Source organism: Dasypus novemcinctus, chromosome 6 (genome assembly GCF_030445035.2).
Source record: "Dasypus novemcinctus isolate mDasNov1 chromosome 6, mDasNov1.1.hap2, whole genome shotgun sequence".
Classification (NCBI taxonomy): Eukaryota; Metazoa; Chordata; class Mammalia; order Cingulata; family Dasypodidae; genus Dasypus; species Dasypus novemcinctus.
In genome coordinates this window covers 20,536,230-20,607,906 of record NC_080678.1, presented here as the reverse complement: position 1 = coordinate 20,607,906, position 71,677 = coordinate 20,536,230, and the positions used below count along the sequence as shown (strand labels likewise).

Genomic DNA, 71,677 nt, shown 5'->3' with positions numbered 1-71,677 from the left:
CTACTGTCCAGAGATACACTCACAGTGACCCTTTTAGCACCCCGCATGTCCCACCCCCTGCACACACACACTCACACCTCGATGGGCACCCCAGGATTTTAGTGATCCTTGGGCAGAATGGGAGGAATGCTGCCTCTGACCCCCTCTCTTTACAGACAGAAGAAAGGAAACACCCAACCCCTCAGTGGCTGAACAGAGGGCGGCAGATGTGTTTGAAGGCTGCTGAGAGTCTCCCATTCACCAGAAGCTAGACCTCAGAACGTGCCGAGATGAAAAGAGACACGCTTTAATATTTTAGATGATATTTGCAAATGAGTTCTAATAATAGACAATCGCAAATATGCAAACTATGAAACAAAAACCCAAAGCAACCTGTTCTTCCGGGAGGCAGTTAGATAGAAACAAATCTTAAAGGGCATTCCCCCCCTGGAAGCCCAGCATGGAACTCTCCAGAAAAAACTCACTTACAGAAGCCTGAATCTACTTTTATAATCATGAGTAATCCCATCTCATAAATGCTAGGGCCCGTTTAGCAACTAGGTAAGTCAAACCCTTAAATGGATTCACAAATCAATCCTCACACCCTTCCCAGAGGACAAATTTGACTGGTGAAAACATCCTTACTGTTTTTTTTTAACCCCTAAAACAAAGTTGGATGGAATTGTTTAAATGGAAGCAGACTTTCCGCAAAAATATTTTTCCCAATTATTTAAAAGTAAAATTCCAACCCTCCTCCTCCCACCTTTTCCCACCACCATCTTCTCTGCATTTCCCATGATGACCCAGTTAAATATCACAAGATTTTAAAACTGTTTCCTTGTTAGGTACAGAATCAGAAGAACGGCCTCACAGACTGGGGGATGGGGAAGTGGGGGGGATTGTAAGGGAATGGCTGGGGTTCCAATATCCCTCTGTCCTTCCCTCCCTTCCAGGGTCTGTCTCCTTTTAAATCCATTTTAGGTACTGACCTGTGTAAGATTTCCTTTGGAACACCACTGGCCTTATTGATCTTTTCTCTCTCTAGCATGTGAGATGCTAAGAAAGCCAAGGCACTGGTTGTGTAATTCCCTAGATTGTCAGTCCCCTGAAGGCCTGAAAAGTGGCCTTGGATTCCTATCTTATGTCTTGGATTCCATCACCATGGTATTGTTTCCCCTTTCTCCTTCTGGATATACAGAGAGGGAAGGTGCACTTTCAAACGGGAAACACGTGGATGCTTGAGAGGCCTTTAACAGTTCTTCTTTATCTCTTCCCCTTCCCTATTATTATTGTTTTAAAGATACATATGCATTAAAAAACTTAGAAAAATACAGAAAATTAGTAAAATACAGAAAAGAAGAAAGATGGGAAAAAAGTCTTCATCATCCATCATCTAGAGACAAGAAGATGTATTTCCATCTATAAAAATATACAAATGAAATTGTCGATGTGAGAGGAGTGGGGGGTGTGGGGAGTGGGGTATATGGGAAAGGCTCAGATTTTTTCAGGTAGCATTTTGTGTGATCCATATATCTTTTTAAAAAAGATAATAATAAAAAATTTAAAAATTAAAAAAAGATACAGTAATTGTAAAAAAAAAGGATTGAAACAGATTTGAGCAAAAATTTTAAAAGGACACGGGATACTCAAAATTGTAAATGAGTATGGTAAGGCAAAAGTTGTCACAATGTAACGTAAGATGTTGCTTTGATATTAAAAATATCTGAATGTAGTCAGGACATATAAAAGTGTACTTGTATTAAATCCATTCACTTCAAAGAAAAAAATATACATTTTTTTTGTATAAAAATGCAATATTAAAACGCATTTAACATAGCTTAAATCATATAGTATGTACAAATTTGTACCTTTCTTTTTTCATAGACTCTTTTTAACACAAGCATTTCTTACTTGCTGTATAATATCACATTGCAAGATCGTACCAAGATTTCCGTACAAGTGGAGGATTGGAAGAGGATTATTTTTGTTCTATGAAACTTGCTTTAAAAATTTCCTAACTTTCACTGGGAAATCACTCTTCTCTCTTTCAGTGGCATTAATTGAGGTGTACTTCATTTCGTGTAAGCATTACGTCCATGAAAGGAATATGTATGTCCTTAGGATGAGCCACAAAGAAAGGCAGCTAAGAATGGATTTGTTATAAATCCCAACACAAAGACTATTCCTGTGGAGCATGGCATGTGCAAGGCGGAGGTGGGTGACCCAGAAACACTCTCTCAAATTCTTCCCCTTTAGTGCTGCTGGAGCCCTTCTGCTCCCCTGTTTCCTGGTAATAAATTACTTCCTTGAAGCAGGTTCAGGTGAGCTTGCTGCCCTCTCATCTCATTAGTGTAAGCAAGCTTCAGGCTTTTCCTAGACCTTTATTATTCCCTCACAAGGACCCAGAAAAAGGTCCCCTCCTCTCCCTCTGCCCTCAGAAGTCACCCTCTAAAATACAGCACTGTAGAAGGAAATGCCCAAAAGGAGATGACCCACATATTTGTTGGATGCCCTCTCTCGACCAGGCAAGGTGCCAGAGAGTTATACTTATGAGACAGCTCTCATTTAAACATCCGACCCACCCTATGAGACAGGAATTGTTTTCCCCATTTTACAAATGAGGGAAGTAAGACTCAGGAGGAACTTGAAGTACTTGCTCGGGGTGGCCAGACAGCAGGTGCAGAAATGGGACTAGAACTCCTCTCCCTGCTGTGAAGCCCCAGCTCCACAGCCCAACCTCAGCCATGAGACTAGCAGCGTGATTTCTTGGCTTTGGCCAATCAGAGATCTCTTCCTCCGCATTCGCCACGGTTCAGTCCTCAAGAAAGGGGCGGGGGGGCGGGTGTTTATCTGCAGGCCCTGTCTGGAGGAGCCAGCAGCCACTCCTCCCAGGCCTTCTTAGCACCAAGGGCATCGCGCGCCCTTGGGGCCTCCTGATCACCCCAGAGCCTGCGGGTGCTCAGAGAACTCTCTGGAGACGGAGTCCGTCTCTATTTTATTTCATTTCACAAACACAATGCAAAAAAAAAAAATCCTGTTAATAGGATCGCCAACTCAGCAGGCCTAGGCAAGCAATTCCAAGTAAATAGGCAGCATCCTGGCGCACCTCGAGATTGATTACAAGTCAGGAACAATGACAGGCCACCAGAAATTCATCAGGAAGGTTGCCTTTTAATAGAGGGAGGGGGTGGGGAGAGAGGAAGCGTGCGCAGCCATCACCGGAGCGCCCAGTGATTTTGTGCCTACTTTGCTCGGTGCCCCCTCGGCTCCGGGGGGCAGAGGAAGCCGCGCAGGGGTTCCCCAGGCTGCCTGAGCGCTCGCGGCTCTGACCTCACCAGCGCTTCTCCTCCCCTCTCCGGACGTCCAGCGAAGGAAATGTTGGCCCCGGTCCGGGCGTGGTAAACTTGCTGGGATCCTGCCCCACCCCTGCGGGCCTCGTCGGGAAGGCACTGTGCGTTCTGGGAGAAACGGGGTCCACCCTTTCTCATTTTCCCGCGGCGCCAGCAGCTCTGACCTGGAGCTGATGGGACCCTGGTCAGCCTCCAAACCGCTATCTGCCCTCTCTCTGCCCGCTGGGCTGATCTGCGCGGATCTTCTTTCACCTCCGCTGGGCAGCGACAGCGGTCGCGGGAAGGGTGCTGGGGAGCCGCGGCTTGGAGTCCGCGGAGATGGAGGGTGGGAGTGCCGGTGGCGGGCGGGGGTGTGGCAGGTGCCTTGTGGGAAGGCATAGAAGGCACAAGTTGGCTCTGACCCGGCGCCCTTCACCTCGGAAGCCCCTTCCTCTTTCCTGGCGCGCTCACCTAATCTGGAAAGTGACCTGAGGTTGCCCAGTTCTTAGGGGTGTGGTCTAAGCTCCTTAGATAGAATTCAGGAGCCTCCATGATTACCCCTGACCTCCCACCCTTCAGATCATGAATCATCCATGCTCATACCCCCTTATCTTGGCTCTCCCCCCCCTTTTACTTGGGTAATTACTACCCCTCCCTTAAGTCCCAACTCCAGAGTCCCCTCCTTCCCTAACCTAACCCCCACATCCTGCCTTTCTACCTCATATGTGGAGGGTCACATATCATATCCACGGCTAAGTTTCCTGTGGCTGCCTTAACAAAGCACCACCAACCTGGTGGCTTAAAACAACAAGCATTTATTGTATCACAATTTTGAAGGCTAGAAGTCCAAAGTCAAGGCCATGCTGCCTCTGAAACCTGTGGGGGAGACTCCTTCCTTGCCTCTTCCTAGCTTCTGGTGGTTGGCTGGCGTAATCTGCTTGCAGCTGTAGCACTTGAGTCTCTGCCTGTCTCCATCGTCGCATGGCTGTCTTCTCTCCTGTGTGCCTTTCCCCCCTCCTTAGAAGGGTCCACCCTACTCCAGTAGCAGCTCATTTTAACTTAACTAATTACATCTGCAATGGCCCTATTTCCAAATAAGGTCATATTCTTCGGATTAGGAGTTAAGATTTCAACTTAATTGTGCCTTTTGGGGAGACAATTCAATTCATAGCACCCATCCAGCCCTGTCATACACCAAAGGAAAAAGGGCCTCGGGGATACAAGGAAATTTTAGGGATGGGACGCACTGGGTCCATTTCAAACCCCCAAAATCCTGCCACTAAGGTACAGGATTTTGTTTGAGATCTGGTACCTCAGATCTTTCTGACCCTCAAGATCATCATTATAAACATTGAGTTTCATTCATTCATTTTCATTTTAAGGTCCAGCAGTAAATGCCAAGAGTGTTGACCCTGTTGACAGGAGGCATTGATTACTTCCTTATTTTTTACTGTTTCTTTCCCAAAGAGCAAAGTATATGGCACCCTTATGGGACTGGAGCCTTTTACTTATTTGGCTTCCATATCCATGGAAATATCTCTGCTTAGAGGAGGGTCTGGGTTCTCCTGGGAAGGGGATACCCACAGCTCTGTAGGGAGAGAAGGGTGTTGTACATCCAAATGTCCTCTTTTAGGATAGCAAGACCTCAGAGCCTTGGGCTCACAGAGGTGGCAGTTCTGGTGGGATGGATAGGTGGAAGATTGGGTCTCTGCCCAATGCTGCACTTGCAGGCCAGTAGCTTCCTTCTGCTGGCCACAGTCTAAGAGAGAATTTCATCCTCCCAAGCCACATTTATTCGCCACCGCCCCCCCCCCCCCCCCCGAGCTGCATTAGGCTCTCCAGGTACCTGATTTTCTGGTGTTATGAGGAGAGGAGGGGAGGGATGACATGTTTGGGATGTAAGAGGTTAATCAGTCCTCTTATTTCTCTATTTCCTCTTTATTTCCCTTCTGAAAAAGTGGTCAGACAGTCTGACAACTCTTCAATCAGTTCTGTCTTACCACTTAATAATGCTGAGAAGGTCTTTGTTTTAATTTATTCAGAGTATGAACCCTTAGCCCCATGAAAGTCAGTGAAGAGGCAACACGGCAATCAAAATGACCAGGCACCAAAAAACTGTGGTAGATACCAGTGGGGTGGATGCTTCCATCAATTCCCCCTCCTCTGGAGGAGGCTCAGAGGTACACAGAAGTTGAACCAATGTCTTACTATGTGACCCTGTACTTATGCTCCACCTCTGCCAATTGATTGGCTCCATGGTGGGTACCTGACCTAAGCTGAGCCAATCAGAGTTTTCCCTTGGGATTTTTCCCACTTGGGATTACTTGGAAGTGGGAGACATTAGGATGTGAGTTGGGAGCTATGAGCTGGCATGTCTGTGATCATGTGGAGGAAACTGGGCTGCAGGGAGAAAGAATGGAGTCGAGAGGCAGAGGAAAGGTGGTGTTTGAGTCCCTGGTTCCAGGTGCCTCTGGCCCAGCTGCAGCCTTCTCCTTCCCATAGTTGAGTGAAACATTTTCTCTTTGAGTGCATTTGAGTTGCATTTCTGTCACTTGCAATCTAAAACGTCCTGACTCATGGCAGCAAAACTGTATCAAGTATTTGACATACCGGGAGCTCTCTGTCCTTAAAACCCTAGTCTGTACCTTAAGAAAGACTGTTGCATCAGTGGCAGATGATGTTACGAGATAGGTCAGGAACTTTAAAGCATTTGTATCAAAGTTACATTGTGCTCTCAGGAGGAGCTTTCAGAACTAAACAAATATAAAAGCTTTAACTTTGCCTTTCTGGTCTCAAAGCCTCCTCATTGCTGCTTCTGCTCTTACCCTTCATCTGACCTTGACGTGTGTGATGGTGTGGGAAGAACACTAGGCTGGGAGCCCTGACTCTGTCCCTTTCCAGTCAGTTCATCTCAGGCAAATCACTTAACCTCTCTGAGTATTTGTTTGCTCATCTCTAACATGGGGGTAATAATAGTACCGAACTCGGGAGTTTATTGCAAGTTAATGGGAATGAAGATCCAAAGTCAAGTACTGTGACTATCCCTTCTGAAATAAAAAGTGGCCACACAGTCTGACAACTCTTCAATCAGTAGATTCAATTCAATACCATTCAATAAATCCTGTTGAGGGGCCATGATACACCAGTTCTGTTTGGAGGGCTGGGAAAACTGTCATGAGCAGGACAGATGAGGTCTGTCCTCAGTCAGGTGACGTTCTAATGAGGCGGGGGGAATAAACAGGTGACCCAAGGAATGAGTAACGAAAACAATTTTGAAGGGAGAGAAGCTCTACAAAGAAAACAAAAGGGCTATAGAATGAAAGGGGTGGGCATTTAAAAAGAGAGCAGGGCAGGCTCTTTGAAATTGGAACAGTCTGTGAATATAAGCCACCAGACATGCTCATGTCGGGGATGGGCCCACGGCCTGTGAAGGATGTGTGCACATGGCTGAAGAGATTTCTATGCACCTTGCCTAGCCAGTTTTACATTGTGCAATGCAGAGAACTGATATCTGACTGAGCATTGGTTAAACCTAAAAAAAAGTGCATTCCTGAACAATGGCTTGAGTACAGAAAAAATGCTTACCCGGAGCTTGCATTTCCTTCACTTCCTTCCTTTGGCATTTCTTTGCTATTGATAATGTCTTGGAATATTCCAGTCAAGGCTCATGTGGCAACAGGCTTTTCTTGGACGATTGGGCCCAGCTTAAATGGGGGTCCAACATTTTGGAGTTTCCTGTTGCTGACAGTTTCAGAAAAGACTTTCACTGCTAAGGCAGTTTCGTTTTTGTGTGTGTGTCCTTCCTTCCTTCCTTCCTTCCTTCCTTCCTTCCTTCCTTCCTTCCTTCCTTCCTTCCTTCCTTCCTTCCTTCCTTCCTTCCTTCCTTCCTTCCTTCCTTCCTTCCTTCCTTCCTTCCTTCCTTCCTTCCTTCCTTCCTTCCTTCCTTCCTTCCTTCCTTCTTCCTTCCTTCCTTCCTTCCTTCCTTCCTTCCTCCTTCCTTCCTTCCTTCCTTCCTTCCTTCCTTCCTTCCTTCCTTCCTTCCTTCCTTCCTTCCTTCCTTCCTTCCTTCCTTCCTTTCTTTCTTTCTTTTCTTTCTTTTCTTTTTTTCTGTCTTCCATGTCAATTTTAAGTATTGGGAAGAAGATACTGAAGCCTTAGACATTGTGCATTTGATCCTTAAAGGACAGAGCTTGGAGAGATTGTGGGTTCACCATAGTACCCAAAGCTAGTTAGTTATAAACCAGTCACACCTGTCTCAATGTCCCAGGGTCGTCCACCCTGCCATGTGACCTCACAACACTTGCTGTCCACAAATGACAGCAAGCATTGTATAGCATGTTTTAAACAAAGCTGTTTTACCCAAGCTCTTTTGCCCCTATTATCAAGTGATCTGCATAATGGCTCAGTGAGGTGTCATGGACATATCCTATTATGACTTGTCAGTGCTCCTTACCCTCTTTCTCAACTTTGCTCTCCCTCTTTCAAGGAACTGCACCTTTCTCATTCTAATGAATTGGCTCTAGGGCCATGGCCCTAAAGTCCTGCTCCTCTTGCACACACTCCCCATCCCCCAAAATCAGGGTCAATCATGGTGCCTCACTCCTCTGGCTACAATGATTGGCTCAAGGATATACACGTGACCCAAGCTGGGCCATTCACAGTTGTGCTCTGAGATTTTTACACTTGGAGCTGGAGGAAGGAGGGTTTTCCTCTTGAGTGGCAACTGCACGTGAGTCCCAAGCTGAGGGTAGTCCTGCTTCAGGCTGGTGGAGAAAGCTGGTTTGGAAGAATGAAGCCAGATTGGTGAAAGAACTGAGTGGAGGGTGGAAGGTCCCGGCCATGCTGGGGACTCAAGTTTTGATTCCTCTCACCCCCTTTTTTTTTTTATCCGAGCCAGTTTGTGTTCACTGTGTAAGACATGTGTCTCAGTTATGAGAGGCCAGGAAAACTAGTTTTGAGTGCAGCTAGAAGGGGCAGTGATGGTAGCTGCAGAGAGATTGTTTTAGAAACTTTGTAAGGGAAATGCCCATGGAGATGATATGCCCCCCAAAAAGGGGTTCTCTTTGCATCATCAGACTTCTTTACGATGCAAATGACAGAAAACTCCAACTTGTACCGGTTTAGACGATAACATGGTTTCATAGCCAATGTAATTAAATATTCTAGAGCTCAATCACCTTCCGACAATGCTTGTCCCAGGCTCAAAAGATGTCTCTGAAGGCCTTACTTCACCTCTTAAACCTGACTTCCTCATGCTCCACAAAAAGATCCCTAGAAGCTCTAGCTCCCCGTCATGGGAACAATATGCTTCTGTTTTAGGCTTTCTGGGAAACAGAGAATATTTTTCTGCATAGATTTTGTGCAAGTGCTGGGATTTGGTCTTCCTTGATGGCTCATGATGCCTATCTTGACATCAGCCACTGGCCTGGAGAGGGGATACATTTCACATGGGTGAAGGAGTGGATCCCATCCAGATTGCATGGCAGAGGAGGCAGGGAAGGGGTATTCTCTCATGGAAAATCAGAAGGTTGTTGTTGAGAGAAGCAGGCAAGGATCTGTGGACATCACTGACACATGTCCACTGCAGCCCTGATTGCTAAGGTCACAACATATCCAGGCCCAGCTCATGTAGAGACAAGCAGAGGTGAAGGTTTTCAAAACAGCTGCAGAGGAAATCCACGCGGTGACCTGCAGCAGCTGGCATCCACACCTCCTAGGTGGCCATCTGGGAACCTAGCAGGTGATGGGTGGCACAGTCTTCCCCCTGCCCCCACCCCCATGTGGCAGGGCGGGATTCTTGACCCTGCCTGCCTGACTTCCCAGACTCTATTGCCTTTAGGGGGCAAGGTCGTGCCCACTCTCCAGCTCTGTTAGCCCTTAGCTTCACCTCCCTGGGCTAGGCACTAACTAGCTATGCACAAGCCTATCTGTCCTCAGCAGAGTGTAGGCCCTTTGGGGATAGAAATGGGGAATCCCATTTGTGAACCCCTCATGCTGACCATTGAAGCCCCATCAATGTCTACTGGATCAAAGTGTTTAGGGCTTAGGCCAATTTGTCTCAAATTCAGCTGACCTGACTCCCCTGTATGGTGAGTTTCCTGGGATTACCATACAAATCGCCACCAACTTGGTGGCTTAAAACAACAGAAATTTATTCTTTTAGCTCTGGAGACCAGAAGTCTGAAATCAAAGTGTCAGCAGGGCTCTGCTCTCGCCGAAGGCTGGATCCTTTCTTCTGTCTTCCAGCTTCTGGTGGCTGCTGGCATTGCTCGGCTTGCAGCAACATAACATCACTCCCTGCCTCTGTCTTCAAATGACCTTCTCTGTGTCTCTATGTGTCTTTTTCTTTATCTTACAGGGCATTCTCATTGGATTTAGGGCCCACCCTACTCCAGTAGGATCTCATCTCAGACCTTACCTTACTTACATCTTAACTATACTTGTGAATACCCTATTTCCAAATAAGGTACATTCTGAGGTTTGGGGTGGACATCGACTTGCAGGGGAAACTGTTCAACCCCTGTGTTGACTGTGCTTTGTGGCCATGCATCGTGTACACAAAGATACAACTTCACAATATGGTGCACCGTTTTCACTTCTAGAAATCGAACCTTTCCAAACGTCTGAACAGCTGTTCCTTTTGCATTTTGTATAATAAGGAGTAATTAGAGAACCGAAATGTCCATCAGTAGGTGCCTCTCTGATGGAGCACTAGGCAGCTATTTTTAAAAAGTGAGCTAGAATCACGTGTCCTGTCATAGAAAGATGTCCAGGATATATGCTCAAGTGACAAAAGCAAATTTTTATATAACGATATATAAGCAAAACCTGCCCATTCCCCCTTCCCAAGATTTGCCACAAAATGTACAAATCACAGAGGAGCTACCTTCCAAATTATTAACAGCAATTCCCTCTGAAGAAGGGGGATGGAGTAGGGAATTTCTTTTTTTTTTTTTCCCTTTACTCTGTTAATATTTTATATTTGGTCTGCCATTTTACATAGAAGTATTTCAATGAGAAATTCACAGTTAAACTCATTTGAAAATATTTTTGGACACAGAACCCCTTATTATTAAGATATTTAATTTACAGGTGTAATAACCATGCCCAAAGACTTTGTAAAGAATGTATTTCTTGGGATGGTTTCCATTTCACAAGATTGCTGCACATGAATTAATACAACTGATATTTGAAATTCCCTTTCATGAAATAAATTTCTGGTGTTATCTTACAAATGAAAATATAACAATAATAACTATAATCTCTTTCAAGTTCTACCTGTTAGCAGGTATTTAATCTTGAGAAACATTTGTAAAAGAGTCAGCTAACATTGAGATTTTTGTTTTTGTTTTTCTTTTTCTTTTTACTGGTTTTAATGCAACTACTAGAAAATTTAAAATTACAAATGTGCCTTGCATTATATTTCTACTGGACAGCACTGTCCTGGATATCCCTTCAAGTTGCCATTTGGGACTTTCATTTTCACTTTTTCACTTCACCTTTGTATTCTTTGTGATCTTGACAGTGAGCACGTATTGTTCTGTCATTAAAAAGGATAGCAACATCTTAAAAAATAAAAGCCATCGTGATGGGCATGGTGGGTAGGTGCTTGCCATTCATTACACTCTCTTCCTGGCATCCTGCCATAGTGCAGTCGCTGGAAAATGGGGAACTACATATCCCAGACTTCCTTGCAGCTAAGGGTCTGGTTGTGATTAGGTTTAAGACACAGAGAGCAGACAACTTGGGGGGGGGGGTGCGGGAAGGGGAGAGAAATAATAATAATAATAAAAAAGACACCCTTACGAGTGATTTGGAAGGTGAAAGTGGAGTGGAGGCTGCTCCTCTGCGGCTTGTGCTGGGTTACTGGGGCAGGGCTAGCCGAGTCTCAGCGTCTGATCACTAAGTTTGTGGGGGCAGGTGCAGGGCACCCATTTGCTCTTCTGGCGTGGCGCAGCTGCAGGAATGGAAGCCTTCCAATTCAGAGTTACCTGTAGTGGAAGAGTCAGGAGTAGCTCCACAGTAGCACGGTTCTGCAGTGGGCCTGGAAATTGCACTTTTTTCATCTTTCTCTCTGATTCTATAAACTATCTGTAATACATCCTTTTCTGTTTAAACTAGCTAGAGCAGATTTGTTCCTTGACAGATACACTGCTGTGGAGATTTGGAAAAAAAACACATAATATTTCTTTGGGTTCAAACTCCTCTGACATCTTTGGGAAGCATGAGATAATTGTTTTTTGTTTCTTTGTTTTGTTTTCAAATGAAACTCAACTAGGGAGACCAGACTAAACTCCTTAAATTTCCATTCTGGTAATTTATGAAATCCCAAGGCACAAAAGGAGAGTCAGGAATGTAGATTTCGATCCTCCATAACTACCTCTCTCTTTTTTCAAAAATTTATTTATTTATTTCTCTCCCCTTTCCCCCCACCCAGTTGTCTGTTCTCTGTGTCTATTTGCTGGGTCTTCTTCTGTTGTTGTCAGTGGCATGGGAATCTGTGTTTCTTTTTGTTGCATCATCTTGTTGCATCAGCTCTCCATGTGTGTGGCGCCATTTCTAGGCGGGCTGCACTTTCTGTCGTGCTGGGCAGCTCTCCTTATGGGGTACACTCCTTGCGCATGGGGATCCCCTATGCCAGGGACACCCCTGTGTGGCAGGGCACTCCTTGTGTGCATCATCACTGCGCATGGGCCAGCTCCACAAGGGTCAAGGAGGCCCGGGGTTTGAACCGCGGACCTCCCCTGTGGTAGACGAACACCCTAACCACTGGGCCAAGTCTGCTTCCTCAAAACTACCTCTCTGCATTTTCTTATCCACACACGGTTTCTCTATCTCTGGTCATCCCATAATTTTGGAACTACTTTATAAGACTAGTCTTCCTAGGCAAAATCCTAGGCCAAATGCAAATGGAAAAAAATGGGAAAAATTATAAAGAAATCAAAAAGGATGTAAGCTACCAGTCCAACTAATATTAACAATAGCATCTTGTGACACAAGAGTGAATGGTGACTCCTATTCTTCCTTTAAGTTATGATTCTATTATCTAAAAACTTCATGAAAGTGCCACTTACTTTGAAACCATGAGTACCAACCTACTTTTCAGAGTAGCCCCTCCCTTACTAGTTTGTAGAAGTTTCTACTTGTCTTTTGTTCAAATGCCCACCTCCTCATGTTTATTCATAGGAGGCTTGCTGCCTCCAGAGACAAGCTGCTGTTTCTTCTCCCCCTTGCAGTACCTGCTAAAGCCGGCTCCGAGATTCTAGTTACTGAGCTTGCTTGGCCTCCATTTTAAGACCAAGCATGCTCTGGTTAATTCCACCTTTCCCAAACAGAATTGGCCCACATCATCTCACCCCATTCTTAGCTACTCCCTTAAGCCCACCTTTCCCAGACGTTTTGGGGAGACGGATCTGAACTTGCCTCCAGTCTCCTTGCTGGCCGACCACACAATAAACTCTTTTCTTGAAATCCTGTTGACTCAGTATTGACTTCTCTGTGCATTGGGCAAATGGACCCTCTTGTGGTATCATTTGATATATAATTTTTGAAGTCACGTAGCCCCCCAAGTTACTCATCATTGTTTATCTCAGACTTGCCTTCTCTGAAGAGGTCACCGTGGTCATCTGAGGCTAAATCTCTGAGGCCCGAGTGAAATTGGAAATTGAAAGAGTTATTTGTCACCTGGCCAAGCCCCCATGGTCACAGTACCTCCTCATCAACTCCACTTTTTTCCACCCTATCAATCACCTCCTTCATCCTAGAGGCCAGGCCATACAGCCATTTACCCAGTTTACAAAACGCTTTTGCATACATTTCCATTTGACTTCTACCACAACCCTATGAGGATGGCTGAACAGGTAGTATTAGTGCGACTTCAAAGATGAGGAAACTAAGGCACAGAGAATCAAGGAATTGTCCCAATGTGACAATGAAGTACTACCAGATCTGGAATCAAGGTTTCTAACTCCAAGTCCAGTGTTTTTTCTTGAAAGCCACATGGTCACCCATTGCTTGTTCTTCTTGGTCTTATCACATCACCAGTTATGCTCCCTGCTCATCCCTGTGTCTCTGGGGTGAGCGTTCAAAATCATATGGGGGCGGTGGACTTGGCCCAGTGGTTAGGGCGTCCGTCTACCACATGGGAGGTCCACGGTTCAAACCCCGGGCCTCCTTGACCCGTGTGGAGCTGGCCCATGTGCAGTGCTGATGCGCGCAAGGAGTGCCCTGCCACGCAGGGGTGTCCCCTGCATGGGGGAGCCCCATGCTCAAGGAGTGCGCCCTGTAAGGGGAGCCACCCAGCGTGAAAGAAAGTGCAGCCTGCCCAGAAATGGTGCTGCACACACGGAGAGCTGACACAGCAAGATGACGCAACAGAAAGAAACACAGATTCCTGTGCCACTGACAACAACAGAAGCAGACAAGAAGACACAGCAAATAGACACAGAGAACAGACAACCAGGGTCGGGGGAGGGGAGAGAAATAAATAAATAAATAAATAAATCTTTAAAAAAAAAAGCATTTGGGCATCCTGCAAACGGGCAGGGACATGCCCTGCATGACTTGGCCTTCGGCTGCAATTTGTGGAGTTCTCCGAAGTTAACAGCAACCATTGGTAGCTGTCACCCTCTGCCACTCCTCTTTAAGTGGGTGAACACTCATTGGATTCTGGGAAGGGAGAGATGGAGAGCATCAGGCAGATAATTCTTTGTGACCACTGGATGTCAGTACTGATCTATGCCTGCTGACCGAGCCTCTTCCCATGTGGGGCAGCACATCAGCACCAAGGGTTTAAGTTGATGGGAAGTGAAGTGGGCAGTGGTTAACTGTTTTAATTAAGCAGTCGGGTTTCTCAGCTGCTGGTTTTGGATTCCTCCTCTAAATTGCTTCATCTTGTTTTTCTGGACCCATTCTAGTGAGAATAAGAGAGCTAGACTCCTAACAGGGCTTAGAGCACCTCTGTCGGCTGTTTGAGTCCCCTTCCGAGAACAATACCATTCCAGCTGTATCAAAAGTATTGCAAAGCAAAGAGTTTAAGTGATTACCTTTGAGATGGGGAAAGGCGGGGGCGGGGAGGGTGGAGCTTGAAGAGCTCTTTGGTTCTTTAAGCTACGTGAATGTGAAGATTGAATGAAAACAGAAACAAACAAGTGCTGCAAAGAGGTCCCTAAAGGTGGAAGGAAGGGGATGGGGGCCAGGACAGAGGGGCTTACGGACTGGGCACAGTGGTTTAGGGACCCTGGCCTACGTGATTTCCTCACGTTAACTCACTTAGTCCCATTTAGCCCTACGATGACCTCATCAGGGACGACTAGATGAGGAAACTGAGGTTTTGAGAGGTGAAGTAACTTTGTCTGAGGAGCCAGGAAGTGGTGGAGCTGGGCTTCAGAGCCAGGCCGGCCTGATTCCACAGCCCGTCCTTCTGATGCTGCTCCTTGACCTTCAAGCAGGGCGTCTGGTGGGATCGCACCGTGTTTGGGGCAGAGACTAAGTACAGGGCCTGCTGTCTGTCTCCAGTGTTCTATCCATGACCCCAACAGGCCATGTCCACATGTCTTTGTCAGAGCTGGGGGAAGGGGAGGCCAAGGGAGGTGCAGCTGGCTACCGGCAGCCGTTCTGGGGCAGGGAAGCAGATCCCACAGCCACACGTGCTCCGCTCTGACCCGGCCCAATGGATCAACACCCTGCCTTTCCGCAGGCAGCCTGTACCCCTGACTCATTCGGATACCCCCAAACTGGCAGATGATCCTTCCCCACTTCCCCACCCCACCGTGCCTCCTCCTCTGCCCCTGGGCACTGTTTCTGGTTCAACGTGGCCTTTCAGCCCTCTCCATCTGGAACACGCTTTGGCAGGGACCATTTCCTCATAAACCAAGACCCAGCCACAGGCTCTGCTTGCAGGAGGGTGGACCGAGGGGTGGCTCAGCACATTCAGGTCTGGCCGCCCTGGGCACAGCATGCCTAGGAGAATGTGGCTGGGTGGATATGTGGTGCTTTGGGCCCAGAAGCCTTTACTGTCATCTCCAGACTCAGCACCATAACTCAGAGGAACAGTTGATGTTTTCCCTTATTTCCTTAGGTCTGTGGTGTGGATTTCTGCCTTTGCTAGAGATATTTCTGGCCTCAGAGAGACACCTTAGCGCCATCAGCCAAGCCACAGTGTAGTCTTGACTCAAGGCCAAGAGTGACTAGTTCTGACATGTGGGCACATTTAGGCACTGTGTAGACCTTGGAAATGTGAGAGGAAGTGGAAATAGTCACTCAAAGTGTGTTTCTTGACTACCTACTACCTGGGTACTAGGAATAAAGCAGAGGAGGAAGCCTTTGGCCCTGACTTCGGGAGCTTATATCTGGTGCATGCAACTTTCTGCAGCCAAGCAGGAGGGTGCTTGGAGCAGTGACACTGGATTGGAGGTTCTTGTGACCCCCCCACGCAGGAGAGGCCTGAGCCACTCCAGCTCCAGCTCTTAGGACCTGGAGGCCTGGCCTTCAGTATGGGGTAGGGCCTGAGTTGCTGACCTTTGACCCAGGACCCAGTAGTTGCTGAGTGATCATAGGGACTTTCACGGGGTGACTATGTGAGATGCTTCTGGAAAGGAGGACCCAGAAGAAAAGCCTCTCTGGGAGTACTCACCCACCTTCTGGGGAAAAAGCCCCACAGACCCTGTCCTCTACCTGTCAGGGGATTAAGGCCAGGCTGGACCTGGAAAGTTTGCTCAGACTTCTGCACGTGGTGCTGGCAGGCCCCTACCGGCCACACGGCGAGGAGGGGCAGGTGACCTTCCGTGTCCCAGCTCTAATGCCCTGTTTCTAAGGGGCCTGTGCAGTCTGATTTGGCTGACCTCTTTCCGAGCGAGGTGGACAGTCTCAGCTCAGCCTTGGTGGTGGGTAAGAGTGATTTAGTGACATCCCAGGTGGCAGATAGATGAGGTCCCAGAGGGAGGGAGCGATTACTTTTATCTTTAACCAAACAGAAATCCCTGCCCAAATTACAGCTTTGGCTTAGGAGGCGAGAACGCACCATTGAGGTAAATGACAAGATTTACGAGGGAGGCTTCTGAATTCACCTTCTCAAGGGAAACTCCTAGAACCTTGCAAAGAGGACTTTATAGGTAACATAATTATGGTGGCTGTTGATGTGGTTGAGTGGTAAGTGAGACAGGTGGACAGGCGGGAGGGATGGAGGGATGAGCCCGATAATTTAAGGAAGACATGAAAGGACATTTAACACCAGAGGGTGTGCGTATGTGTGTGCATGCGTGTTAAACCCGACAACATCTTGCTATAACAAAGACACTGTCCCAGCCTGCAGGCTGGATTATCTCAAGAGCCCCCAGCTGGTCTCCCAGCCTCTCCACTGTACCCACCATCCTTTCTGCCCAGATGCATTGGCCTAAAATCCCATTCTCATCTCAGTACTCTATTATTCAAGTGCAGAAAATTGTTCCCTTTTGCCCAGATTTCTAAGCCCCCTGCTTGAATTTCCAGCCCTCTTTAGGGCCACAGCCTCCCAGCCACCTGCGCTGTTCACTGCCTCCCCCTCCCCAGACCCACACTCGCTTAGTTCTCTAGCCTTCTGCTCTTGATGTTGTTGCCCCACCTGGAATTCTCTCACCTTTCTGTCTACATCCTCCTCGTCTTTCATGGCTCAGCTGAATCCTCATCTCCTCCAGGAAGCCCCTTTAACTCTGGGGTCCTCCTGACTTCTCCCCTGTACATTTATAGCCTAGTGTGGCTCATCTCTGCCTTTCTTCCCCATTAGACCACGTTTCAGGCTCAGCTCCCCGGGAAGCAGCCTCTGAGGTAGAGATTTGCATGCAAGAAGCTTATTGGGAAATGTTCTCAGGGTCAATGTCATGAGCAAGTGATGGATGCACGAGTGGGCAGAAGGAGAAGCTGAACTGCAGTGCAGTTGCCACAAAGGTCTCAGCCAACTCCAGGAGTTCTGGAGCTGGATGACCCTCACAATTGGAGAAGGGCTGGGCCTTTACACCCCACATCAACCAGTGCTTGCATGCAGCTGCCCTTGGGAGGATGGTGTGGCCTTGGGGGGGTGTGTCTTCAGCCAGGGCAGTCCTAGAGAGGGACTCAACTGAGAGCGGTAGTTGGCAACACCTCCAGCAGCTAGGGGAATGACGTGCCCACTATCGACTCGAGGCTCCTTGAGGGCGGGAGCCAGGTCTCATATGCTTTGTCATCACTTCCTGCTTGCCTCCCCCTCCTCTTGCACTTGATTTTTGCTTGAGTTTAGTCTTTGGGATCAGACAGGCATGGTTTAAAATCCCTGCTCTGCCACATATTTGCTAAGGAACCATAAAAAGTTACTGAATCTCGGGAAGCACATGTGGCCAAAGTGATGGAGCTTCCATCTACCATATGGGAAGACCTGGGTTTGATCCCTGGGCGCTCCTGGTGAAAAAGAAGAAGAGAAAGTGTGCCCATGCAGCGAGCCAGTGCCTGCACTAGTGCCCACCTGGTGAGTTGGCGAGTGTGAGTGTCTGCATGGTAAGCCAGTGCCCTGTGCTAGTGAGTCACGCAGCAAGATAATGATGCATCAAAAGATAGACAAGGGGAGAGTCAAAGTGAAGTGCAGCAGAAACCAGGCACAATTGACAGGGAACCTCCCTCCCCATCAGAGGTCTCTAGGATTGAATCTTGGTGAATCCTAGAGGAGAGAAAATGAGGAGACAACACAGACAGCAAAAACAGGAGGGCAGGGTGGGAGAAGGGGAAGGAGGGGAAATAAATAAATAAATAAAATGTAAAAATTACTGAATCTCTTTAAGCCTTAGTTTTCTCATCTGTAAAATAGTAATAGTCCCTGCCTTATAGAATTGCCGTGAAGACTAAGTGAACTGACAAATGTAAAGCATTTAATAGTTTGTGGCATATACTAAATTTCCAATAAATGTTAGCTATTGTTGCTATTAATGTTGTTATTTGCAGGTGCTTAAAGATGACCTGAATGCTAGACGTTGTGTGTCCTGTCGTGGCCCACTGGGTGGACTGGGGGAGGGTGTGGACTACAATGTGGACCACTGTCCATGTGCTGCAGCGGTGCTCTAGAATATATTTGCTGGGTGCAGTGGATGTGCCACAATGATGGAAGAGTTTGTTGATGTGGGAGGGTGGCGTGGGTGGGGTGGGGTATATATGGGGACCTCATATTTTTTGAATGTAACATTTAAAAGAAAATAAAGAAGAAAAAAAATAAAGATGACCTGATAAATGACTGACTTAAAGAGGCACAAGCTGATATACACTAAGGAAAAATAAGCAAACCAGTTATCAATGTTGAGTTGTTAGCATTCTAAGGGGGGAGATTGTTTAATTAGGAAATATTAGACATACAGAAAGTGTAAAGATGATGTACTGAAATCCACATTGGATTTTGAAATCCAACTTGATTTTAAAAGCTGCTGATACAGCCGAAGCCTTCTGTGTAGTCCTTCCCAATAGCATTCCTTCTCTCCAGTGTGCACCTGCCCCCAGGACGAATCCCGAAGGGGATGCTGTCATGCCCAGGAATGTCTGGGTGTTGTTGCTACATATGTGTAAATTTCTAGGTAATATATATAATCTTTTGCACGTTTAAAAAGTTTATATAAATGGCACCCTATGTATCATCCTTCTGCTTTTTTCACTTACCACAGTGTTTGTGAGATTAGCCCATTTTTGCCTGCAACCCTGGTTCATTTATTTTCATTTTGTATAAGGCTGAAATTTCTGCTCCCAAAGTATAAAAAGTAGAGAGAGAGAGGCTCTTTCTGACTGAATTGCTTGGTCCCAACTTATTTCAGCCATGCTCATCTTCTGGATAGGCAGTGTATCTAAGTGACTAAAGCCTCTGGAGCCAGACTCTGGGGGTTTGAATCCCAGGTCTGCCACTTGCTAGCTGGATAAGAGACTTAACCTCTCCGTGCAAGTGGAAAGCTGACCTTAGGAAATCTGACTGGCTGTTCTGCTCTGTGTTCTACTGGTGGTCCTAGCAAAGCTGCAAGGAGAGGGCTCCAGTTTCAAGTCCATCACCGCCTCGAATCTGCCCAGCTCCTTCAAGGTCATCCTTGTTATTGCTCACTGATGCTAATGACAGCTGACATCTCAGACGTAAAACCAGGTCTCCTTATCACAAAGCCTGTGGCCCTTTCACATCTAGTTGCCCTGCCCAGCCTCTACCTGTCATTTTCAGTCTCTTGTTCTCTTGCTTGAGGGCAATGGTGGGAATGCGGCGGTTCAGAAAAGCAGCGAAGCAGTTTTCAGAGCTGCTCACCCAAAGTACAGCCTGCTGCTGGCCTTGCATCCTCAACAAACAGATCGAAAAAGCCATTTTAGGAAGCTGTTTTGGATTTTTTCCTGTCTGGAGGACTTTAGTTGAATGGTTAAAACACATTCTCCTAACTGCCTGAAGAGCTGGAAGGCAAGGAGGAGGGCTGTTACGGGAATTTGCGGGTGCATGACGAGAGCGGGGGCGGATGGTGGTCAGCTGGTGCGGCTTCCATTCATTCAGTTAGACAAGTTTCGGCTTGTCTCACCTTGAAATGGAATTTTCATAGAGGAAAATATGTCAAGGTAGACAGATCCTCTCCCTGATGAGATGTCATATGACTATTCTTGCAGGCAGTCATTTTCATAATGGCAGGGCTCACTGCCATAATCAGTTTCTGTTTCCATTATAAATCCAATTTTGGAGGGTGACGGTGTCTGCCATTTCATCTTCCTCAGGGCTTAAATTTTATTTTTTATCTTTAAAAAAGGGAAGCAGTTTGTGTGTATGTTTTAAGAAACTAAAAGCCTGGGCTTTGGGGTGGTTTAGCAATAGGATTTAGACAGGAGCAAGGACAGCTAGCAGATGTCAACTTCCACGTCAACTCTGGTCAATTACTAGCAGATACCCAGAGCGTTGTGTTGCGAAGACTTCTGAGACCCTGTCCAACATCTGTGGAAAAGAACTGTGATCCACTAGTGATGTCTGTCATGAGTCTCTGAGTGTGGGAGGGGTGAGAGCAGGAACACTGCACACTTTCATCTATAAACTGGAGGAAGCCTGGTAAGTTTTCTTTTAACAGGAACCCTTATGTCTTTATAGTATGCGGTAGTTTTAAAAGCATTTTCATGTATTTTATTGTCATTGAACCATACATCCTCCATGTGAACTCAGTAGGGCTAATATATCTTCCTATTAATTAATTTTTCCATTAAATGTTATTGAATAATTACTGTACTCGGCTGGGGTAGTCTCTAAGGATGACACTGTCAGTATCTTCCTTCCCTCCTCATGTGTGCTGCCCCTCTCATCAAGCACTGAAGTCTACATCCCTTCCCATTGAATCTGAGTTGTTCCTGGTGAATTGCTTGGTCAGCAGAATGCAGCTGAAGTGATGTTCAGGAACTTCTGATGTCAGGTCTTAAGAAGACTTTTGGTTTCAGCCTAGGTCATTTTGAAGCATTGGCTCTGGGAGCTCGGAACCACCACATAAGAAATCTGACTACCTTTCCAGAAAGACCACGTGGAGGGGCCCTGAGACTACGTGGACAGGATGAGGCCCCTGGAGGCACCACCCAGGTGAATGAAGGCATCTTGGACCCTCCAAACCAGCCCAATTGCCAGCCGAATCCCACTAAGTCACCCCAGTTGAGGCCACGAGGAATGGCAGACTCCCCAAGCTGAGTCCTGCCTCCCTGCCTGACTCACAAGCGCAGGAGGTGCAAGGCTTGTTATTTTAAATAGTGACTAAGTTTGTGGGCAGTGTGTAATGCACCAATAGATAACTGGAACATTGGCCTGGGCTTCCAGAGATGAGTAAGATTCAGTGTCAGTCCATAAAGGAGCCTCTGAGTCTTTTGGGAGAGATGGACACAGAAACAAACAAGTCAGAATTCAGTGAAACCCATCCCTTACAAGATAGAGTGGTAGCCCAGAGGGTCTCTCTCTCTCTCTGAAGAGGGCAGGGGGGCTTCCTGAAGGAAGGGATATCTGTGTGGGGCTCTGGTCATGTATTCCTCTAAAGATTCCCCTAGGGATGCATGACTCACAAGAAGTCCTTGTTTTTCTGGGAATGCCCCAGTCCAGAGAGAAGGGTCCTCAATGGCCAGGTCTCTATTAGGTCACTCTGTTTCCTTAGCCATAGCTGATAGACAAAGGATAGACAAGTATTCAAGCTGGGCCAATCAAGTTCTCTCTCCCAGTAAGAGAGAACTTTGGAATAGAGGGCCCCAGGTGTCGGACATGGTGATGGTAGGCCTCTAAAGCAGGGTTTTTCAACCTCAGCACCATTGATGTTTTGGGTTGAGTAAGTCTTTGTGGGGGACAGGGCTGTCCTGTGAATTGTAGGATGTTTAGCAGCATACCTGGCCTCTACCCACTAGATACCTTGCTCCAAGTTGTGACAATCAAAATGTCTCCAGACATTGCCAGATGTCCCTTGGGGGGCAAATTGAGAACCATTTTCTAGAATGCCAGTCCCCAAACTTATGATCTTCCCTATCCTGCCCTTACTGAGACATGGTAGTTAAGCTCTTCTTTTGAACCGGTGAGGCTTCCCAGGTCAGTCTCTATGTCTCATCTAGGGTCACTTTCCATATCTTGCAAATAAAAGAGTCCTGGTCAGGTCAGGATTGAAGGTGGGAATGATGTTTGTTACACAGAGAAGGCTTGGGATGGCCTTTAGGGGCAGCAGGAGCTGTTGGTATGGAGGCATGAGGCAGTGCTGTGGAAACCACTGGGTATGACTAGAGCTGCATGTGGAAGGTGGGTGGTAGGCTGGAGAGGGCACAAGGACACCAGACCTTCCTTTACCAGCCACACTCAATTCACAGACCAGGAGACTGCCCGAGGACCTCCATAATGCATCTCGTGTCAGCACTTTCCACTGAACCAGAGGGCCTCCCGCTGTGTTCCATTCTCCCAGGCTGGAAAGAAAGTTCTTTTTTAAAAAAAAATTTTTTTTTCAATTAAATGTACTGGATACATATAAAATTTTTTTTGAATCATACAGTATGTTACAAAATATGGTTCATAGTAACATACTCATACAGTATTTTTCCTTTTGTGTCTGGCTTGCTTCATTCAACGTAATGCCTTACAGGGTCATCCATGTTGTCACATGCTTTATGACTTCATTTCTTCTTAAAGCTGCATAATATTCCATCATGTGAATACACCACAGTTTGTTTATCCATTCATTGTTAATGGACATCTGGGTTGTTTCCAACTTTTGGCAATCATGAATAATGCCACTATAAACATTGGTGTGCAGATGTCTGTTCATGTCACTGCTCTCAGTTCTTCTGGGTATATACCCAGTAGTGGTATTGCAGAGTCACATGGCAAGTCTATATTCAACTTCTTTAGGAACTGCCACACAATCCTTTACAGTGGCTGTACCATTCTGCATTCCCAACAATAGTGAATAAGTGTTCCTATCTCTCTACAGAACATTTGTAGTTCTTTGTCTTTTTAATAGTGGCCAATACGACAGGTGTGAAATGATTCCTCATTGTAGTTTTGATTTCCCTAATCATTAGTGATGTTGAGCATTTCTTCATGTGTTTTTTTGCCATTTGTATTTCTTCTTTGGACAAATGTCTATTTAAGCCTTTTGCCCATTTTTTGATTCGGTCATTTGTCTTTTTATTGTTGAGTTATAAAATTTCTTTATATATCCTGGATATTAAACTTGTATCGGATTTGTGATTTCCAAATATTTCTCCCATTGTGTTGGCTATCTTTTCATCCTTTTGACAAAGTCCTGTGAGGTGCAAGTGTTTAATTTTGAGGAGGTCCCATTTATCTACTTTTTCTTCTGTTGCGCATGCTTTGGGTATAAGGTCCAAGAAACCACACCTACTACAAGGTCTTGAAGAAGTTTCCCTACATTTTCTTCTAGTAGTTTTTGGTCCTGGCTTTTATATTTAGGTCTTTGATCTATTTTAGTTGATTCTTACATAGGGAGTGAAATAGAGGGCCTCTTTCATTCTTTTAGTTACATATGTCCAGCCATTCTAGCACCATTGGTTGAAGAGACTGTTTTGTCCCATTAACATTAACTTGGTAGGTTTGTCAAAAAACAGTTGGCTGTATAGGTGAGGATTTATCTCTGGATTCTCAATTCTATTTTACTGATTGATATGTCTATCTTTATGCCAGTACCATGCTGTTTTGACCACTGTGGCTTTGTAATATGTTTCAAGGTCAGGCAGTGAGATTCCTCCCATGTCACTCAAAAAAGTTCTTTAGTGCCTATTAAAGGCTAGAGTTTGGGGCTTTAGAGGATTACATTCTGCTGAGAATATTTATCTTTATTGAAGTATCAATTGTTCCTAGATTTTAACCCTGCCTGTGTTTCACAGACAAAGTAAAGTGAGAATCTAAAGACAGGTTTTGAATTATGCTGGATCCTAAATCTCTTCTCAATGTGGGCAGAAGTGGAGTCCTTCAGGCCTGAGTTAGTCAAATAGAAGTGTCCCATTGTCCACTTGGCTCTGTGTGCTTGTGTTTGGGTGTGTGAATGAGGGTCCTTTAGGTCACAGAAAACAGAGACAAACTCAGATTATTTCAGGTGACAGGGACTATTGTGAGGTGCTCCCCACCCTTCCAGCAGCCACCCTTCAGGGGGAGGCAGCTTCCAGCTCCGGGGCTCCTTTCCCTTGGAGACTCAGCTCCTTGCCGCTTCTGTTTTCACTGCTCTTGCTCCTAGTAGTAACAGACTTCTGGCAGATCTTGCACTTGAGTTCTCCAGGAGAGCATCTTGTTGCTTTGGGCTCTGCTTTTGCCCCTGGCCAGTTAGAAACCTCTGCCTTGGGGGGTAGTACCCATCCCTGGGTGAGTCATGTCCAACGCAGGGTGGACCCTTTGTGCAAAGATGGTCTCAGAAGAGGCTTGTGAGAGCAGCAGGACCTCTGAGCTACCCCAGAAGGGGAAGTATCCCTGGAAGAGGCAATTATGAAAGCTGAGTTATGGCTGAGCTGCCCTAACTACTGATCTCTCCCAAACTGCCATCTCTCCTCCCCCAGAGTTCTTGGTGTCGTCCATTCCTAGAGGTGTCATCACAAAGTACCCCAAACTGGATGGCTTCAAACAACAGAAATTGGTTCTCTCACAGTTGTGGAGGTCCAAAATTGCAGTGTGAGCGGGGCCATGCTTGCTCTGAGGGCTCCCGGAGAGGAACCTTCCTTGTCCGTTGCTGGTTTCTGGTGGTCATCAGCAAGCCCTGGCCTTCCTTGGACTGTGACGGCAGAACTTCAGGCTCTGCCCTTCTTCACATGGCCTCTTCTCTCTGTGTGTCTGTCCCTTCTCCTCTTCTTATAGGACAGTGGTCATATTGGATTAAGAGCCCACCCTACTCCATTATGACCTCATCTGAACTACATCTGCAATGGTCATTTTTCCAAAAAAGGTCACACTGGGGGTGAGGATGCAACATATATGTATTTTTTTGGTGGGGGGTGGGCACAATTCAACCAATAACGCTCAGTTTCCAAACATTTGACCAGATCCAGTAGTCCTGGAGGAGGTACACCCTAAGGGAAGCCACTTCAGAGGGATTATTCTAGGAATAAATTCCCTTGGGAAACTCTGCGGGCATCTTCAACCATAAGAGAACTACTCATTAGGAGCTCAGGGAGCTGTTAATTGCCCTGTCCAGCCAAGACACAGTGCTGCCATGCCCGCCCGCAGAAAAATAATGAAGACCCTGGAAGTTCCAGCTCCCTCCCTGTCTGCCCAGGCTCTCTCCTGCTTCCTCTCACCCCTCTCACTCCATGCACTGTGTGCTCCCCATTCCCCCCCACCCTGTGTTCAAACAGAACCCCCAGAGGCCTATCTCTGGGGCAATCATATTCTCAGTCATAACCTAGTGGAACAGAGGACCTGGCAAAGTGTTAGTTTTCTGAATTGTGAATGTGTTGATCTGAAAGTAATGTTTACAAAGGTCTAAAAATTATATCACACGGATCTACTACACATCCCTTCAGAGAAAAACACAAAAGCCCAAGAAGTTCAAACAGTCTTGGAAAAGCTGTGACTATCCTTTGCTTTAGCAATGCCCATTTCCTCTTCATTCTAGCCCTACGCGGGAGCAAGTCAATTTCAGGCTGGACGACAGGGTGGTGGGGCAGAAATATCATTGGAAGGTCAGCTGGGAGGTCTGTGTTCTAGTCCCAACTCCAATGTAAACCAGCCTGTTGGAGCATGTGAAATAAGAGTTGGACTCAGATCTCAGAAGTCTGTTCCAGCAGGAACATACCCAGGTAAATTGTCTGAGTGCAGTGGATCCTTTAAGGAGATCTAGCAGGTGATCCTACTACTTGGGATTGGAGGTGGGATTCTCCCATTGTGCTGGCTACAGAGGGAGGCAGGGCCCCTAGCTGATACAGGAAGTTGTAGTGGGGCAGAAGGCTTTCTCCCTGCTCACCTGTACTCAGCCAACTGGCTCTCCTGCTTGATTTTGAACCTTGAGAGACTGACCCAGAGAGGTGGGCTCAGGTAGGGCCTACTCAGGGCAGCAGCAGCTGAGCTGGGATCCACTGGCCGCAGTGGAGAATGTGCAGAGGTGGTGGTGCAATGGTGATGTTTCAGTCAAGCTTCTCCTGTGGCGTGAACTTGACCGTGTTCTCACCAGCAGTGCCTCCCACACCCAGCTGCTCTCTGAGGTCAGGGTTTCTCATCATAAAAGAACCTTCATCCTTCTACTTGCTTCCAGGTGCCAGCCCTTGTCTCCTTCAGACTCACAGCTACATTCCTCAAAAGAGGGTTTATTCTTGCTGCTTCCGTTCTGTCATCACCCACTCACTCCTTTCATTTTTCTTTAGATAAAATTCACATCTCATAATATTCACCCCTATAAAGCGTACAATTCAGTTTTTAGCATATCCACAATGTTGTGCAAGCATCACCACTATCTAGTTTCAGAACATTTCCATCACCCCCAGAAGAAGCCCCATACCCATTCGTAGTCGCTTCCATTCCCCGGCAGCCACTAACTGGCTTTCTGTCTCCATGGATTTGCCTATTCTGTACATGTCATATAATTGGAATCACATAGTATGTGACCTTTTGCGTCTGGCTTCTTGGTGGGTCCATGGTCCCCCAAGATTGTGGACAACATTTTATGCATACATCCATTGCTTTCATCAGCTCTCAAATGGATCTAAAAGTCATGGTTGTCTTACCTTTCAGTCTTTGAGAGCTGAGTTAACCAAAACTCTTTGGGTGGCAAATGACAGAAACCCAAAGCAAGTTGAACTAAGAGGGCATCTGTTGACTCACATACCCGGAGTAGCTCAAGGAACTGAAGGAAGTGCTGTAGGGACCAGAGCAACTCTGGAGGGTTCTGGGACTAGCGTCAGAGTACACTGCTGCCAGGATGCCCCCTCTCTACTTCTCAGTTCTGTTCACCTCTGCTTGGCTTTCTTCTCCACTACTGCAAACCAGCTTTCTCCATATATCACAGAGATGGCACTGGCAGCTCCTAATACTTTTGCACTCTGGGACTCAAAAGCCAAAGCCCCTTCTCCTCCTACTCCAAATAAACCATAACCAGAGGAAGGCCTCCGCGTATCCTGTGTTGGGGGCATGCTCGCCCGTGGGACCATCACGTGGCCAAGGGAGTTCCGTGGTGGGCCGAGCTGGCTCAGGCCTCTTCTCAACACTTGTCGATGGGGCGGGGGCAGTGGTGGCCTGATGGGAGTGGAGGAGCAGCAGTTCCTGGAAGGCGTGTGTGTGCGTGTTGTGTAGGCAGTAAAAAATGACTGCTGTCTCCTACAAGAGCCCACCCCCTCCATAGCTTTCATGACGACTCTGGGTGGATGGCTTCCACATCCTCATTTGCCAGAAGCCTGCTGCTGTCTGCCTGGCCACCTGCTGCCCCCAGGCTGAGCATCTCTGGGGTCTCAGTCCTTGTCAATGGCACCAACGGCCACTAAGTCTCCCAAGCTGCTCCTACTTCCTTGCCCTCATGCATGGCTGCCCTTGACTCTCATCTGGGTCGTTGCCTCGTCCCATTGATCTTCCCACTCCGATACCTTCCCCAGCCATGTTCTCATCCCACTGACCCTGCTCCAGGAGGCCCTCAATGCCTCTGGCCTAAGCTGCCCCCCACCTCCCAATCTCTTGGTGGGTCTCCCTGCCCCCAAGGCAGGTTCACCTGCCATCTGTGGAGCCCTCACTCTGTCAGAAACATGCTGAGCATTGCTTTTTAAAATCCTCACAACAATTCCAGGGTGGGATAATGCTATCACCATGCTACCTGTTGGGAAAGTGAGCCTCAGAACGTTAAGGAGGATTTGAACTCAGATCTCCCAATTTCCAGTCTAGTGCCTGCTCTGGTTCCCCTCCACTGCCTTAAAATAGTTCCTGAATGAATTTATGAAAGGTTGCCCTATGCCAATTTCTTCCTTTGGGATTACATTGTATTCTGAAGCCTTCGCAGTTCACAAAAAGTCCTCAAGTAGCCCTGGGCCCTGCCCGTCCTCACAAATGGAATGCTGCTGTCTGTGAGCCTGTAGGCCCCCTTTCCCACTAGGCACCTAGGAGGGGGGTAGAGAAGAAAGCCAAGTAGATTTGAGCAGAAGAAACCCTGCAAAACACTTAAAACTGGACCTAGCACCTGAAAATAAGAAAATTTCATGATAATCCCCTTTTGTCATAGCCCTAAATCAGAGGTCATGGGGTGGGTGGATTTGGGGCAGGTCCTGCACTGTCCAGGCCACACCTGGAGGGGGTACAGTGTGGCACCCCGGGGCCCTTCCTCTGACAGCCCTGCCACCAGCTCATCGCGTGTCTACTCCATTACATGTCTGTTTTCAGCCTCTCCCCACTTACCCCATCGAGCTCCTAGCACCGGCCTTGCCTAATGTCTCCACGATGTCCTTTTCTTCTGGACCAGGGCCAGGCACGTGCAGAGGGAAGCAAAATGTTGAGTGGATGGATGGATCGAAGGGTGGGCGGGTGAATGGAATGGAGGAACTAGGAAAAAGCGTTGCCGCAGTCCCACGATGAGGTGTTTGGAATTGCTATTACATCTGGTTATTCCCCTCAAGTGGTGGTTGTTTTTTACCGAGTTGACTGTGTCCAAAGAGGGCAAATCCCCAAGCACGGGGCCTCGGAGCAGTTCTTGAAGGCTCTATGATAAAAACCTTCCCTGCTGCCCTTCCCACCGTTTAACTTCTGCTGCAGAGCACGGGGCGGCTCTCTAAATGACCCTGAGCGAGCTGGTGTTTACAGCTCCAGCTTAGCAGCCGCTGCTCTCCAGTTGATTGGGTTAGCTTTTTGCAAAGGAGAACCAGGCCAGGGACAGAGAACCTCATGTGTCGAGGATTTCACACTATCCATTCACCTCTTTCCTCTACACATCTCGTGTGTGTGTGTGTGTGTGCGTGTGTGCATGCGTGTATACAAGCGTTAACAAAATAAACAGACGATTAATGAATTGCTGTAGAGAGAAGAGGAAACCCTTCCAATTTCCACTCAGCAGGAGGGCAAATTGGCTGCCCAGGGCCCTGAAAGGGTACTCCCAGCCCTCGTTAGTTTTGACTGGAGGGGGCCTGTCCAGCTCCCCCTAAAGCAGGCAGCTCACCGGGCCTCATGGGCTACGGGTTGGGACTAATCAGCAATTGTCAACTCTTTGGATCTGCTTGTGTGTGTGTGTAGCAGTTCCAGCACTTGGCAGGGCCCCTGGAAGCCTGGGTGCTCCTCTCGGCTCTGCCTGGCTGAGCTTGCTGGGCAAGCGACCTCACTTTTGGGGCCTCAGATCACTCGTCTGTAAAATGACGGGGTGGGACAGAGCAGTGGTTTCCAAACCTTTTCCTTTTTGCCCTGGAATCTGTTCTTTAAACACAAACTAACCTTGCCACCTCTCCCCCTCCCATATGGTAAATCAAGGTCGGGATAATAGATGAAGTAGGGCAGGGGTCCTCAACCTTTTTTGTTCCACGGACTGCCTTGCCAGTCAGGTGAGAACCACAGACCCCTTACCAAGGCCACACTACACTGTGTGTATTTTCATAAATATTTCACACCCACACCAACACGTCCCTATAACAATAATGCTTTTATGAAATTTCAGTTCAAGGTCACAGGCCCCTTAAGGACCCCTGGGGCAGGGAAAGGCAGGGTGGCCTCACCCCCCAAGTCTAAGAGGGGGCTCCGGAAAACCCCTTGGCTTCTGCAAGACAGTTTGAAAACCACGTCAGGCCTCTCTCCAGCTTCTTTTGGGAAACATGCTCCTTATCAGAAGAAGCCTAATGCTTGCAGTGGTTAGGAATTGTGTATGGCTCTTAGAATGATGGACCCCACAAACAGGGCCTTAAATGGATTACAGGGACTCTATTTATTTGGTAACCAGAAGTACAAAGGTGGGTGGTCCAGGCTAGTATGGCAGCTCCACAGCATCATCTGGGAGAAGAGACCCAGACTCCTTTTATATTTCCCTTCCATCATTCTGAGCACATGGCTGCCATCCTCCAATTTGGCTCATGGTCAAAAAATGGCTGCTGAAGCTCCAGAGATCACATTCACATTCTAAACAAGAAAAAGGAGGAAGGGAAGGACAGACAGGCACATACCAATTTAGTCAGATTCCTTTAAACACTTTCCTGGGAGGGCTGCCCATGACACCAGCAGATAATTCATCAGCAAGAACTCCTGGTTACAAGGGAAGTCAAAAAACATTCTCATCCTTATTAGTTTTTAATTGGGACACATTGGTGCCCAAATAAAACAAGGTTCTGTTAATAACAATGGAAAGTCACAACAACTAACATCTATTGAGTACTTAACCAAGTACCAGGCACTGTGCTAAGAACGTCACATGCATTATCTCATTTAATTCTTATAACTGCCCTGTGAGGTAAACACTCACCACTCCCATTGTACAGCTGAGGGCACTGAGACACGGAGAAGTTAAGTGACTTGGCCAACATCCCAGCAGTAAGTGAGAAAGCCAGGAACGGAACCCAGGCACTTGGACAGCAGAACCCAAAACCTCACCCACCAGTTTCCAGTGCTCTGAGGTCAGCGGCACCCAGAGCCTTTCCACGCTGTTGCAGCCTCTTTAAAGAGGGGGCACACAGCCCTGCACACCGCGAGCGGCGGCGCCCTGCCTGTTCCTGCTCCCCGGCAGTTTCCTTATCATTTTTCTCCTCATAACGAAAGCTGAGGTGACAGACTGAACTGGGTAGGATACATTTACCAAAAAGTAAGAATGTTGGATACAGTTTGAAGGGAGTTTGGGGGAAACATTTTCAGGGACTTGGCTTATAGGAATGATTTATGCAGCTAGATTAAAGGAGCTAAATATATATGGGCTGGCACAGTATGAAAAGAGTAAGAAAGGGAAGGAGGAAGGGAGCAAAAAATAATAATAAACCGTGCCGAAAGCCAGTGTTCCAGAAACCCAGGCGAGGGCTGCAGCAACGGGAGGCCATGAGGGTTATGATTCGGATCCACTGAAGAAGGAAAAGCAGCAGAGCCGTTGACTAGCCATCAAATGGCTCTTCAGCGCCGGCTCCGCCATCAGCTCGCCGATGGGGGTGGGGGCAGACGTGGCGGAGCCTCGTCACCTGCCTTCAAGGCTCTCGGGAGCCAAGGGCGGGGTCAGAAGTGGGCCCAGAGCGGGTAATCGCGTCCGTAGAGCCCAGTCAGAAACCTGGTCTCCCAATAACAAGGCGGGTCTTGAAGATGAGCTTTGTATTTACAAAGCCCTTTGGCAACATTTTTTCTCTCCTATTCATGCCACCGCTCTTACCCCCATTTTGCAGATGAGAAGCCTAAGGCTGAGCTGGCTCACGTGACTGTGCGCTCCGGGGCCTGCACGCACAGCTGGTCAGTGGCCCATCCGGGACTCAGGATGGCAGGGGGCGCAGTGCAGCCTCGCTGGGTTCAGCGGCTGACGTGTAATTGGTGTGCAGTGAATACCATCTCTCCAATTCTAAAGCAGCTTGTAACCAAATCAGTGGACATAATACCCCTGCCAGTCAGGATCTCTCGTAAAGGAATTTTAGCTTTGGTTTCTGCTCCTTCATGAGGAGAAAAACTCACCAAAGAAAAGTTGATAGTATGCTCCTGTAAGACCAAGGAGTTAAATTCCCATAAACCAAGCTGGAACAGTAATGGTTAAGTTCATTTAATATGTTATAAGTTGAATGAAAGGTATTTAAAGGTGTTATAAAATTAATAGGTTTTTAAAAAAATTAATAAAAACTGTAACTAAGAGTTAAAATCATTTATAAATGCATTTATATTATAAAACAGTGGAAAGAAAATAACTGAGATTATAGCTGGGTGAATTTAGCCTGAAACTATTATTTAAGTGTAAATTCTACACTAACCTTTCCTTTGTTTATGGTTACTTCAAGCCTAACCTCACCCTTTGCCTTTGCCTATGGTTATTTCATAATTGAGAAGAGCTGGGACATCACTGTCTCCTCTCCTGGTATTAGTAACCCTTTCTCTCATGAATTCAAGTGTAAACTAAATAAATTGCTGCCTGATAGAATAAGGTTAAATGGCCACTGGAGTTTTATTATCTCCAAAATCAAAAAGGGGGGTGGAGGGGGAGAAGTCTCCTGCCTTGACGGTCAGTGTTCCTAAGAGTGGCAATTCATGAGAGAAAGCAGTCTGTCTCCCTGAGGCTTCAAATAGCCTCAGTAAATATATATAAAGTTAATCTTGTTGCTTATCCAAAATTCTGCTAATTTCAAAGTAAAATATAAAGTTCTAAAACAAAATGGTGCTAAGGCATTGAGAACATTTTGGTTATTACAATCCATTAAGTAAGAAAGAAAATTCTTGTGGTAAACTGCATGGTCATAGTGCAAATTAAGAAGAGTTTCAAAAGTCTTTGAAAAGTTTAAAGTAACTAAAGTCATGTTGTTGTGTCAAACTATTCATGTCTGCCTATTTGCTCAAATTGTTGAAGTTAAATATGCAGTTATATAAGTAATATGCATTTCTGGACCCCTAATTAATTAAGCTAAACAGTATATAAAATAATGCAAATTACAAGTAATATCAATGAGTTGTGTTTGTGTCTAACTCTTTGTGTCTGCCCATTTTTAAAAAAAAAGCTCAATGTATGTCTTCATACATCAGGATAATATCAAATTAACAAATAAAAATTCTTAAAAGAGGTCTATTCAAATTGTTAAAAATTAAATATGCAGTTATATTTATAAATATTCTTAAAGCCCAAATTGAACTAAGCAGGATGAAAAAGTCATAGAAATCTGATTATGGAAACAATTGGGAAAGGGCCTCCTCTTTGCAAGAGCTTTTAAGGCAAGACTAGGTGTGGCAGATTAAACCTATCTTACTAGGCTAGGGAATTGAGAATCAGTTTGCCTGGTAATTTCCCAGTTTAAACCTTTGTCAGCCATAAATTGCAGAAAAAAAAAAAAAAAAACACAAAGATTAGGTTAATTTTCACATAAGAAAAATGTTGATGTAACCCGGCGGCCTGCTGCCTCAGTCTCCCACTCCCGGGTTGGACAGCAGTGGAGGAGACCAGTTTAGGCCAGTCCTATGGGCAGTGGAAGGATGCCCAAGAAGGAGCTAACTAAATCGGTGCCATTTCAGCACTAAATTCTATTCCTTATTTGAAAAAGGGGGGAGCAGGTAAAAACTAAAATGGTTGGAATGTGATAGAAGAAGCAGTTAAATCAAACTTTTGTGTGGGAAAGTTAAATCTCAGATAAGCTGTAACTTCTGAAGTATCCAATCTATGGAAAAACAGGAAGAGCTTGCATGCTAGGCTTAGGGGTATAAATTGTGTCATTTTTCTTTGTTCGTGGCACCAGCCATATCTGGCTCTGCACTCCTTCTTGCAAGATTGAGAATAAATTATTTTCTTCTCCACAATCTGGTGAGCCTTAATTCTTCCAGAAGATTTCTTTCCAATGAAATAAAGGTAATTAGTGGCTCTATTAACAAATTTCAGTAAGTAAAGGAAAGTCCATAAAAACTATGGAGAGATCTTTCCTGGGTTATGATTTTAAAAAAATTAAGTAATTGTGTAATGTGTTTTAAAACCTGGTAGTCAGTATGCATGTGTTTTAAAACCTGGTAGTCAGTATGCTTTTAATTTAATAATTTTGATAACTTAAAGAAAAGAAGTTTTTAGCTTCTGTAAGGGAAAAAGAGAACATTCCTTGCATAAACTATTATGGTTTCAATTTTATTTAACTTGAGTGTAATCTCCCATAGTTAATTTATAAACTAAATTAACATTATATGTACAAAATCTTTAGAGTAATGAAAATTGTAAGTTCACATTGGTGAAATTAGGCTAAAGGAAAAAGATTGTAGATATGCTCTCTTAAATAAAGAGTAAATTTCTTTCATTGGTAATTGTAATTTAGTAAGTTTATTTAAACATGAGGTGTCTAGTCAATGCGGTTATAGTCAATTATAAAGAGTTTGTAAAACATCTTCCAAACTGAAAATGTTTAAATAATTCTAGTTGTAGAAGTCATTGTTAACTAAAGAAACTTAGATTGGTATTGGTAGCAGAAATAACTTCATGATAATAAACCTGTCTGAAGGCCACTGCAAAATACACATTTAAGTAAATGGTAATAAAAAGTTGTCTTGATTCTATTGGAAATATTCTGTTTTCATTCTAACAATGAAAAGTATTTTTCCTCTATTACTAAAGTAAAGTACCTACTGTTATCTTCATAGTAAAATTGTGTAAGTAAATAGTCATTTGATATATGTATTGCGTTAAGTTGTTTAAAATATATATAAAACAAGGAATAAACTTTAACATTGTCAAACTCTTGTGCATTCGAACCAGGCCTTGTATACATTACAGGTGGCCTCTCCATGTGAGTTATTGGCTAGGCTGGTCACTGACCCCTCAATTAAAAATATGTGCTATATCAGTCTCTGGTTCTGCTCCTGAAGTTGATGGAAACTATATTGCAGTTTCAAGCTCCTGCAGCCAATAATGACTCGGTACAGCCAAGTGTACAATGGATATCACCTCCAGACTGGCACTGTTCCATGGTGCCAGAGAGCACTATGCACCAGGCTAGTAGAATACTGGAAAATCTCTGGAATACTGGAAGGATGCTGCAACTTGCTCACTGCGTTGAAGAACATGCTAAGTGGAGCCATGATACCAGGAGACTATAAGTAAAACTTAAACACAATTGGCATTATGGCCTGCTCTCATGGAGAGATAACATGTAAAGTATTACAAACCTGAAACTCAAAACTAATAATTGCAACTCTGAATCCTTATGCATTAAGTAATACATTAGTTAATATTAAGTGCTGCACTTTTATCCTGTACTAAATATATGCCTAATAATTGTAATGTTATCTTTTCTATTTTGGATCAAGTGCAGAAGTATATTAGACATGTTAAATTCCTGGTAAAATCATTTTCTAAACAGTTAATAACATGTCTATAGAATAAGGTGGCAGTCTCAGCCAGTCTCAGTCAACTTCTATATTCTGCTGTACTCTGCTGTGTAGCAAAAGTGAGGCTTGCTTGCTGATGGTGAGTCACCTATTGAACAAGTCAAAATTGCTAGAAATTGTACAATGAAAACCAAGGTGTAAAAATCTTTATTCTGTAGTTCTGATCACTCCCACAGGTGAAAACTAAGAGTATTTCCAAATTAGTGTTCTAATCCTGAGTGAAGCCAGTTGCCCAAGGAGTGCCAGTTCACCAGGAGCATCTGACAGAGCGAATGAGTGTCAATCATTGAACAGCTTGGAATGTGTCTTCAGACAAAGCTAAGTGTCTGTTGCAATTTCTCTCTAAAGATGGATAACTTAAAAAAGAATATATATGCTGTTCCCACCAGCTTTTAAGGAATGCCATCTTTATAGGCATCTAATCTTGTCTATCTCTGTAATCCAATGTGTCCTCTTTTAAAAACGGGTATTCCAAATTTTTAATTAAGTTTGTTTCTTTCAGAGTGAACATCTTATTAACCATATGAAAACTTCATCCAACTTCGTACAGAATGCCAGATCCATCTTCCTCCAGTTAGAATAAATTAAAGAGTTTTTACACCTTATTAGGCAATGACTACAGCCCATGGCCAGCAGGAAGCAGTTACAGAAAAGAGATCGTCTCCCTTCAGCACCCCTTTTAAATTAAAGGTGTAAACTCTTTAAGAGTAAAATAAAAGTAATAGATGGATCTGGAACCTGACTGGAAATCCACGTGAGTGCCAGTGGCAGCAGAATAACTGCAGGAGGCCCCTGCCCAAGATTCTGCTGTCCAGAATGAAAAGCTCTAAACTTCTAAAAACAGTCCTGGATGCTGTACTAAAGACTGATAAATAATCAATCAAAACAACAAACAGCCATCCACCTCATAGCTCCAACAATAATTATGCCAAAGCTTAGCAAGTTAATCTTTGGCAGAAAGGGGGGAATGATGTGGGCTATGGGTGGAAGGCTCTTTGTCTCTTCAGAAATAACTAAGCTGTTTGACTTGTGTCTCTTCAGAAATAACTAAGCTGTTTGACTTGTGAGTGTGGAAAGATAAGGGGCTGCAGTCCTGCCCTTAGGGAAAATGGCAAACAGGCTCCAGTCCCAGGAAATGTTTAACAATGCAAGAGCTGTAAACTTTAAGTATTTAGGGGAAATGCAAAAACCAAGGCTTATCTAGAATGTCTGGAGTCCTTGCTAAAAGCTTACCTAAGATGTGGAAGAGATATATGCTAATTGAAGCCTATTGAGAACTGAAACAAAGGGACCATTTGGCCTTTCCTCTCTGTATAAAAGACGTTTGAAAATCTTGTTCGGGGCTCGGGATTCAAACTGAAAGCTCCCGAGTCCGGCCGGCCGTCAATAAACCATTTTTTCCTTCTCAAAATCATTCCTGAGTCCTGGCCTCTCTATACTCAATTAATTGAACTTCTCTTAAATTCCACAACAGAACCAGGCAGCTGCTAAACTGGGATTTTATTTTATAACTCAATGCTTGTTTGGCATGAGGGCAGGTTTGGTAATTTTCTTATATCTTGATCCACTTGTGAACGTTTGTTGTTTTACAAAGAAGGACTCTTCAACAATTTAAGGTCCTCTGACCGCATTCTAGTTAAGGCTGGGATGTGGCAGGGACCACTATGAGTATTCTGATTTCCTTCTCCCTTTCTGCCTTGGAAGGAGACTCGTGGTTTTTAACTGTGCACATGACTGGCTGGAATGAGAAGAGACATCTTCCAGCTTCTCTTGCAGCCCGGTGTGGACTTGTGACTAAGTTCTGACCAGTCAGAGGTAAGGGAAGTGTTGTGACATGCCCTTTCCCCCTTGCCTCCTCCTTGCTGGCTGGACAGCAGATGAGGTGGCTGGAGTTTGATGGCCATCACAGTCCCCGAGGTGGTTATGGTGCCAAAGATGGTGCTACGTAGGCTGGCTGGTCCTTGAGTATACCGTGGAGCTCCCGGGGCAGCCCTCAGCAGCTTTCCTGCAGCCCTCTTTTCACAAGAGTAAGTAAACTTTTTCTCACTTAAGCAACTTTTATTTGTAATCAAACCTACCACCGAGGTCCAGTTATTCTGGAGTGGGGGCGAAGGGGTCTGATCAGCATTGCAAATGCTTTGATTCTTAAGCCGGATAGGGGGCACACGTGTGCTGATTGTATTATATTGCATACTTTTTTGTACAACTAGTATCACATATTAAATCTTTCAAAAAGACCCTGACAGAAATTGTGTCAAAGTAAGATTATGAGACATCCAGAAAAGAGCCTCACGTGGTAGCAGCTTGTGGCTCCACCTGGGCTGTGCCGCCCAGATTGGCTTTAGTGTGAGGGTCTGAGGACTGCCCCTGAGAACTGGTCCAGGGCAGAGCAAACAAGATCTGAGGGCTCTAGACGGGGTTCAGCCCGTGGGCACCTCATCTGATGTTGGGAAGCAAGAAGGGAAGGGGAAGAATTTACTTTCCCCAATCCCCCAAGACCCTGCCCACCCACCCCATCTTCCTAGTCTCCCACCAATCCTCACCTTCATTTTAAGGGGAAAAAATTAGTTCCCAGAGCACATTGTCATTGCAGCAAATTCAGTCAGATGAGATTAAAGTAACACATGGGAGGACCTGCCTCTTGGACTCCTACCTTTCAGTGCTACCATGGCTCACAGTATGGCAAGCACAGGGCCATTGGCAAAGCCAAACTAAGGGCTGGAATCTCAGGGAGACGAGGAAGGCAACTTTAGGCTCTGGTGTCCTCTGCTTGGGTACTGCCCGCAGGTACAACAGACTGCACTGGCTGGGGACAGGGCCTCTGCTGCTGAGGGGTTAGACCTAGGAATAACTTGAACTTGTAACTCCAGCTCACCCCTGGGAATAGGATATTCAAGGAGGGGCAGATGGACCTTTTGCCTTGACTGGTCCTTATTCTATCAATCACACCTCACCAGGAAGAGCCCCAGAGCCCCAGAGCCCAGGAGGTCACTTCTCCCCACCTTTGTGAGTCTTTTTCAAAAACTGGGATCCTGATACTCCAAGTACTCTGGAGCTCCAGGGGGACAGGTACCTTAGAAACACACAGAGAAACAGGCATCTTTGGGGGGTGTCTTGAGCCTGATTAGTCATATGTTAGGAAACTGGCCCCCTGCACCTCTGAGCTGTTGTCAAGGTTGCAGTCCCAGGAGCAGCTTGTGATGACGTGTGTGCTGTGCTGTGCACAAGTAACTGTGCAACAGAGACATCTCAGCTCATCTCTGTTTTTTAGAGAATAGCAAAAGCCACACTCTAATCCCATTCCCTGTAGGAGCTGTGGACACCACAATGCCTGAAACAAAATTTGAGACAGAGCTGGTCACAGTCTTTCTCTTTTTCTTTTTACATATCAAGTTTATTGAAACATATTAATAGAGCATAAATCCATGCAAAGAATACAATCAATGCTATATGTTATAATCACGTATTTGTGCATTCATTACTTCAACCATTATTGGAGCATTTTCATTATTACAACAACAACAACAACAATAATAATAATAAACCTCATCACCTCTCAGTCTTTGTATGCTTCCCCTGCTGTATGTAACTGCTATTCTGTTTCTGTCTCTCTAGTTTATTTGCATTTATATTTGGTAAAAAACAGTCTTATATATGCAGTATTACTCATACTCATATTTCACACAAGGTTTTACTATGTTATGTAGTCCCATGTTACACTTTTAGCTTTCCTTCTAGCATTAATAATATACAAGTCCTTAGACTTCACCTTTAAGTGACTGTCATACCCATGCAATAGCTCTGCTAGTTACAAACACTATGTTGTAAGTTCACCAATTCTATTCATTTCCAAAGATTTACAGGCAACCTTTGTACCGATTCTGCACTGATTAACCCTCAGCTTTCCATTCTCTACTCTCATTCTATTTTCTGATGACCTATATTCTAATTATTAACAATATATTTAGTTCATAGTAGTGCAATCATAGAGTGTTTGTCTTCTTGTGTCTGGCTTGCTTCACTCAACATAATGTCCTACAGGTTCATCCATGTTGTCATGCACTTTGAGACGTCATTTCTTCTTACAGCTGCATAATATTCCATCATGTGTATATACAACAATTTGTTTATCCATTCATCAGTTGATGGATACTTGGGTTGTTCCATCTTTTGGCTATTGTGAATAATGCCCTTACGAACAATGGTAGGCAGATGCCTGTTTGTGTCACTGCTTTCAGTTCTTCTGGGTACATACCTAGTAATGGTATTGCCGGGTCATGAGGCAAGTCTGTGTTCAACTTTCTTAGGAACTGCTAAACAGTTCTCGACAGTGGCTGTACCATTCCACCTTCTTACCAACAGTGAATAAGCATTCTTATCTTTCCACATCCTCTCCAACACTTGTAGTTTTCTGCCTTTTTAATAGTGGACATTCTAATAAGTGTGAAATGATATCTCATTATGGCTTTGATTTGCATTTACTCAATCACTAGTGATGTTGAACATTTTTTCATTTGTTTTTTTGCCATTTGTATTTTTTCTTTGGACAAATATCTATTCAAGTCTTTCGCCCATTTTAAAAATCAGGTAATTTGTCTTTTTATTGTTGAATTATAGTGTCTCTTTATATATCATGGATAGTAAGCCCTATCAGATATTTGATTCCAAATATTTTCTCCCATTGAGTTGGCTGCCTTTTTACCCTTTTGACAAAGTCCTTAGAGGTGCAAAAGTGCTTAAATTTAGGAGGTCCCATTTATCTATCTTTTGATGTTGTTGCTTGTGCTTTGGATGTAAGGGTTAAGAAACCACTGCCTACCACAAGACCTTGAAGATGTTTCCTGACATTTTCTTCTAGTAGTTTTATGGTTGTTGCTTTTATATTTAGGTCTTTGATCCATTTTGAGTTAATTTTTAAAAATGATTTCCCCCTCCTTTTTTTTTTTAAAGATTTATTTTATTTTTATTTTATTTTATTTATTTTTCCCTCTCCCTCCATTGTCTGCTCTCTGTGTCCATTTGCTGTGTGTTCTTCTGTCTGCTTGTATTCTCGTTAGACAGCTCCAGGAACTGATCCTGGGACCTTCCAGAGTGGGAGAGAGGCAATCATTCTCTTGTGCCACCTCAGCAACCTGATCTGCTGTGTCTCTTATTATCTCTCCTTTGTGTCTCTTTTTGTTGTGTCATCTTGCTGCATCAGCTCTTTGTGTGGGCCAGCACTCCTGTGCAGGGCAGCACTCCTGCACGGGGCAGTACTCTGAGCAGGCCAGCACTCTGCATGGGCCATCTCGCCACATGGGCCAGCTTGCCTTTACCAGGAAGCCCTGGGCATTGAACCCTGGACCTCCTATATGGTAGATGGGAGCCCAATTGTTTGAACCACATCTGCTTCCCAGTTAATTTTTGTATAAGGTGTGAGTTAGGGGTTCTCTTTCATTTTTTGGATATGGTTATCTAGTTCTCCCAGCACCATTTGTTGAATACGCTGTTCTGGCCCAGCTGGGAGGGCTCAACAGCCTTGTCAAAAATCACTTGATTGTAGGTGTGAGGGTCTATTTCTGAGTTCTCAATTCATTTCCATTGGTCAATCCAGGCTTCCTTCCTTCCTTCCCTCCTTCCTTCCCTCCTTCCTTCCCTCCTTCCTTCCCTCCTTCCTTCCTTCCTTCCTTCCTTCCTTCCTTCCTTCCTTCCTTCCTTCCTTCCTTCCTTCCTTCCTTCCTTCCTTCCTTCCTTCCTTCTCTCTTTCTCTCTCTCTTTCTCTCTTTCTCTCTTTCTTTCTTTTCTTTTCTTTCTTTCTTTCTTTCTCTTTTCTCTCCCCTTCCCTGCCACCCCACCCCCCAGTTGTCTGCTTTCTGTGTCCATTCACTGTGTGTTCTTCTGTGTCCACTTGTATTCTTGTCAGTGGCACCTGGAATCTGTGTCTCATTTTGTTGGGTCATCTTGCTGCATCAGCTCTCCGTGTGTGCAGCGCCATTCCTGGGCAGGCTGCATTTTTTTTTTTTTTGTGCTGGATGGCTCTCCTTACGGTGTGTACTCCTTGTGTGTGGGACTCCCCTATGCAGGGGACACCCCTGTGTGGCACAGCACTCCTTGTATGCATCAGCACTATGCGTGAGCCAGCTCATCACATGGGTCAGGAGGCCCTGGGTTTGAACCTTGGACCTCCCATGTGGTAGGCGGATGCCCTATCTGTCAGGCCAAATCTGCTTCCCTCAGTCCAGTCTTAATGTCTTTGGGGTGAGGGATGGGTGCCCTTCCCAGCCACTGCAGGGGTTTAGTAACTCATGGTTGCTATTTCAGTTTCTTTGTCTTTCTGCCCTTCACTCTCCTGGGGGTTATGTAGGCACTATTCTGGTCTGCTGAGCCCCAAAGCAGGTCCTTTGGACAGCTTTTGGTCCTTTCTTCATTGTTTTGTGAAAGAGTTGAGCCCAGCCTGCCTACTCCAATGCCATTATTCTGGAACTCAAAGCCTTTTTCTTGACATTTACAATAATATACATAGCAAGGCATTCAGTTTTACTACTGAATTGACTCTTGAAAAATTGGTAAATTCTAGTAAATCCAAACATACACTTCCCCAAGTCTGAATTAATACAGTGTTAGCAATTTTAGGCATTAAGCATGCCATGAGATGTTTTGTATGGATCATCTCATTAAATCCATACATTAAATCCAACATTCCTAGAAAATAGATAAAATTATCCCCAAAGCACAGATGAGCTGACTGAGGCTTAGACAGGTTAAATACTACCAGAAGTCACACAGTTAATTACTGTGGATTGTATATCTGAAGGCAGGTTGATGGACTTAATCACTATGGTGTCCTGCCTTCCTGGAGTCTTAAGGGAGCCAGGTTCCATTTGGACTCCACAGAAGGGAGGGGTGGGCATTTTTTACTATGAGATGAAGCTATAGGTAGCCTCATAAAATTTCCTGCTTACCTAAGAGGATTTCTGCTGGAAAAGCAACAACAAACCAAACCAAACCACAACAAAGAGACCTAACCAGTGATTCAGCCAATAATGGACATTTACCATCTCACATAACCCAGTAGTCCAGAGATGAGATGGCTCCAGAGTTGGTTAACTTAGCAGTTCAATATCAAATGCAAGACTTGAAGGGCAAATGAAAGATCCAGATTCTTACCATCTTTCTGCTCTGCCATCTTCAGCATATTGACCTTTGCAAGCTTGTCCCTCATGGTCATAAGATGGCTGCCATAGCTGCAACCATGAAACTCAAGCAACAATATCCAAAGGTCAGAAGATGCATCTTTTCTTTATGTACCCTTTGAAGAACATGGAGCAGACTTCCTTTCGCGTCTCATTGGTCATAATTACGCCATATGTCCGTTCTTAAGCCAATCTCTAGCAAGGGGAATGGAATTACTACTGTGATCAATTTGCTTCTTAATCCTGGCTGCATTTGAGAATCACCTGGGGAACTTAAAAAACATACCCTACACAGGTCTCAGCCTTAGAGACTCTGATCTAATTGATCTCAGCTAGGATCCCAGGTAGGTATCTTTGAAATCTTTCCAGACAACTCTGATACATTGCCAGCGTTGAAAACCCCTAGTTTATACTAATAAACTCCTTCTTGGAGCTCCTAGGGCTGAGGCTGAACCTTCTCTGGAGAGAATTGGGGTTCTATTTAACAAGAAAGGAAGTGGAGGAGTGGGCTAGGGAACGGGCCGGCTGCTGGGTGGGCCACCACACCCTGTCATGTCTCCCTACACATGGAGGCTGAAATTCTGGTGGCACTGCAATCCAGTGAGGAAATACCTTCTTTTACATCTCGTCATGATGCCTTCAAAGATGCAAAATCAGTAGCTTTTAAGTGAATAGAATAGAGAATAGTGAATAGAGTATTCACTATTCTATAGTGAATAGAATAGAGAATAGTGAATAAGAATAGAGAAAACGCGACGGAGAAATGACTCTTGTGGCTCAACACTGAATAATGAAGATACCGCACTTTAGTTGTCTCCAAGTCAGTGGTCTTGGACCCCCTGGGGCACCTTAAAAGTGCAGATTCCACCCCAGATTTTTGGAACTAGTATAGCTGAAAGCCGGACCTGGGGATCAGCATTTTAAGAAACACCACTGTGATTCTTATACACATTCAAGGTTAAGGACAATTAAATTAAATGCTGTAGAGACAAAGAATAAAGTGAGCAAAGTTTTTAAAAACATTTTTCTACGGGGAGGAAAATATTAGCTTTCCTATAATTCCTCTTGGATCCCAGTGATTTGGGAAGATGGCAAATGCTTGCCTTAAAGTTGGCTCATGCCGCCAAAAAGCAATGACTCTGAAAATGAATGTGGTAATGCCCATTGAGATGTGTGGATGTGTCCTTGGCAAGAGGCCCTGTTCTCCAGCTGAGGATGCCGCCATGCACTGAGAAGGGGTTGCAGCATGGACTATTCCCCAAGGAAGCCACAGGCTTTTTTCTGGGGCTCCGGAGGAAGCCCTGATAGTGGCTCTTTGTGTGCAGGTGCTTGTAGATGTGTGTGAGGGAGGGGGTCCTTGAAGGTTCTCATGAGACCCTGGAAGGTAAAAGCTTTCGAAAAAATATCAACTGAACCCTACTCCTTGATAACTGGATGCTTATCCTAAAACAGGTGAAATGGAATAATGTGACTGAGCAAATTGGCTTTCCAGGTCTGGGCTGTTCCTGCTGTGACACTCAAGCCTCAAGGTCCTCAACCTCCCTTCCCTCTAGCACAGCTGCACATGTGATGGACCTGATGATACCATCCCCCTGAGTCCCCAGACCCCCATGGCAGAACATCCACAAGTCCTTCTGGATCTGCCCCTTTCACCTCTCCAGCTGGCCAGTTCTCTCCCTGCCCCTCAGTGTTACCACCCCAGTAGCTAGGAGACCCAGGGAGGTTGTTGCTGAGATATGAGGACATCTCGCTGGCCCTGGAAAGCCCTTTGAAGCAAGGGCTTACCTCTGCTCTGCCCCACCAAGAACTTAGTGGCTTCCTGAATGTGCTTCCTGCCTCCCTGCCATTGCTTCACTGCTTCCTCTGGACTCATTCTCCAATTCTTAAAATGAGGATCTGTCATCCAGGAAGCCAGTCCTGACCCTTCACAGCCCCAATAGCACCCCATGAAGACATCCATGGAAGCACCAGCAGCCCTTTGCTGTGTGGCTATGAGGATGACTCACTCTGACACTGGAGAGACCCTTGAGGAAAGGGCTTATCTCTCTATGCCCAAGTCCTGTGCTTGGTAAGGGCCCACCAAGTGTTTGTTGAGTGAATGAATGATGATTGGCCAGGCATCTGTTTAGAGTCATATCTAAGGCATTCTAGAAGATCTCTCTATGTTCCTGGAAACCAAAGCCCAGAGGAAGTGAGTTTCCTCCTAATCACCACAATCCTCTAATTCTAACAGTTAAAAATGGCCATCTTCTGCTGGGCCCCAGGCCCTGTAAGAAGAAAAAGAAGCTCCCCATGGGACAGGAGGTGGGCCCTTTGGGAAGGCTGAGGGTAGACTTCCCCTTGGAGTGCCTGGAAACCATCAAGCAGGAGAGAAGGCAGGAAAGAGGGCAAGAGGAAGGAGGAAGAACACTGGATAAAGGCTTTCCAGGAGCCACATGCTTCAGAATGCAGCAACTTCTTATTTCATCTCCATGGAAACTCTTCCAAGTAGGCATCAATCTTCCCCCATTTCACAGAGAAGACCAGCTCCATGAGAGAAAGTGTCCAAGATTCTATAACAGGTAAAGGAGGCCTGGTGTGGGCTTGTTTGTTTTTAAAGAAGTGGGAGGCTCGGCTGGGTCATGCTGGGACCTCCACCTCTGGGTACCACCTCCACCTCTGGGGATCACTTCTTGGTACTGACTGAAAGGGGAGGTGCCTGCCTATGTGAGGGGGGCGTCCAGCCTGAGCAGGAGAACAGATGGAGCACTTCCGGGACCAGATCACCTCCTGGCAGGCCAGGCCAAAGGCTGCCTGACAGGTGAGCTCAGGCCGTCCTGGGGCCTGGAGATAGTCTCCCAGAGCATAGAGGAAGGGCAGAGTGGGAAGGAAGGAGAGCTGTCCTGACTAATTTATAAGCTCGTTGTGTGTAGGTGGGCTATACCAGATGCCTCCTTGAAACTTGTGTCATCCAGGAGCTCTGGGTAAAGGAGGTGACTTTTGAGACACTCTGCGTTCCCTCACTCTGATCTCTGATTACTTTTGCCTGCACTCTGTTGGGCAGAAGAGAGAAGACCAAAGTATTCATGGGCCAAAAAAAAGCACAAAGTCAGGTCAATTGTCAAAGCCAAGGGTTTGTGTATTTCAGGAACTCCACATATCCATCCCAGCTTTCTTCTTTTATTTTTATTTTTGTTCATTAAAACAGATTTATATATATAGTCAAAGTTACAAATTGCTCAGTGGACACATGATGATAACTACAATAACAGTAAATCTGCTTTATTCAGCAGAGGCACTCTTCCCTTATTTTTGTTCATTCCTCAGTCTTGGGGGATTTGGAATGATGTCCACTTTGCTTCAGGCTGAGAAAGGATGTAGATATTTTGGGGCAAAGGAATGGAACTGTTTTGCTTGCAGTTGAAGATACTCCTTGTTTTGGGGATGGGGCTGGTCCATCATCATCCTTTTGTTAGCTGTCCAGGGCAGACCCAAGGAACTGGAGAGTGGGAGTTGACCACAAATCTGCTGAGTTTCAGGGCTCAGCCAGCATAAGAATAATCTGAAAGCTTTAAATTTCAGAAATAAACTTAACAAGGAAACTGAAAATTATAAGTTCAAGTAAAATAAGTAGAAGAATCATTGTTGGCAGTTTATAAATGAGTATAACTCTGTTTTATTGGGGAAATATCTTTTCATATATTCCTAGATAGAGTCTGCCAGGGGGGCGGTGTTGATTTCCTGTAGCCATGCAGTTTGCCTATGGTGTCCATACATCTCTAGAGCCCTCGGGAACACTTTTGTTTGAGGCTTTGTTTACTGTTGCATTTTGTGAAGTCTGCCTAAGACCTGCATAAGTGTAACCTTTGGGATGACCTCTCAACTCTTTCTGAAATCTCTTAGCCATACAAACCCCATTTTATTTAGTATTTCCCTTTTTTGATCAAGGTCTTTCTCCCACTGCATTGCTGATTAATGCTTGGTAATAATCCTTTGGTGCCAGGGAAGCTCATCCCTGGGTGTCATGTCCCATTTATGGGAGAATGGGGGAGTTTATTTGAAGAGTTTGGCTTAGAGAGAGGCCACACTTGAGCAACAACTCAGCCTTCATCTTGAAGCACTGGGGCAAGTGCCAAGCAGAAACAACCCAGGAAGCTTGTTAAATGCATATCCCCAGGTCCCACATCAGAGGTATTGAATCAGCATCTCAGGGCCAGGGCCAGGAATCTGGATTTTAGCAGGCCCCACAGGTATTCTGCTGTAGAGCTGGGGTTAAGGAGCTCTGCTGCTAGGAAGCGGATGTGGCTAAACTGATAGAGTGTTTGCCTACCATATGGGAGGTTCAGGGTTCGGTACCCAGGGCCTCCTGACCCACGTGGTAAGTTGGCCCACACACAGCGCTGCTGTGTGCAAGGAAGCCCTGTCATGCAGGGGTGCCCCCCATGTAGGGGAGCCCCAAGCGCAAGGAGTGTGCCCCACAAAGAGAGCTGCGCTATGGAAAAAAAGCACAGCCTGCCCAGGAATGTTGCCACACACATGGAGAGCTGACACAGCAAGGTGATGCAACAAAAAGAGACACAGATTCCCAGTGCCACTTGACAAGAATGCAAGCGGATACATAAGAACACACAGCAAGTGGATACAGAGAACAGACAATGGGGGGGGGGGTGGAGCGAGGGAAGGGGAGAGAAATTTTAAAAATAAATAAATCTTTAAAAAAAAAAGAAGCCCTGCTGGAGGAAGCCACTCACCCCTGCTGGCAGAGAACAGAAAACTGACTCCATCTCCTTTGGCTCCCTCTTAATCTATTTTGTGTGTGTGTGTTTTTCCTTCTCTTCCTCTACCTGTGACAGTCTTGTAGTGGGTTTGAAGTATTTTAACCTGCAGCAGCCATGGCCTCAGAGAGGAAAATTCACACTAAGAGAACCTTCCAGATGCAAGTCCTTCCCTCACACAGGCTCTGTTTTTGTTTGTTTGTTTTATCATCATCAGCTAGGTCCCCCAGCCCTCTCGCCTATAGCCTTCCCAACAGCCCTCTCCTTCCTGGGGCAGAGCAGCCTGATTGGCCAGAGCTGAGGCCGGCTGCAGTTGGAGTCAAAGGACCATCCCCTGGACCCAGGAGTTAGGAAAGAAGCAAGGGAGGAAGGGGAGGCATTGTGAAGCAATGGGGAAGGGATGCCTCTACAGAGAAAGGCTGGGTCACCTGCAGGGCTTCCTGGGGATTCAGAGACTCTGGTCCATCCTGACCATCACCGTGTGTTTCCCAAGGGGGAGCGGCGTGCTTTAGGATGGGGTATGCTCCTGGCTGCCCCCCTCGCCGGCCTCTCTGCTCACCCTGGCCCATGGGCAATCAGCCTGTGTCTGCACATTGCCCAGAGCTACCACTGCTTCAGACACTACTTGGTTAAATGCTCACAGCTTCCCGTTGAGATTAGTAGTGTTATCCTCATTTTTCAGGTAGGTAAATCAAGGCTTAAAAAGTTATGATGTCCAAGGCCATGCTGGCTAAGAATAGCTTAGAATGGATTTAAACCCTCTTTGCCTGATCATGAAACTCATGATCTTAACCTTGACACCTTTCATAAACTGCTTTGACCTATTTTGACTAAAAAAAGAATGTTTCAAGGACTAGGGTTTGTTCTATTTGACCCAGGACTGCTGCAGCAACATGTAAGGTTTGGCTGAGTGCCTAGGACACAGTAAGCAGGCAATGATTGTCAGCTATTAGGGTAATTGAAACAATGAATTAGGTAATAGTAACAGCCTTCAATCAATGTCCTGATATTTGACAGAGGGAATTTTAGTCTTATCACCGCAGAGCTTTAGAGAGGGACGCCAAGCTCCACGGGCTGGCTCACTGCCTTCCTCCCAGTCACCTTCTGCAGCCTCCCTGCCACCCTCGCTCAGTAAGAATTAGCAGTAGGAATAACGACCCCACACATTGTTACAGCAAGTTCCAAATGCCTTTCGTGGCCTCTGTCTTATCTGATCCTTCTTGCAAGCCCGGGAGGTGGGGGGAGCAGTACGTACAGTTCCCTGTTCACAGATGGAGAAATTGAAGCCCGGCTGGGTTAAGCGACCCTCCAAAGCCACCCGGCCAGTTTGAAGCTGAGCTGGGACTAATACTGTGAGTCTCCCTGACCCCCTGCCCAAGTGGGAGATGCGCATCTAGAGATGGCCATCATCACAGGGTTAGAGCTGGCAGGACTTTTGGGGACCCACCTCCTCCAAATCCTTCATTTCACAGGTGAGTGAACTGAAGAGCAGAGAGCAGGGCGACTTGTCCAATTCATGGAGCTGGCTGGGGGCACAGCGGGGGGACACCACAGCGGGCTTACCTCCTGTTGGTGTGATATGGCCAAGGACAAGCAACCACAGAGAAGACACTCTTACACACACCCCCGTAAAGTACTGTTGGAACAAAACATGAAGCTCTTCAGTTCTCCTCAGGGAGCATGGTATAGAACTTGTGCTCCAGAAGGTGAAATAGATGGAGAATACCTGGAATGGCAATCAGATGACCTGCCATTTCTTAGAGGGTGACTTTGAGCAGATGACTTCATCACTCTGAGCCTCAGTTTCTTGCTCTGCAAACTGGAAATGGCTATGCCTACCTCAGGTAGTTTTTCGAGGAGAGTGAAGCTATTATAATTAATGTTGTTAGTGTTACTATCAGGAAAATTTTTATCTCCCACAAGTACCCGGCAGAGTGCTGAGCCCACCGGGAGAAGGAGCTGGATCCTTCTCACTCATCTCTGTATCCCTGATGCCCAGTATACTGCCTGACTCAAAGCTGGCACTTGATAAAAGGCTGTTGGGTTGAACTAAAAACTTGTTATTCTTCATTTGTACAGCAGCACTTTGCCCTTTTTCAAATCCTCTCAATACATAGTCTCTCTGAACCTTGCCAAATGCCTCTGGGGCAGGCAAGGCAGGTGGCATTATCGCTCCCATTTTCTAGCTGGAAAAATGTTGAGGCTTGGAGAAATGTGATGCTTCCTGCCCAAGCCACATGGCTGAGCCGAGATGGGACCAGGCACTTCAGGCACCAGGAGACACGGGTGCTGTTGGTGAAAACGACCCACGGGAAGTGGAAGGCGCTGCAATGAGCCAAGTTAGGCCACCCCCAGGGACTCAGCCCCCCTGACCCGCCACATGCCGGCATTTCTTGTCGTATACTCTGAGAGGGCCTCCAAGAATGGCTGAGCCGTGGCTGCTGCTTCTAGCGGGGCTCAGCCCTGTTCTTCAGTCCAAGGCAATCGGACGCTGTTGGCGCATCAGGAGGGTCGTGGGGAGCCCCGTGGATTTCAGTGCATTTCAGGGGCTGCCTGGGGGACTCGGAGGGGCTGGGGCTGCAGGAGACCCCCAGGGTCTGCATCCCAGCCAGGGCGGACAGCCTCGCTGACAGCTTTATTACCCGATTTATGACTTCCAAGTTTAGTCACTGCTTAAGTCAGCCTGCCCAGAAACAAACACATAGCAAAGCCGTGACCCAGATGCTTCAGCCGGGAAAGGCACACCCCGCCCTTGGCAGAGCATGCCCCCCGAGCCAAGTCTGGGATGCGCGGGGGGCAGCAAGGCTGTGGTCACGCTGTATTTTGGTGACCTGCCCGGTTGCCCTTTATTTTCCTGCATTCTCCACTACCGAGCTTCTAGGCTTAGGAAACAGGAGCCTGCTGCCACCTGACATAGCCTGGCCCGCGCCAGGAGTGCCTGAGCCCCTGTCCCCCAGACCTTCCTTGAGAGTTGCGCCTGCAAGGGTGCAGTGGGGGAGGGGTGGACGCATCCTCTGGCAGGATCAGCGCCGGCTGTAAATGCCCTCCTTGCTCTCAGGGCGCAGCTGGAATCCCCAAGCAGCTGCATTCCTCTTCCTATTCTTTCCCCGCCCCTGCTCTCTCTCCACGTGGCTTCTATTAAAACCAGAGCCTCTCCAGAATCCCTCCAGCCTTGACCCAGGTCTGCACTCTCTCAGCCTCCTGGGGACACAGCAGGTGGCGGGGCAGGCGGCCACCATGGCAGTGGCTCTCCCCAGCCAGACCCCGAGGAAGTCCTGGCACGTAAGTGTGTGTTCCCAGCCCTGATTCAGGGGCCAGGGACTGACTGTCACTCTAATGGGGAGGGCATTGGAGGCAAACCATGGCCCAGACAGGGGCCTCCGAGCTAGTGGCAGCCCGATCAAAGAGAAAAGTCACCCCCAAATGCTTTGCTAATTGATAGAGGGGCTCGGTGGGTGCTTTATGCTACCATGTTCTTCATGGACAGGCAGTTGCAGCAGAGTTTTGTCTCGAGAATAAAAGGTAGTATTCTTTTTTAAAACTTTATAGACTAATGTATGACAGTCCAGTTGTACAGTTTGCACATCAGCTGACCCTTTGCTTCGGGCGCTCCCAGGAGCCTGTCACTCTGTCCCACCTGGTTTTGCCCCAGCTCTGGCTTCCGCCTGAGGCACCTGCTGACAGTCAGGCCTTTGGCCGTGCCAGAGGTGGCCTTCTCTTGCATGACACTCGTGTTCTTCTACTGGGTGTCCTGGTCTTTTTCCATCCTGAGCCCCGATTCCTCAGCCTCCCTTTTGCTCTTCCGGCTTTGGTTTCTGCTCCGGGCGGCCACGGCCGTTGGTGTCATGCCCTGTGCTCCCGTGGTGTTTTTCTCACTGGCCACTGCCCCGTTGCTGAGCCCCACTCCTGGGTGGGTAGAGTATCCCTGAAAAAAATGGTGAACCGGCCCAGAAGGCTCATTCCCTGAAAGCTCCACCTGAGATACTGGGAGACATCCACAGAGGTTGGGTTTGTTGGGTGCTGGATTAGGTGACTTTTTCCAAAGATTAGCAGCTGAGTGTCAGGGCTGCTAATCTGTCTCTGAATGGCTCCTGGCTCAACACACTTGGAATTAAATCCAGAATTAAAATGCAGAGCTTGTGCTGGACTCGAAGGGCAGACTTAGCTTTTTCCCTCTGGGAAAATGGAAAGCCCAAGGATGGCTTGAGAAGTGTTCCTGCTACGGTTTGGATCAGAGAGGCCACTGGATGGATGGCCTATCAGCTGCGGGGTGAGAGGATACAGATCCCCTGACACCAAGGGATTTACATATGCAACAGGGGAGCGGGTAGAGGAGGGCAGTGACGTGACAGGGGGCCAAAGAAGCCTCTGGCAAGAAGCGGCTTCCTGCCCATCCTGCTCCTTTCCACCTGCTCTCCCTGCAGGCCAGGCCACCCATCTCCTGGCCTTGTGGCTGCTACCTCCTCCTTAGCCCTGCTTTCGGTGGCTGCCAGTTTCATCCCCTACTTCCTGGTATCCCCTTCCAGAGGCTACCTGAGGCCCTGGCAAGAGGAATGCAGGAGCCAGAGCGAGCCCAGGCAGAGGGCTGCCGGCTCTTCATTAGCCCCCAGGAAGCCTGCTTTTCATTCCACTCTCATGCCTTCGGGCCATCCCCGGCCAAGGTCTCGGTCCAGCTCCCTGGGCGCCAAGTGTATAGCACAAACCTGGGTGACCTCCTGTGGGGTGGAGAGGTTACCTCTGGAAGGACTGCTTGACGCAGAGCCCAGCTCCACCACGCAGGAGCCGCGTGGGCCAGGCGGCCAGCTCACCTCCCCGGGCCTCACTTTCTTCCTCTGTAAAATGGAAAGAGCAATGGTTCCTATCTTTTGGGGTTGTTCCAAGGATAAAATGAGATAAGGCCAGAAAGTCCAGCCAGGGTCAGCTATGCTGATTCCAGCCTTGTTAATTATGAGTAAGTCACAGGAGGGTCATCATAGCGGCTCTCGGTTTTCCCATCTTCAGATGAGATGATGCTTTCAAGGTGCAGGGACTAGGAGTTCTCCTTGCTCTCTTTTCTCCTGATCAACGCCCTCATCTCTCCTTGTTGCTGGCTTAGAGACTCAGCATGAGTCAGCTAAGCTGTGGAAATGTCATCAGGAGTGGAGCCATCTAATAGGTAGGTTGACCCCAAGAGCGGACAGCTGGGGGCCTGCCTGGTCTTGGGCCAGGAGGGGAGACTGTCGCCCCGAGGTCTTATGTCCTAAAGGCCAAAGGCCTTGTGGGCCCTACCGAGTTGGCCTCTCTTCGTGTCATGGTCCCGCTACTGAAAGACTCAGGAGGGATGCAGCCAGGAGGGCCCAGCCCCATGCACCCAGTTTTCAGCTCTCCCTTACCCTAGAGGGAGCCCCCTCTCTCCCTCCTGCTTTGGGGATCATTTTATCTCCCCTTTTCCTTTGGGCACCCTGGGGTCCAGGACCCTCCCTTCAGGCTCGACAGCCCTTCCTCCATTTCTCCCGCAAGGCCCAGGAGCCCTTGCATCCCTGCTCCTCCTGCACCCTAGCGTTCCCGAAGGGATCTGTCCACGCGATGCCCTGTGCCCGTGACCCCCGCTCGCCTGTAAATGACTGAATGTTGCGGGTGTTCTGGAAGCTCCGCTTAGCATCAGTGAGAGCACGCTGCCAACCCCCCTCCGTCCTGGCCTCACGTACCGGGAGGGGGCCCGGAGGATCTCACGAGCAAAGGCCCTGCCCTGGGCCTTGGGCAGAGCTCAGGTGAGAAGCAGCGCTGTTACAGTTAAGTAAACAGGTGACCTCAATTGGGAGACAATGTTTGTCGAACTGAATCTCTGGCGGGTTAACTTCACTCATATGGGTAAAAATGATATTTGGGATTAAGTTTTCACTGCACTGAATGCATTAGCGGATTTCCACCTCTCAGCATTAAAAAGAGGACGTAACCTCCGCTAAGGCGGCCTCTGGGGACCGGGACAACTGGCATCAATGCCGAGCGCCGACTGACCACAGGGGATTAAGTCCGAGCACAACTCGTCTCACGCTGAAACTAAGCTGATTTGTTCTTGTTTTTAAATAAGCCTTATTAAAAACTGACTGCGTTTCGGTCGGATCTGAGAGAGCGTCGCAGGGCACGGCGCTGTCTCCCCCCGCTGGGCTGGCAGCAAAGCTGCTCCTTCACGCTTCAAATTCGGGAGGAACGGGGAGAGGCTTGCTGCAGTCCGGTCCCTGGGGAGGGGCCAGGAGGCACAGTCCCGGGAGGTGTTGAGGGCTGGGCAGCTTTGGGCTACGTTGTGGGGGTCGCTGCTCACAGGGCAGGGGCGCTTAGCGTGGCCTCTTGGGGCTGTCTCCTCTCTGCAACCCCTCAGTCTTTCTCCAGCTCCACCCAACTGGACGATATTGCCCCCCCCTTTTCCCATCCTATCTGCTGGCCCCCCTAGAGCCCCTGCCATAGCTCTAGAATAAAGCAGCCATTCTCCAAGTGTGATCTGGGAACGTTTAGAGGCCGCTGAACCCTTCCAGGAGGTCTGCAAGCTCAGAACAACTTTCATAGCAATATTAGGATGTGGTGTTCCTTTTCCCCTTTCATTCTCTCATGTCTGGTGGAATTTTCCAGAGGCTTCATGATGTGTAATGATGCCACTGCTCTGATGGCTGATGGGCTCCATACTGTGGGTTCCTGGGTTTTCAACATTCTTCATTTTTACTACTGAATGTGGAAAATGATGATCGGCATAACCCATGTAAACAGAAGCTCTTTGAGGTCCTCGATAATGTTTGAGCGTAAAGACCAAAAGGTTTGAGAATCTCTGTTCTAGACCTTTCTTGATTTTTTTCACACCAGCAAAGTTACGCTGGCTTTCAGCTATTCTCGGGGGGGGGGGGTCCTGTTAGGTGACACATCCCCTCCCTGGAATGGTCACTCAGGATGCTCTACCTCTACACTATCTGCATGTGTAGATTATCTGCATGACTGCAGATAATGCAGGTCTGGTGGGAGCAGTGTGTTAGAAAGGTGCAGACTTCAGCTAGACCTACTTTCAAAACCCGGCTCTTCTGGGGAAGCAGATGTGGCTCAACCAATTGGGCTCCTGTCTACCGCATGGGAGGTCCAGGGTTCGATGCCCAGGGCCTCTTGGTGAGGGCAAGCTGGCCCATGTGGTGAGCTGGCCCAGGAAGAGTGCCAGTCCATGAGGGAATGTGGCCCCATGCAGGAATTCCACCCCGCCCAGGAGTGCCAGCCAACGTGGAGAGCTGGTGCAGCAAGATGACGCAACAAGAGACACAGAGGAGAGAAAATAAGAAGATGAAGCAGAACAGGGGAGCTGAGGTGGCACAAGAGAATAATCGCCTCTCTCCCACTCCGGAAGTTCCCAGGATCAGTTCCCAGAGCTGCCTAATGAGAATACAAGCAGACACAGCAGAATACACAGCTAATGGACACAGAGAGCAGACAATGGAGGGAAGGGGAGAGGGGGAAGTAAATAAAAATAAATCTTAAAACAAACAAACAAACCCAGCTCTTCTGCTGACAAAGCTAGGTGGTCCTGCACAGGACTTAAATGCCCTGAACCTCAGTTTCCTCATCTCTAAAATCAGGGTGAAGATTCCTTCCTCTCAGGGGGGCTGTGAGGATTACAGAAGCTCATGGAGGAGAAAGTAGCCAGTGGAGTGGGTGGTGCACGATTGTGTCAAGGCCCAGTGGCGGGGAGAGCATAGCCCAGGGAGGGATTACGGAGCTGAGGAAACGACAGAAGCTCTATTTTCTGAGTGAAGAGTGGAAGGAAGGTGGGAACAATGAGAAGAGGCCAAGAAGCCACGTCATGAAGGGTCTCGTGGCTATCTGGAAAGCTTGAACTTTATTTTGAGGGCAATGGGAAGGCACTGAAGGTTTTAGGCAGAAAGGAGAGACTCAGATTTGTATTTCAGAAATTTCACTCTGTGGGTGTGTTGAGAATCCATCGGTGGGAGGCAAGATGAGGTGGGGAGCCTGGGCAGACGCAGTTGCAGTAGTCTGGGTGAAAGATGGTGTGATAGAGCAGACATCCTCGACATCCCCTTGAAACGTCTTTGTTCTTCCCCTCAAAGGTCCTCTCACGTCCTCACCTTTCCTCTTTCTTTCAATCTATAGTCTTGAAAAATGTCTTGATTATCCCAAACAATTCTGCTTTTGCTCTCAGTTCTCACACTCTCCTCCACGTAAGGACAGCTGAGGGGTAAGTCAAGAACAAGCACCTTGCTTTCTCAGGGATGGCCCTTGGGGTGTCTCCCCCCTCCTTCCCCCTCCATTCCAGGAGCCTCGTCGAAGTCATCACTGAGAAGTCAGGCATTTTGTGAGGGTGTCGCTGCTAGGAGAATAACAGCAGACACGTTGCTTAAAATGTTTGCTCTTGGCTTTTCCTGTTTTCCCATGGCCCTCTCCCAGTTTGGGCAACTAGACCTTTACCTCAAGGGAACTTCGTTACCACACGCTGCAGAGAAGCAGAGTTAATTTCATAGCTTTTAAATTTCAAAAGCCAAGGTCCAAGTATGGGACAAAAGATTTGGAAGAACATGTGCTCAATCCAAGCCAACAAGAGGGCGGAGGGGAGGGAAGGGGAGCGTGACGCCTTAGCCAGGGGCTGCACCTGTTTTGAGCAGGGAGAGGTGAGAGCAGGTCGGGGAACAGAACCTCAATCTAGGTTTGGGGATCTCAGGGGAGAAGCGGGTGCCTGGGAAAGGGGCAAAGCCCCAGAGCTCTCTCCATCCAGTGTGATGGGAAGTGGAGGAAACGTCTGCCTGGAGAGATGATGATAACCCTCGCTGGCACCCCAGAGAAGTCGGTTGGGACAATGGTTATGATGCAGAGGCTTATGGAATTCAGGAATTGTCTCTAGTCTTTCCTGACTCTGCATACCACTGCCCACAATTTGTGATTACTCATTTACTCTTTCATTCAGCCACTAAGCAAACATTAACAGCTGATTGTGTACCAGGCTCTGTGGAGGGGATATACATCCAGCTGTGGAAGAGAAAGGTGAGGGAAGCAGATGCGGCTCAACCAGTTGGGCACCCTCCTACCACATGGAAGGTCCCGGGTTCGCATCCTGGTGCCTCCTAGAGAAGATGAGCTAGTACTGCCCCCACTACAATGAGCTAGACACTGCACCTGCCACAGTGAGCAGATGCCTAAACAAGTGCCAGATGCTGCAGCCCACAGGGAGTGGATGTGGCTCAGGCTGTTGGGCACTTGCCTCCCATGTGGGAGGTCCCAGATTCGGTTCCTGGTGCCTCCTGGAGTGAGTGAGCCAACAACGAGCAGACGGACGAGAGAACCATCTGGGGAGGTGGGATATAGATAAAAATAAGTAATTAAATAAATCTTAAAAAAAAAAAAAGACTGATGAGGTCCTTGGTCTCTTGGAACTTACATTTTAGAGGAGGGAGACATATACTTAACAAGTGAACACACAGGTAAGGAGCGTTTCAGATGGTGAGAAATGATATGAAGAGATAGAACAGGGACAGGATAGACAGTGCCTGGGAGGTGGGGAGAGAGCTCTCATTAGGCCTCTCTGAGGAGGTGCTCTTAAGAAGGAATCAGATGTGGGAAGATATAAAGAACATTCTAGGGAAGGGAATACAAGTGCAAAGAACCTGAAGCTGAAGCATGTTGTACTGATGGGACAAAGAGAAGTTCATGCAGGACGCTTGTTACTACAAGTAACAAGAAACACCACTCCAACTGGCTTAGATGAGAAAGAGAATTCACAGGCTCACATAAATGAAAGCCTGTGTATAATAAGGCAGTCTTCAGGTGCAGTTTGATTCAGATGTTCGTGATGTTACCAGGATGTAGTTCTATTTCTCTTCCTTTCTATTGGCTTTGTACTCCTCCCTGTGTTGGCTTTGTCTTCAGCTGGACTTCATGGTAGCAGGATGCCACACATTCCCTTGCTCATATCTGAGGCTGAGGGAAAAGAAAGGAAGAGACTGAGTTTCCTTTCCCCTGATTATTCAACAAAAGCCTGAAATTGTGCTCTGATTGGGTCAGCTTGCACCAATCACTGCGACGAGGGCCCGTCATGGCCATTCAGGCCCTGCCTCTTGAGCTGGAGGTGGGCCAACCCACCCAAGGGAGGGGAAATTTGAGTTCCTGCTAGGAAGGGCTTGAAGGGATGGTGGTGGTGATGTTAGCCAGAACAAGAAGGAAGGGGAGAAGTGGAGAGAGAGGAGTTCCTAGAAATGGGAAGGGACCAGATCAGGTGAGGCCTCGTAAGCCAGTGTTTGGGCTTTGGATTTTGTTTGAAGGGCATTAGGGAGCTAGTGGGGGTAGAGTTGGTGTGTGATATAATCTGCTGTACATTTTTAAAGATGTTCTGGCTGCAGGATGAATTAGGACTGCTTACAACCCCTGTTCTTTCTAAGGGGATTGGATCCTATGATACGAAAGGCCTTTATGTCTTACTGGGACAAAATCTGGGAGCAGGGGAGAGCTGAATTTCAGGGTATAAGAAAAGAGAAGGGTTTATCATCATTTTTGGTAGTTGTTCCTAGGAGAAAGAAGGCAGAGATGTAGGGAGTGAGAGCTGGACCAAGTGAAAATCAGGAACAGCTGTGGATGAGGGTGTGTGTGTGTGTGTGTGTGTGTGTGTGTGTGTGTACGTACATACATGCAGGTTTATAGAAAAGGGCTCAGTCCCAAGTCAGGGCTGACATGGTATGAGATAGAAGATCATGTATAGGATTACAAGATGATCCCAAACAATGATTTCAGGTGTGCTGAGAATGAAGAATCAGAGGTGACCCTGAAACTATAAACTCCTCCCCGCTACTGGGGACTTTCAGAAACCTCGGATAGGGCACTGGACTTAGGAAAAGCTGTAGAATGGGAATTGGGAGCACTCTTACGTAGAATTTAAGGGGCACGCTATCACCAGTTCACACCTGAGCAGTAGTAGAATTGATAATGTAATTTTATGTGTTTTACCTAAGAGCAACTAATAATAATATTTTCCTTGAGAAATTATCCCACTGATTTTGCAGTTGAAGACTTGTTCTGAAGGAGGGTGAATTGCAAGATCTTTCTGAGAAGCTGTCTGGTGTTATATATACTACAATGTTAAACACATTTCCTCTGACTCAGCAATCCCGCCGGCAGGACTCTGTCCCACAGCATAATAACCCTGGTACACCGGGAGAGAGACACAGTTATTCCAGGATGGTTTATAAATAATAAGAAAACTGGAGGGAACCTGAATGTCCATCAACACGAGAGTGTTAGTGAAATCATAGTACACCTGTAAAGGGGATGAAACAGCTGTTAAAAAAGAATGAGCTAGATCCGTTTCTCATGAGCTGGAACAATGGTCAGCCTATGTAAATTAAAAGGGCAAGGATAGGAATAATGGGTATTCCCAGTTTTGTCTGGGGGAAAAAAAAAAGGCCAGTAGGTGAATGTGATTTTATAAGCACAGAAAAAAAAAATCCATCAATGATACACATCAAAATTATAACCCTCAGGGGGGTGGGGTTGGAAGAAGGGAGAAGACTATGACTTTAAATATAAGTTTTTATACTTTATATATTGTGTGACTTGAGTCTATATTTACACAATGAAGTAGAAAGAAAATCCTGATGATTCTGAGGACAAGCTGCCCTTCTAAGCAGTGGGGAATGTGTTCTGGGTCTGTGTATGTGCCTGTTATTTTTCTGAAGGTTAAAGTAGGACATCCCATAACTAATTCCCTGCCCCTCTCCCAGAAGAGCCCTCTGCGTGAGAGTGTATGTTTGGGGAGGCAGTAGAGGTGGGCATAGCTTTAGCCTGTCCCTATAAGCCCTTTATCCCACCTGCCAGCCACAAACCCTCCTGAGTAAACTTAAAAAAAAAATTTTTTTTAACCAGTACTGAAGATGGAGTTTCTAAGTTGGAGGCTGAGTTTCCACATGCAAAGGAAGTAGGTGGAAAATTTGACAAATCTCTGGAGATGCCTGGCAGAGTCCCAGTCAGCGTTAATTTTTCTCCAGACTTAAATTAGGTGGACAGAAACCTAAGTTCTCCTCATCTCTCTGCATGGGGAGTACAGCCAGCAAAGGAATGTTGGGCAACAATGGCCCCCTGGGGTCAGCCTTTCCACTTCCTGTCTCTCCACTTCTTGCCTGCCTTTCTACTTCCTGTCTCTCTGCTTTTTGCCTATCTCTCATTTCCTGTCTCTCTACTTCCTGCCTGTCTCATCTTGCCATGCCTTAACCTGACACTTAGCCCCTGGGGCTGGCCTGCCAGCTCAGATCCCTCTTGGTCTCAGCCCCTTCAGGGTTAGCCCGTCTGAGGGAGAATTGTGTCCACTGGGGCCTCGCCTTGGCTCCACAAGGCAGCCTGGCTTGGAGTTTTATCAGCTGGACTCTTTTCCTGGTTCAATTTTCTCTTTTTTCCGTTTTCCACTCTTATGAGGACAGGTTAAGAAGAAGAGGAGGCTCTGAGAAGCTTCTCCACCTTGGGAACTAGGATTTCAACTAGAAGGAAAGGGCTGAGGGGGATACCAAGTATCTGTAGGCTGGGCTGGGCAGAGGAGAGCAGATTGCTGGAGTTTCCCAGGTCTCCTCAAATCTGAAGGCTTAACAAGAGGCAACTGGACAGTGCCTCCAGAAAGGCTTCTAAATCACATTCCCTCCACCCTGGCGAGGGCCCCAGCAGACCCAGCATAAGACATATTAAATGAACAATGCCTCTTTACAAATAAGAGGCAACTTTCCACTGGGGAGAATTTATTTTCCACTTGAAAAGCTAATGGAAACCAGTCATGGTGAAAAACCCAGCCAAAGAGAAGAATTTAGGGTTTCTTTTTATCAATAGAATAATAACAGCACGTTCAAGGTTGGATTCTTTGTAGAACTGGATCCTGGAAAAGAGGGGGCTGTGCCGCTTGGAGATCCTCAAACTGCAGTTGGAAAATGGACCTTGGGGTCAGACAGGAAGTTGTATGGGGCTGGCAAAGGCTGGGCATGGCCAGAAAACACACGCAGTCTTCTGAAGGGGGTGTGGGGAATGCCTGAGCAGAGGAAAATTCTGGATCATCTAAATAGAGTGGGAAAGTCAGAGCTAGAGAGCTTGAGAGAGACCAGAACTCAGTTGTTTTAGTAAAAGTGATGCTTTCTTAGCTGTTTCTTTTTTAGTTCCCTGTGCTGAGGTGGTAGGTACAATCTGCGCTGAATTTAAAATGCTCCAGGTTCCATGCTCCCTCTCCATGGCTTAATCCGACAGCTGCCTTCCCCGACCACATGCTGCCTTCACTGGGGTGTCAGGTCTAGCTGGATACTCCTTTCTGTTGGGACACCCTGCCTCCAGGAACCACCTGGGCTCAGCCCACCCATGCTCAACTCCTCTGTCACCCAGGGCACTGAACACATGGCCCGCCTGTACTATCCATGATCTTTTAGATGTTCTCTCCCTTACTTAACAACCTTCAATGGCTCCCCATTGCTTCCAGAAGTCCCACTTTTTTCCAGCTGTCCCTTAAAGCTCTTCATAATCATGTCCCCGCCTCCACGCATAGTTGCAGTTCCTACCAATGCCTTGAAACTTCTTAGATGCCAGAATTTTAAAAATGACTTGTGCTCCCTGATCATGTTCTTTTAGACTCAGGTGCTTTTGCAATGCTGTCCCTGCCCCAGGAATCCCTTTCCCTCCTGCCTTGCCTGCCTGGGGAATCTCTGAGTCCTTCTAGCTGCAGCAGATACTCTTCTTCCTTCACTGGGAACTACACTGCTCTCAAGGTCAGTCCCAAGCTCCCCCAGCAGAGAGGGCAGCCTCCATCAACGTACTTGAAAGACCACGTGGCGATTATTTAGCCCCTCAATGCATTCATCATGCAGAGCCTCAGCTTCCTTGGCTGCAAAATGGGGATACCAGGGGTTCCTGTAGGGAGCCCTGCTAGTGGTAGGAGCTGAGCAGGCGCTGCTCCCATTTGGCCCCCGATACCGTTATCAGAGCGGCTGCCCCCAAAGTGTCCATAACATGGGGTGCTGGTGGCTGTGCGGGAGCTTTAGTTGCGGCCTCAGCTTGGAGGTTTGGGGAATGGGCCAAGTTTACTTGCTCAGAATCTTTTATGAAAATATGCCTGCATGTGTGAGGCTGGGGGTAGGACTGCTGAGGTAAAAGGAGAAGGTGAGATTGTATACAATGTCCAGGGCATCTTTGCCAAGACGAAAGTGGCCAGGAAGGGCACAGAGGCGGTCAAGGTCTCCAGGCCAGCAGGGTACCCCTGCCAGGGACTCTCAGGGCTGGGTCGGTAGAGGACAGCTGACAGCAAGTCCTGCTCCCACAGGCCCCCTGAGCTGAGGCCCGGCCCCCACTCCCCACGGCCCCCTGTAAGGAGTAACCTGGCATTAGCTGGAAAGGTCCCTGTCAGGGCTGGGACCCCAGGCCCATCTCTAGGCCAACCCCTCCCATTGTAGGGGGGGGACCTGAGGCTCAAAAAAGGGGGAGATTTGCTAGGGTGACTCAGGCAGGCGAAGCCAAAGCTGGGTCAGACCCAGGAGCCCACCTCCTGCTCGGTGCTCTCTGTTACATCCAATCATGCATGAAGATGATGAAGACAATGCTTAAAGAAGCCTCTTTCCCCACCCAGAGTTTGGGGGTTGAAGGTCAGAGGTCTTGGCTTCTACCACATTCCAAGTCCAGGGACTTAGTGGGAAGGGACGGCAGAGGGCAAGCCATGTGAGGTTCCTCCCACCTTGTCCAACTATCTTCAAACATTCACAAGGGCCTAGGGGGGCTGTTTTCCAGAACTTTATGGACAGTTTTATTTTTTCAGAGAAGTGCATCTTGTTGGGAGAGAATCAGGTGAGATCACCCAGTTCTTCCTGTAACAATGCGCAGTTGTTCTTGGGCCTCCCTGTGGGTCAGCCTTGGAGGGGGGCAGCCCCAGGACAAAGCAAGGCCACCCGAAAGCATGTCCATCCGAAGGTATGCCCACCCGAAGGCATGCCCACCCGAAAGCATGCCCACCTGAAAACTCAGACACAGGAAGATTCTAGGGAGGGAGTCAAGGGAGGGGCAGCTGCCAGGCAGCCACCAGCCCAAATCAGATTCCACTAGTGGCAGAAGATCACAACGCGGGATAGCTCAGATAGCACGCTGTGCTGACAGGAGGGCAACAGCTCCTTCACCTAATACCTCCTCAGCGAGAGGGCAAACTGGCAGAGTCTCCTTGAATGCACTTTGGCACAATTTAATAAAAGTTAAAAGGCTCAGACTCCTTGACCCCGCATCCATGTCTAGGGATTTATCTGACACACTCCTACACGTCTGTAAAGAGGTAGTTACGAGGCATTGTAGTAACACAAGGTGAAAAATTAGCTAGCTAGCCCTCCTTAGGGGACTGGATAATAGAGATTGAGGTGCCAATTGTACAATAAAACACCAACAATATGTGAGCCAATCAAAAGAATGTGGCAGGTGCAATAGATGGTTCTCTAACATATATTAGTAAAAAAAAAAACAACAACAAGCAAACCGTCTAAAACTGACAACAACAGAAAGATACAGAACTATATGTATAACATACTCAAATTGACATACAAAATTCTATTAATGCATATGCTTGAGCCTGCGTGGAAACATCTCCAAATGGAAACATGAGACTTCAGGGACGATGCTTGCCTCTGAGGTCAGTAACTGGGAGGTGGGGGGATGGAGGGGGAGGAAGATTTCGGTATCAGTCTGTCTTTTTTATTTTCTTAAGTTTCTTTTACCCCATTCAATGTGTTGGATCCTTCCCCCATTCTTCCATTAATGATAAAATGCAATTCCTTCAATAAACCTAGAGCCCTCCCCCCTGGACCAGACAGGTGCTGGGCTACGTGCTGGGTCATGTCTACCCTCACTAAGTTCAAAGTCAAGGTGAGAATGGTAAGAGAGACACGTTCTGAGCACAGTAGCGACAAGTGCCCGAACAGAACCTGGCCTGCGAGGATGTGGCCTGGCCTGAGCCGGCGGGAAGGGCGAGTGAGGCTGGAGAGAAGCTGGTGGGAGACCCTGCTGGAACCGTCTGGTCGCAGCTCCGGGAATGAGAACGTGAAGGAGCAGCAACCACGTCTTCGTCTTCGGGTCCTGAGCTCTGCTCGTCCTGCCGTCCTGCTGGGGCCAGGGCCGCTGCCCGTACCGGTGGCTTCTCCCCGCCCCGATGCCAGAAGCGCACAGCCCTTGGCGGGTCTCTGTCATCTCCTTGCCTCCCTTGATCTTCCCAAGGAGCCGGAGAAGTAGAGAGAGCAGGGAGGGTTATTCTTGTCCCCACTTCACAGACAGGTTGTCACGCCACCTGCAAGTGGCAGGCTCCTTCCTTGTCTTTAAAAGGGAGCCATTTCACCCCCTCGTGGGACTGGTGGAGACACGTGGTCAAGAGAAGACGGGGAGGGAGGCAGGTCTGAGCCCTTCGCGGGGCCTCTTCCCAGCTGGCAAAGGCGCCCCTGGAGGGTGCTCCTTGCACCCCACACTGGAAGTGGTCAAGGGCTCTTTTCCTCCATATAGTTCACACCCGAACTGCCAGACCAGGCCATGGGAAGGGCCCAGAGGGATACCAGATCAACAGCCTGCTTATCTCTAGTTTATTAGCCCTTACATCAACCTGATGCCCTCCAGTGCTGAGCCCTATATACACACTTGGTTTTCCCACTGAGTCCCAGCCAGGTATGTGGAGCGGGGGGAGCCGGGTCACTGGCAGGGAGGAGGCAGCGCCAGGGCCAGGTGTGCTTCCTTGGTGCCTCCTGCTGGCCTCAGGCTGTAGGGGGAGCAGGTTCTTCCCGCAGCCCGGGCCCATCTCTCAACCTTCAAGCTTTCTTGTCCAGCTTCAATCATTTTTAACAGTTTTGCAAGTGATGGAGGTGGTGGTGGTGGTGTTGGGTGCTCAGAATCTATTAATAGCAATACCTGAGGGCAGGGTTATTTTGTACATCACAAATTCCAAACTGTCCTTTAAGGCTCATCAGAAACTCTCCTCCTCCAGGGAGCCTTCCCCACCCACTCAAGGCCAGGTAATCTCTTATATCTGGAACTCCTACAGTACATAGTGTCTGAGGAACTCATCGGCCCTGGGCATGCCTGGGTTGGGTATTTATTTGGACTTAACTCTAGGTCGACAGCATTTACAGTTTTTGAAAACAAGCACAGCACAGTGGAAGGCTTCTTATCTGATGTTATTAAGGCTGATGGTTGGGTGGTAAATTGAAAATCCAAACGGAATGCCAGAGGAAGGCCTGCTAGCAGCATGGGCTCAGCGTGCAGAGGGCATCAGATTCACACAGGAATAGAGAGGAAAGGTGAACCCACTGAGCTGGTTAAATAGAGGCTGGTTAAGAGAGATGCATCCGCACAAAAAAACAAACAGCAGCCCCCAAACTCCAGAGTGAATGAAAACTGGGTGAAAGGCTCTCCAACTTTCCACTGAAAGTATATTAAAAACAAAAACAAAAATGAAAAACATCAATGCTCCAAGCCATTTAAGACTCCTCCTATCTGTTTTGGGAGTCAGGGGAAGTAGCCATTTGGGGGCTGTAAACGTAGAGGGGAGGAAGTGGACTTGGCCCAGTGGTTAGGGCATCCGTCTACCACACGGGAGGTCCGCGGTTCAAATCCCGGGCCTCCTTGACCCGTGTGGAGCTGGCCCATGCAGTGCTGATGCACGCAAGGAGTGTCGTGCCACGGAGGGGTGTCCCCCCCATAGGGAAGCTCCACGTGCAAGGAGTGCGGCCCATAAGGAGAGTCACCCAGCGCGAAAGGAAGTGCAGTCTGCCCAGGAATGGCGCCCCACACACGGAGAGCTGACACAGCAAGATGACGCAACAAAAAGAAACACAGATTCCTGTGCCGCTGATAAGGACAGAAGTGGTCACAGAAGAACACGCAGTGAAAGGACACAGAGAGCAGACAACTGGGAGGGAGGGGGAGGGGAAGGGGAGAGAAATAAATAAAAAATAAATCTTTTAAAAAAAAGAAAAAAGAAAAAAGTAGAGAGGAATTCTGGGCAACAGTGAGGGACCTCTTGGGAACCTGGCTACAGGGAAATAAGGCAATCTTCCTTATTAAAAGCCCGGCCTGGGGTCACCCTACTTGGACACGAATCCCCATCCCTTCCCTCACTAACTGATATCACTGGGTAAGTTTCTAAACCTCTCTGAGTCTCAGTTGCTTCATCTTTGAAGTGGGTTTAATAATAGCGCCTGCCACATAGTTAGTGGAAGGCATCATCATCCTAATTGTAAATATTTTCATGAACAAAAACATCAGTATTCTTTTTTTATGCATTAGCCACATGCTCCTGGTAGATGGATCCATTTCCAGGTTGCTGCCTGTGCCATGGAGCTTCATGAGGCGCAATCTGTTTGTTCCCTGCTGGATCCTCAGGGCAGAGCACCATGTCTGTAATCTAAATATAAGTCCATTATAACATAATAGATGCTCAACAAATGCTTGCTGGAGAAATGAATGAATGAGTAAGTGAGTTAGTGAGTGGCAAGTCAAGTTTCTGGGCCCACAATTTCAGGATTGTGGTAAATTCACAAAGGTAAGCTGTCCTATACCTCAAGCCTGGGGACAGCTGACCCCAATCAACCCTGGCACATTGCTCATTCCTGGGGGTGGGTGGTGGGTGGGAGGAGTTTGGAGATGGAGGTCCTGGTACAGATAGTCACCAAATCAAGGCTCGAGTCATTCTCACCAAACTTCCCAGGCTGCTGAATGGGGTCCCTCACAACCTTCTTATGTTTTGTATTACTCTGGAAGGAAAGAGAAATTTTGATAAGCAAAGGCAGTATTCTCCATTGCCTTGCTACTTAGGTCGAGGGTGGGCCAGGACCAGCAAAACTGACCTCCCAGGGCACTTGCTAGAAATGTAGAATCTCCTGTTCCTGCCAGGCCCTAGAATCAGAATTTGTGTTTCAGCCAGATCCCCAGGGGACTCGTGTACATCTCGGAGTCTGAGAGGGCCTCCCCCAAGCCAATGCCATGGAGAACCTATAGTCTGGGCATCTCTAGAAGAAAATTGAGGCTTCAGGGATTGCTCCTTCTCCCCCACTCCTGAACGTGCATCCCAGGATCTGACCCACGAGGACGAGGAGGCTCCAGGCATCTTTCCTTCTTTCTTGCCTTCCTCTCTCCCCTCTCCTTTTCTGAAACTGCATCTCTGCCTTTCTTCCCGCTTCTAATGAGAAACTTCTGTACTCTTTGCAGATTGAATCGGTGTTTGTTTCCTTGAAAATATGTGGTTTTAATTCAAGGGAGTTGTTTTAAGGCAAGTTTTACTGCTGTGAGTGTTTTCACCCTCCGTTGCTTCCTGGTGGGCACTGCCCCAGGTCCCGGTAGGCACCTCCTGGCAGCCAAAGAGCAGACGGCCTCCTTCGGCTTGCAGACAATTCCCGCTTCCCTCGTTTGCATTGTTCCTCATCTGCCTGGCTCTGCAGACCTGGCACACGGGAATGCCCTGCCTTCGGTCCTCCCATCTCTTATCTGATCTAGAGAGAATACAAATATACATCAATGACAACACAGTAAAACCTGATGACAGCCCAAGAACTCCTAAATCTTCTAAATTGCCATCTGCACTTCCTCTAACTTTATATCCTGGCGTGCCTGAACGGGCCTGCCCTCTGCATCCAGCCCCAGCAGCTGCAGTCAAGTGGCTGCTCATTCCATCCGCTTTGGGAAAGGCTTAGCTGCAGGTACATTCCTGGCTGTACCTTCCAGAGTGGGATGCACCTAAGGAGTGGGGGCCAGGTATGGGGGGGGGGGGCAGGGGCAGTGGGTAAAGGACAATGCCCAGAACTCTTCCAAATCCAACTCTCAAAGGCTCCTTTGGCTTTCCACAAGGAAAACCAACCAACCGAGCAACAAATAAATCCAATAAATTTGCCATAGGAATTCCAAAGCAGGAACTCCCAGTTGGTGGGGTCATGGCAGGTTGAAGGCACCTCTTTCCCAAGCAGCTCTATGCTATGAATGGGAGCTCAAAAGGAAAGTTAGAATATTCCTTGGGCACTTAGGAATTAGGCTTATTCCTTCAGGTTCACGCTCAAAACAGTGGTTGGAATTCTGGTGTCGACTTTGCCAGAGTGGGTGGGACTGGGGAAGCTTCTTGGAAGTGACATTGATCTCCTTGTTGGTTTCTGTGCCCCAGCACATGCAGAGGGCTTTGTGACACAAAGGTCCCCAAGCCCTGTGGCCCTGACGTGTTGCTGACAGCCTAGCCACTCGTCACAGGTGCAAAGAGGTCAACACTTTGCCCCCCAGCCCTTTTCTACTTTAAAGCAGAATCTTTCAGTTTGAGGGAGATACAAAGCCATTCAATAATTCATTTCTTAATGAAGAGTTGACCTTTTTAAAAAGCCTCCTGCCTCTTTTACCAACTGAGCCTATAATTAGACAAAGCATGATCATTTCCTTTCCACCGCTGCTTCCCTAAAGCAAGACACATTAGTCAGGGTCTATCAGAAAGATGGCACACTCAGTTAGAACGCCCTAAGGAGGGTTTCAAAACACACTCTTTACAAAGGAGTGTGCAGGGCGTAGGGAAACCAAGAGGGCCAGGGCAGCGCCCTGGTAACTGCCCCTGGGCGTAGAGGGGGAAGGGGATAGAGATTTCCTGGAATTTGGAAGCAGTTGCCTCTGGGAAGAGGACCTCCCTGAGAGGAACAGCGACTTTCAGTTGATGGGTGCAGCCAGGCTGAGGGGACCCTGTGAGAAGGGAGCCAGAGGAACACGTATTCCAACCTTGAGCTCCTCCTTGCCTCCAATCTTCTGCCAAGACCGCCACCCTCCCTTGACCAGACCCTGCCGGAAGCCAGAGGGGAAAGGCGTCTATCAAGCAGTAAAGCCAGGCAGGTCTCACAGGGCAGAGGACAGGGAGAGAAGGGCACTGCGTGGACTTGGCGCAGGAGCCTTTCTGACATTAAGCCTTGACCCCACCGGATTAATTCCCTCCGAATGCCACGTCTCCACTCTCCATAAACACCTTGTCATTTTGCTCTTGAACAATGCCCTCTTGTGTTGTTATTGTTAATCACTGCCTAGAGATCTTAACTGCCAAACCAGATCCTAAGCTCTTTAGGGACAAAGACTGCATCTCACCTCAGATTCCCCCTTGGTCCTGGGTCCTCCCTTGCACGTGTGTGCACATCAGTAAGGATAGGCTAGTTCATGTCGCAGTGACGACCTCCAAACCTTAGTGGCTTTATGTAATGAATGCTTTCTCTCATTCATGTTGGGTATCCAGTGCACGTCAGTATGGGGCACTCTGCCTGTCATAGTTATTAATACTTTGGGCACAGGATGATTCTGTCTCTACACATACATCCATGATCACAACAGCAGAGGGAAGCAGATGGAGTCAACTGCACACTGGCCCTAAAGTTTCTGCCCAAAGTGTCACATCTGCATACATTCCACTGGCTGAAGCAAGTCATCGCCATACCTAATTTTTTTTTTGAGGTACTGGGTGCCGGGGATTGAACTCAGGACCTCGTATGTGGGAAGCCGGCTCTCATACACTGAGCCACATCAGCTTCCCTGAGTTGGTTTCCTTGTTTGTCTTGCTTGTTATTTGTTTTTGTTTTTTCTAGGAGGCACTGGGAACCGAACCTGGGGCCTCCCATGTGGGAAGCAGGCACTGAAGTGCTTGAGCCACATCTGCTCCCCAGGCCTAACTTTTAAAGAGCAGTGAATGGCAGTCCTTACAAGTGCTGAAAGCAGAGAACCAGAACTATTGGGTGGACGGCACTAATATCCCCACAGAGGGCAAGGGTGGTCCCCACCAGGGAGCTGTTGAGGAATGAGTGATGATTTTGTATGTAATTGAACAGTAGGTGCTCAGAAACAGCTGAGCGGATAAAATAATCTATGTCTCTTGATGCATTCTGTTCAAACCAGTCAAGTCATCAAGAGCAAGAACAAAATTTAGCAAACCAGGTGCCCAAGAATTACCTAAATCAAATGATTTTTAAAATATATGGAGCAGTTAGCATTACAGTGTTTTAGTTCCTGCTGGTTTGGGTGCAACCTGTATAGTTTGCTATGAATTGTTCTGGGGTGTGGCTCTTCATCTTCATCCCATCAAGTTATGTCATGATTTTCCAGGCTCTCATGACCTTGCTCTCCTCTAAGGCTCCATCAGTCAATATAGATCTACTTGCTGGTCTTGATGCCTTATTTGGCTTAACTCCAAGGAGGATGCAGCTGCTGCCACAGTCCCTTCACTGCCTTTTATGGGGCAACCCCCAGGAATGGTACCACCTGCCATCACCTGGCACCAGGTTATATACTAACTGAATCCTGGGTCCCCAGGAAATCCTGCACCTTATAGGAAAGCAAAAAGTAGTTGCTCACCTCATCTCAAAAGTAGGAAAGGGTGAAAAAAATCTAGATCTAAATCTATTGTCAAGTGAAAATATAAAACATTTTAAACCAAGTTCTTAATATTTTTTAAAGCCTGTATACCTATTTTCAAAAATTGTCCACACATAGGAACTGTTTGGGTGGTGGCCCTAGCCCACTGGAGTTACTATTAAATTGTTTCATCCTCTTGGCTTCTCAAAGAAATTGCCTTGAAAAAACCTGAAGAGACTGTGACTAAAGGTGTAAAAGATAGTTATATATTTTTTAAAAATCACATTTATTTCCTCCCTGTTCTCCCACATTTTTTAGCAATTTTTTGCACACCATGAATCTTGAAAGCAAATACCAATATGGTCTCCTCAAAGGAAATTGTCAAAGTAATCTTGATATCTGTTCTTAGGCAGGTGGATGTTTTATTTACAATGCCAAACCAGACCCCCTTGGCTGAACACTAATTCACAAGATCTCTAGGGACCCGAGGGCAGTGAGAAGAGAAGGATGAAATGACCCTTGTGCCTCAAAGTGTACATGATCTCAATGATAAAGTTATAATAGAAGCAATCTCAAAAGCCTACAAAACTTGGATGGCTAGCAGGGTCCTTACCTGTCTCCCTGAAGGGTCCTGGGCTGGTTCAGCTCTGGGTGTTTTGGAGGTAGGAGGTGTTGGAAGATGAGTCCTTCCATGGCCATGCTGTCTCATCATTAGCAATCTGCAACAATTCAAATCCTGAGATAACCTTCCAGGAAGGTAGTGGCAATGATCAGAAATAGAAGCTCCCACTTTTAGAATTCTTTTTCCTGATTATAAGAGTAGTATCTACTCATTGCAGAGAATTTGGAAAATACAAAAGATAAACAGAAGAAAATAAAGGGCAACCATATATTTCCCCACTCAGCGATAATCACTGTCAATAGTCTGTTGTCTCCATCAGTTTCAACATTCTAATGTATCACTGTCCTTTTCTCGTTTTTTAGCCTTCAATTTTCTCTTTATTGATTTTTTAAAAAATTTATTGATCAGGGAATGATATATTAGGGGATGAGCATGAGGCAGCTCTGTTTCTTTAGGATTATGTCTTTTTTTTTTTTAAAGGATTTTATTTTTTAATTTACTTCTCTTTCCTTCCCCCACCCTGTTGTCTGCTTTCTGTGTCCTTTCACTGTGTGTGTTCTTCAGTGTCTGCTTGGATTCTTGTCAGCAGCACTGTGAATCTGTGTCTCTTTTTATGGCATCATCTTGCTGCATCAGCTCTCTGTGGTGTGGTGCCACACCTGGGCAGGCTATGCTTTTTTCCACGCAGAGTGGCGTGCTCCTTGCGCGTTGGACTCCCCTATGCAGGGGACACCTGGTGTGGCACGGCACTCCTTGCCCACATCAGCACTGCACGTGGGCCAGCTCACCACATGGGTCAGAGGCTCTGAGTTTGAACCTTGGACCTCCCATGTGGTAGGCAGACACTCTATCTGTTGAGCCAAATCTGCTTCCCTCTTTATTGATTTTTAAGGTAAATTATTTCAATAATTCATTTATCCTTATTTACTGAGCATATACTATTGTGTTGTTCTCAGCATTAGTAATAGAGCAAAAGAATAAGTGGACAAAGTTTTGTTCTCTTGTAGATAAAATAATATCACAGACAGTTTTTAAAATTCACTGGGCGGAAACACAGGAAAATCTCCAAACCATTGGACACATCAACTAGCACACTTCTAGATAATTCATAGATCCAAGAAAAAATCTCAAAGGAAATAAAAAAGATATCAAACTGAATGAAAATTAAAATACAGCATATCAAAATATGTGGGATGCAGCTAAAGCAGTGTTAAGAGGGAACTTTATAGCACTAATTGCTTACTGTAGAGAGGAGGAAAAGTCTCAGGTAAGTCTCAAGTCAGTGATTTAAGTTCTGACTTTAAAACACTAGAAGAAGAAGAACAAAATAAACCCAAATCAAGCAGAAGGAAGGAAATAGTAAAGATAGGAATAGAAATAAATGAAATTGAAAGCATGAAAACAAAAGAGAAAAATCATGAGGAAAAAAAGTGGTTTCTTCTCAAACATCAAAAAAATTGATAGTCTCTCACAAGACTGACAAAAATAGATAGACTGATGAAGATAGATAGGCACATATAGAACACTTCACCTCATGGCAAGAGATTATACATTCTTCTCTAGTGCCCATGTATCATTCTCCAGCACAGACTATACGTTAGGTCACAAAACATGTCTCAATAAATTCAAAAATATTTAAATCATTCAGTGTATCTTCTCTGGTCACAGTGGACTTAAGCTAGAAATAAATAACAGAGGGAGAAATGGAAAACTCACAAATATGTGGAAATTAAACAACATTCTCAAACAGCTAATTGGTAAAAAAGGAATTCACAAGGGAAAGTTCTTGAGGCAAATGAAAATGAATGCACAACATACCAAAACTTTTGAGATTCATTTAAGTCAGTGCTGAGAGGAAAACTGATAGCTCTAAATGTTTACATTAAAAAGGAAGAAAGATCTCAAATCAGAGACCTAACTGCAAAACTGGAGGAACTAGAAAAGGAACAAACTACACACAAAGTAAGCAAAAGAATGGAAATACAAAGAATAGAGCAGAAATAAACGAAATGAATATTAAAAGAAACAAAAGAGAGAACCAACAAAACCAAAATTGA

At 46.8% G+C, this 71,677-nt stretch overlaps 1 long non-coding RNA gene across 2 annotated transcripts; it reads left to right on the top strand.

Moving 5' to 3' along the window:
- Nucleotides 1–20,259: 20,259 nt before the first annotated feature.
- On the top strand, nt 20,260–33,711 carry LOC111767362 (uncharacterized). 2 transcript variants are annotated; one of them, XR_002799202.3, is made up of 3 exons: nt 20,260–20,355; nt 20,736–20,871; nt 31,065–33,711. It is a non-coding gene; the product is annotated as an uncharacterized lncRNA (long non-coding RNA). The 2 variants fall into 2 exon arrangements; XR_011648990.1 differs by lacking the exon at nt 31,065–33,711 and adding an exon at nt 22,125–22,440.
- The last annotated feature ends 37,966 nt before the right edge of the window (nt 33,712–71,677 follow it).